The sequence below is a fragment of the Ictalurus punctatus genome, unplaced genomic scaffold (genome assembly GCF_001660625.3).
Source record: "Ictalurus punctatus breed USDA103 unplaced genomic scaffold, Coco_2.0 tig00064082, whole genome shotgun sequence".
NCBI lineage: Eukaryota > Metazoa > Chordata > Actinopteri > Siluriformes > Ictaluridae > Ictalurus > Ictalurus punctatus.
Window position 1 is genome coordinate 58,382 of NW_026521149.1, and position 62,416 is coordinate 120,797.

The 62,416-nt window shown below is 39.0% G+C and overlaps 12 non-coding genes across 12 annotated transcripts; all 12 read right to left on the bottom strand.

Annotated features, from left to right (window-relative positions):
* Positions 1 to 15,206: 15,206 nt before the first annotated feature.
* Positions 15,207 to 15,278, bottom strand: trnaq-cug (transfer RNA glutamine (anticodon CUG)). Its single transcript has one exon. It is a non-coding gene; the product is annotated as a tRNA-Gln (tRNA).
* A 145-nt stretch (positions 15,279 to 15,423) lies between these two features.
* trnaf-gaa (transfer RNA phenylalanine (anticodon GAA)) lies at positions 15,424 to 15,496 on the bottom strand. Its single transcript has one exon. It is a non-coding gene; the product is annotated as a tRNA-Phe (tRNA).
* A 14,131-nt stretch (positions 15,497 to 29,627) lies between these two features.
* Positions 29,628 to 29,699, bottom strand: trnaq-cug (transfer RNA glutamine (anticodon CUG)). The gene has a single exon. It is a non-coding gene; the product is annotated as a tRNA-Gln (tRNA).
* A 145-nt stretch (positions 29,700 to 29,844) lies between these two features.
* Positions 29,845 to 29,917, bottom strand: trnaf-gaa (transfer RNA phenylalanine (anticodon GAA)). Its single transcript has one exon. It is a non-coding gene; the product is annotated as a tRNA-Phe (tRNA).
* A 5,534-nt stretch (positions 29,918 to 35,451) lies between these two features.
* trnaq-cug (transfer RNA glutamine (anticodon CUG)) lies at positions 35,452 to 35,523 on the bottom strand. Its single transcript has one exon. It is a non-coding gene; the product is annotated as a tRNA-Gln (tRNA).
* Positions 35,524 to 35,668: 145 nt separating this feature from the next.
* On the bottom strand, positions 35,669 to 35,741 carry trnaf-gaa (transfer RNA phenylalanine (anticodon GAA)). The gene has a single exon. It is a non-coding gene; the product is annotated as a tRNA-Phe (tRNA).
* Positions 35,742 to 37,845: 2,104 nt separating this feature from the next.
* On the bottom strand, positions 37,846 to 37,917 carry trnaq-cug (transfer RNA glutamine (anticodon CUG)). The gene has a single exon. It is a non-coding gene; the product is annotated as a tRNA-Gln (tRNA).
* Positions 37,918 to 38,062: 145 nt separating this feature from the next.
* trnaf-gaa (transfer RNA phenylalanine (anticodon GAA)) lies at positions 38,063 to 38,135 on the bottom strand. Its single transcript has one exon. It is a non-coding gene; the product is annotated as a tRNA-Phe (tRNA).
* A 12,987-nt stretch (positions 38,136 to 51,122) lies between these two features.
* Positions 51,123 to 51,194, bottom strand: trnaq-cug (transfer RNA glutamine (anticodon CUG)). Its single transcript has one exon. It is a non-coding gene; the product is annotated as a tRNA-Gln (tRNA).
* Positions 51,195 to 51,339: 145 nt separating this feature from the next.
* On the bottom strand, positions 51,340 to 51,412 carry trnaf-gaa (transfer RNA phenylalanine (anticodon GAA)). The gene has a single exon. It is a non-coding gene; the product is annotated as a tRNA-Phe (tRNA).
* A 5,534-nt stretch (positions 51,413 to 56,946) lies between these two features.
* trnaq-cug (transfer RNA glutamine (anticodon CUG)) lies at positions 56,947 to 57,018 on the bottom strand. The gene has a single exon. It is a non-coding gene; the product is annotated as a tRNA-Gln (tRNA).
* Positions 57,019 to 57,163: 145 nt separating this feature from the next.
* On the bottom strand, positions 57,164 to 57,236 carry trnaf-gaa (transfer RNA phenylalanine (anticodon GAA)). The gene has a single exon. It is a non-coding gene; the product is annotated as a tRNA-Phe (tRNA).
* Between the last annotated feature and the right edge of the window lie 5,180 nt (positions 57,237 to 62,416).

Below are 62,416 nucleotides of genomic sequence, written 5' to 3' on the forward strand. Positions count from 1 at the left end.
TTAAGTATTCGTAGGTTCTACCGATGTTTGTTGACGGATCAATGGATTCTATGTCTCCCAACTGAGTTGTTTTGGGCAATGCAAACAAAATCAGTACTGTATCAAACAAAAATCAGAAATGGTCCATGTACATGTTGATTGGAATTTTATTCTTAGAGCAAGCAGGAACCTGCCACCATCAGAGCTCCAGACTAACAGTACCCCAGCCATGTTAGTCAGAATAAGCAAATGTGGGCTCAACATCATGGACCAAAGAATTCAGCCTTGGCCCATGTTCACCTTCAACAGAATTAGCTCCAGAATCATCTTTACAAGAGATGTGAAATGGGATCACTGGATTGAAAGTCTCCAAACTGAGTAATTTTGGCCATTGCAAACAATTCAGTAGTGTATAAAACAAAACACTGAATTGTACCCTATTCAATTTGTCTGGGACCTCAGAAATAACTTGGTATAAAGCTAAGTTTCTGACAAGACAGTTTGTCTATTTCAGCTCACTTTTAAGCTAGAACTTGCTTGTTGAGCCACAACTTTGGAAACAGTCTCTTGATTAAACTTTTCCCTTTTTTTCTTTAAGTATTCGTAGGTTCTACCGATGTTTGTTGACGGATCAATGGATTCAATGTCTCCCAACTGAGTTGTTTTGGGCAATGCAAACAAAATCAGTACTGTATCAAACAAAAATCAGAAATGGTCCATGTACATGTTGATTGGAATTTTATTCTTAGAGCAAGCAGGAACCTGCCACCATCAGAGCTCCAGACTAACATTACCCCAGCCATGTTAGTCAGAATAAGCAAATGTGGGCTCAACATCATGGACCAAAGAATTCAGCCTTGGCCCATGTTCACCTTCAACAGAATTAGCTCCAGAATCATCTTTACAAGAGATGTGAAATGGGATCACTGGATTGAAAGTCTCCAAACTGAGTAATTTTGGCCATTGCACACAAATCAGTAGTGTATAAAACAAAACGCTGAATTGTACCCTATTCAATTTGTCTGGGACCTCAGAAATAACTTGGTATAAAACTAAGTTTCTGACAAGACAGTTTGTCTATTTCAGCTCACTTTTAAGCTAGAACTTGCTTGTTGAGCCACAACTTTGGAAACAGTCTCTTGATTAAACTTTTCCCTTTTTTTCTTTAAGTATTCGTAGGTTCTACCGATGTTTGTTGACGGATCCATGGATTCAATGTCTCCCAACTGAGTTGTTTTGGGCAATGCAAACAAAATCAGTACCGTATCAAACAAAAATCAGAAATGGTCCATGTACATGTTGATTGGAATTTTATTCTTAGAGCAAGCAGGAACCTGCCACCATCAGAGCTCCAGACTAACATTACCCCAGCCATGTTAGTCAGAATAAGCAAATGTGGGCTCAACATCATGGACCAAAGAATTCAGCCTTGGCCCATGTTCACCTTCAACAGAATTAGCTCCAGAATCATCTTTACAAGAGATGTGAAATGGGATCACTGGATTGAAAGTCTCCAAACTGAGTAATTTTGGCCATTGCACACAAATCAGTAGTGTATAAAACAAAACGCTGAATTGTACCCTATTCAATTTGTCTGGGACCTCAGAAATAACTTGGTATAAAGCTAAGTTTCTGACAAGACAGTTTGTCTATTTCAGCTCACTTTTAAGCTAGAACTTGCTTGTTGAGCCACAACTTTGGAAACAGTCTCTTGATTAAACTTTTCCCTTTTTTTCTTTAAGTATTCGTAGGTTCTACCGATGTTTGTTGACGGATCAATGGATTCACTGTCTCCCAACTGAGTTGTTTTGGGCAATGCAAACAAAATCAGTACCGTATCAAACAAAAATCAGAAATGGTCCATGTACATGTTGATTGGAATTTTATTCTTAGAGCAAGCAGGAACCTGCCACCATCAGAGCTCCAGACTAACAGTACCCCAGCCATGTTAGTCAGAATAAGCAAAAGTGGGCTCAACATCATGGACCAAAGAATTCAGCCTTGGCCCATGTTCACCTTCAACAGAATTAGCTCCAGAATCATCTTTACAAGAGATGTGAAATGGGATCACTGGATTGAAAGTCTCCAAACTGAGTAATTTTGGCGACTGCACACAAATCAGTAGTGTATAAAACAAAACGCTGAATTGTACCCTGTACACATTTTCAATTTGTCTGGGACCTCAGAAATAACTTGGTCCAAAGCTAAGTTTCTGACAAGACAGTTTGTCTATTTCAGCTCATTTTTTAGCTAGAACTTGCTTGTTGAGCCACAACTTTGGAAACAGTCTCTTGGTTAAACTTTTCCCTTTTTTTCTTTAAGTATTCGTAGGTTCTACCGATGTTTGATCACGGATCAATGGATTCAATGTCTCCCAACTGAGTTGTTTTGGGCAATGCAAACAAAATCAGTACTGTATCAAACAAAAATCAGAAATGGTCCATGTACATGTTGATTGGAATTTTATTCTTAGAGCAAGCAGGAACCTGCCACCATCAGAGCTCCAGACTAACATTACCCCAGCCATGTTAGTCAGAATAAGCAAAAGTGGGCTCAACATCATGGACCAAAGAATTCAGCCTTGGCCCATGTTCACCTTCAACAGAATTACCTACAGAATCATCTTTACAAGAGATGTGAAATGGGATCACTGGATTGAAAGTCTCCAAACTGAGTAATTTTGGCCATTGCAAACAATTCAGTAGTGTATAAAACAAAACACTGAATTGTACCCTATTCAATTTGTCTGGGACCTCAGAAATAACTTGGTATAAAGCTAAGTTTCTGACAAGACAGTTTGTCTATTTCAGCTCACTTTTAAGCTAGAACTTGCTTGTTGAGCCACAACTTTGGAAACAGTCTCTTGATTAAACTTTTCCCTTTTTTTCTTTAAGTATTCGTAGGTTCTACCGATGTTTGTTGACGGATCAATGGATTCAATGTCTCCCAACTGAGTTGTTTTGGGCAATGCAAACAAAATCAGTACTGTATCAAACAAAAATCAGAAATGGTCCATGTACATGTTGATTGGAATTTTATTCTTAGAGCAAGCAGGAACCTGCCACCATCAGAGCTCCAGACTAACATTACCCCAGCCATGTTAGTCAGAATAAGCAAATGTGGGCTCAACATCATGGACCAAAGAATTCAGCCTTGGCCCATGTTCACCTTCAACAGAATTAGCTCCAGAATCATCTTTACAAGAGATGTGAAATGGGATCACTGGATTGAAAGTCTCCAAACTGAGTAATTTTGGCCATTGCACACAAATCAGTAGTGTATAAAACAAAACGCTGAATTGTACCCTATTCAATTTGTCTGGGACCTCAGAAATAACTTGGTATAAAACTAAGTTTCTGACAAGACAGTTTGTCTATTTCAGCTCACTTTTAAGCTAGAACTTGCTTGTTGAGCCACAACTTTGGAAACAGTCTCTTGATTAAACTTTTCCCTTTTTTTCTTTAAGTATTCGTAGGTTCTACCGATGTTTGTTGACGGATCAATGGATTCAATGTCTCCCAACTGAGTTGTTTTGGGCAATGCAAACAAAATCAGTACTGTATCAAACAAAAATCAGAAATGGTCCATGTACATGTTGATTGGAATTTTATTCTTAGAGCAAGCAGGAACCTGCCACCATCAGAGCTCCAGACTAACATTACCCCAGCCATGTTAGTCAGAATAAGCAAATGTGGGCTCAACATCATGGACCAAAGAATTCAGCCTTGGCCCATGTTCACCTTCAACAGAATTAGCTCCAGAATCATCTTTACAAGAGATGTGAAATGGGATCACTGGATTGAAAGTCTCCAAACTGAGTAATTTTGGCCATTGCAAACAATTCAGTAGTGTATAAAACAAAACACTGAATTGTACCCTATTCAATTTGTCTGGGACCTCAGAAATAACTTGGTATAAAGCTAAGTTTCTGACAAGACAGTTTGTCTATTTCAGCTCACTTTTAAGCTAGAACTTGCTTGTTGAGCCACAACTTTGGAAACAGTCTCTTGATTAAACTTTTCCCTTTTTTTCTTTAAGTATTCGTAGGTTCTACCGATGTTTGTTGACGGATCAATGGATTCAATGTCTCCCAACTGAGTTGTTTTGGGCAATGCAAACAAAATCAGTACTGTATCAAACAAAAATCAGAAATGGTCCATGTACATGTTGATTGGAATTTTATTCTTAGAGCAAGCAGGAACCTGCCACCATCAGAGCTCCAGACTAACATTACCCCAGCCATGTTAGTCAGAATAAGCAAATGTGGGCTCAACATCATGGACCAAAGAATTCAGCCTTGGCCCATGTTCACCTTCAACAGAATTAGCTCCAGAATCATCTTTACAAGAGATGTGAAATGGGATCACTGGATTGAAAGTCTCCAAACTGAGTAATTTTGGCCATTGCACACAAATCAGTAGTGTATAAAACAAAACGCTGAATTGTACCCTATTCAATTTGTCTGGGACCTCAGAAATAACTTGGTATAAAGCTAAGTTTCTGACAAGACAGTTTGTCTATTTCAGCTCACTTTTAAGCTAGAACTTGCTTGTTGAGCCACAACTTTGGAAACAGTCACTTGATTAAACTTTTCCCTTTTTTTCTTTAAGTATTCGTAGGTTCTACCGATGTTTGTTGACGGATCAATGGATTCACTGTCTCCCAACTGAGTTGTTTTGGGCAATGCAAACAAAATCGGTACTGTATCAAACAAAAATCAGAAATGGTCCATGTACATCTTGATTGGAATTTTATTCTTAGAGCAAGCAGGAACCTGCCACCATCAGAGCTCCAGACTAACAGTACCCCAGCCATGTTAGTCAGAATAAGCAAAAATGGGCTCAACATCATGGACCAAAGAATTCAGCCTTGGCCCATGTTCACCTTCAACAGAATTAGCTCCAGAATCATCTTTACAAGAGATGTGAAATGGGATCACTGGATTGAAAGTCTCCAAACTGAGTAATTTTGGCCATTGCAAACAATTCAGTAGTGTATAAAACAAAACACTGAATTGTACCCTATTCAATTTGTCTGGGACCTCAGAAATAACTTGGTATAAAGCTAAGTTTCTGACAAGACAGTTTGTCTATTTCAGCTCACTTTTAAGCTAGAACTTGCTTGTTGAGCCACAACTTTGGAAACAGTCTCTTGATTAAACTTTTCCCTTTTTTTCTTTAAGTATTCGTAGGTTCTACCGATGTTTGTTGACGGATCAATGGATTCAATGTCTCCCAACTGAGTTGTTTTGGGCAATGCAAACAAAATCAGTACTGTATCAAACAAAAATCAGAAATGGTCCATGTACATGTTGATTGGAATTTTATTCTTAGAGCAAGCAGGAACCTGCCACCATCAGAGCTCCAGACTAACAGTACCCAAGCCATGTTAGTCAGAATAAGCAAAAGTGGGCTCAACATCATGGACCAAAGAATTCAGCCTTGGCCCATGTTCACCTTCAACAGAATTAGCTGCAGAATCATCTTTACAAGAGATGTGAAATGGGATCACTGGATTGAAAGTCTCCAAACTGAGTAATTTTGGCCACTGCACACAAATCTGTAGTGTATAAAACAAAACGCTGAATTGTACCCTGTTCACATTTTCAATTTGTCTGGGACCTCAGAAATAACTTGGTCCAAAGCTAAGTTTCTGACAAGACAGTTTGTCTATTTCAGCTCACTTTTTAGCTAGAACTTGCTTGTTGAGCCACAACTTTGGAAACAGTCTCTCGGTTAAACTTTTCCCTTTTTTTCTTTAAGTATTGGTAGTTTCTACCGATGTTTGTTGACGGATCAATGGATTCAATGTCTCCCAACTGAGTTGTTTTGGGCAATGCAAACAAAATCAGTACTGTATCAAACAAAAATCAGAAATGGTCCATGTACATGTTGATTGGAATTTTATTCTTAGAGCAAGCAGGAACCTGCCACCATCAGAGCTCCAGACTAACATTACCCCAGCCATGTTAGTCAGAATAAGCAAAAGTGGGCTCAACATCATGGACCAAAGAATTCAGCCTTGGCCCATGTTCACCTTCAACAGAATTACCTACAGAATCATCTTTACAAGAGATGTGAAATGGGATCACTGGATTGAAAGTCTCCAAACTGAGTAATTTTGGCCATTGCAAACAATTCAGTAGTGTATAAAACAAAACACTGAATTGTACCCTATTCAATTTGTCTGGGACCTCAGAAATAACTTGGTATAAAGCTAAGTTTCTGACAAGACAGTTTGTCTATTTCAGCTCACTTTTAAGCTAGAACTTGCTTGTTGAGCCACAACTTTGGAAACAGTCTCTTGATTAAACTTTTCCCTTTTTTTCTTTAAGTATTCGTAGGTTCTACCGATGTTTGTTGACGGATCAATGGATTCAATGTCTCCCAACTGAGTTGTTTTGGGCAATGCAAACAAAATCAGTACTGTATCAAACAAAAATCAGAAATGGTCCATGTACATGTTGATTGGAATTTTATTCTTAGAGCAAGCAGGAACCTGCCACCATCAGAGCTCCAGACTAACATTACCCCAGCCATGTTAGTCAGAATAAGCAAATGTGGGCTCAACATCATGGACCAAAGAATTCAGCCTTGGCCCATGTTCACCTTCAACAGAATTAGCTCCAGAATCATCTTTACAAGAGATGTGAAATGGGATCACTGGATTGAAAGTCTCCAAACTGAGTAATTTTGGCCATTGCAAACAATTCAGTAGTGTATAAAACAAAACACTGAATTGTACCCTATTCAATTTGTCTGGGACCTCAGAAATAACTTGGTATAAAGCTAAGTTTCTGACAAGACAGTTTGTCTATTTCAGCTCACTTTTAAGCTAGAACTTGCTTGTTGAGCCACAACTTTGGAAACAGTCTCTTGATTAAACTTTTCCCTTTTTTTCTTTAAGTATTCGTAGGTTCTACCGATGTTTGTTGACGGATCAATGGATTCAATGTCTCCCAACTGAGTTGTTTTGGGCAATGCAAACAAAATCAGTACTGTATCAAACAAAAATCAGAAATGGTCCATGTACATCTTGATTGGAATTTTATTCTTAGAGCAAGCAGGAACCTGCCACCATCAGAGCTCCAGACTAACATTACCCCAGCCATGTTAGTCAGAATAAGCAAATGTGGGCTCAACATCATGGACCAAAGAATTCAGCCTTGGCCCATGTTCACCTTCAACAGAATTAGCTCCAGAATCATCTTTACAAGAGATGTGAAATGGGATCACTGGATTGAAAGTCTCCAAACTGAGTAATTTTGGCCATTGCACACAAATCAGTAGTGTATAAAACAAAACGCTGAATTGTACCCTATTCAATTTGTCTGGGACCTCAGAAATAACTTGGTATAAAACTAAGTTTCTGACAAGACAGTTTGTCTATTTCAGCTCACTTTTAAGCTAGAACTTGCTTGTTGAGCCACAACTTTGGAAACAGTCTCTTGATTAAACTTTTCCCTTTTTTTCTTTAAGTATTCGTAGGTTCTACCGATGTTTGTTGACGGATCCATGGATTCAATGTCTCCCAACTGAGTTGTTTTGGGCAATGCAAACAAAATCAGTACCGTATCAAACAAAAATCAGAAATGGTCCATGTACATGTTGATTGGAATTTTATTCTTAGAGCAAGCAGGAACCTGCCACCATCAGACCTCCAGACTAACATTACCCCAGCCATGTTAGTCAGAATAAGCAAATGTGGGCTCAACATCATGGACCAAAGAATTCAGCCTTGGCCCATGTTCACCTTCAACAGAATTAGCTCCAGAATCATCTTTACAAGAGATGTGAAATGGGATCACTGGATTGAAAGTCTCCAAACTGAGTAATTTTGGCCATTGCACACAAATCAGTAGTGTATAAAACAAAACGCTGAATTGTACCCTATTCAATTTGTCTGGGACCTCAGAAATAACTTGGTATAAAGCTAAGTTTCTGACAAGACAGTTTGTCTATTTCAGCTCACTTTTAAGCTAGAACTTGCTTGTTGAGCCACAACTTTGGAAACAGTCTCTTGATTAAACTTTTCCCTTTTTTTCTTTAAGTATTCGTAGGTTCTACCGATGTTTGTTGACGGATCAATGGATTCACTGTCTCCCAACTGAGTTGTTTTGGGCAATGCAAACAAAATCAGTACCGTATCAAACAAAAATCAGAAATGGTCCATGTACATGTTGATTGGAATTTTATTCTTAGAGCAAGCAGGAACCTGCCACCATCAGAGCTCCAGACTAACAGTACCCCAGCCATGTTAGTCAGAATAAGCAAAAGTGGGCTCAGCATTATGGACCAAAGAATTCAGCCTTGGCCCATGTTCACCTTCAACAGAATTAGCCCCAGAATCATCTTTACAAGAGATGTGAAATGGGATCACTGGATTGAAAGTCTCCAAACTGAGTAATTTTGGCCACTGCACACAAATCAGTAGTGTATAAAACAAAACGCTGAATTGTACTCTATTCAATTTGTCTGGGACCTCAGAAATAACTTGGTATAAAGCTAAGTTTCTGACAAGACAGTTTGTCTATTTCAGCTCACTTTTAAGCTAGAACTTGCTTGTTGAGCCACAACTTTGGAAACAGTCTCTTGATTAAACTTTTCCCTTTTTTTCTTTAAGTATTCGTAGGTTCTACCGATGTTTGTTGACGGATCAATGGATTCTATGTCTCCCAACTGAGTTGTTTTGGGCAATGCAAACAAAATCAGTACTGTATCAAACAAAAATCAGAAATGGTCCATGTACATGTTGATTGGAATTTTATTCTTAGAGCAAGCAGGAACCTGCCACCATCAGAGCTCCAGACTAACATTACCCCAGCCATGTTAGTCAGAATAAGCAAAAGTGGGCTCAACATCATGGACCAAAGAATTCAGCCTTGGCCCATGTTCACCTTCAACAGAATTAGCTCCAGAATCATCTTTACAAGAGATGTGAAATGGGATCACTGGATTGAAAGTCTCCAAACTGAGTAATTTTGGCCATTGCACACAAATCAGTAGTGTATAAAACAAAACGCTGAATTGTACCCTATTCAATTTGTCTGGGACCTCAGAAATAACTTGGTATAAAGCTAAGTTTCTGACAAGACAGTTTGTCTATTTCAGCTCACTTTTAAGCTAGAACTTACTTGTTGAGCCACAACTTTGGAAACACTCCCTTGATTAAACTTTTCCCTTTTTCCCTTTAAGTATTGGTAGGTTCTACCGATGTTTGTTGACGGATCAATGGATTCAATGTCTCCCAACTGAGTTGTTTTGGGCAATGCAAACAAAATCGGTACTGTATCAAACAAAAATCAGAAATGGTCCATGTACATCTTGATTGGAATTTTATTCTTAGAGCAAGCAGGAACCTGCCACCATCAGAGCTCCAGACTAACAGTACCCCAGCCATGTTAGTCAGAATAAGCAAAAATGGGCTCAACATCATGGACCAAAGAATTCAGCCTTGGCCCATGTTCACCTTCAACAGAATTAGCTCCAGAATCATCTTTACAAGAGATGTGAAATGGGATCACTGGATTGAAAGTCTCCAAACTGAGTAATTTTGGCCATTGCAAACAATTCAGTAGTGTATAAAACAAAACACTGAATTGTACCCTATTCAATTTGTCTGGGACCTCAGAAATAACTTGGTATAAAGCTAAGTTTCTGACAAGACAGTTTGTCTATTTCAGCTCACTTTTAAGCTAGAACTTGCTTGTTGAGCCACAACTTTGGAAACAGTCTCTTGATTAAACTTTTCCCTTTTTTTCTTTAAGTATTCGTAGGTTCTACCGATGTTTGTTGACGGATCAATGGATTCAATGTCTCCCAACTGAGTTGTTTTGGGCAATGCAAACAAAATCAGTACTGTATCAAACAAAAATCAGAAATGGTCCATGTACATGTTGATTGGAATTTTATTCTTAGAGCAAGCAGGAACCTGCCACCATCAGAGCTCCAGACTAACAGTACCCAAGCCATGTTAGTCAGAATAAGCAAAAGTGGGCTCAACATCATGGACCAAAGAATTCAGCCTTGGCCCATGTTCACCTTCAACAGAATTAGCTGCAGAATCATCTTTACAAGAGATGTGAAATGGGATCACTGGATTGAAAGTCTCCAAACTGAGTAATTTTGGCCACTGCACACAAATCTGTAGTGTATAAAACAAAACGCTGAATTGTACCCTGTTCACATTTTCAATTTGTCTGGGACCTCAGAAATAACTTGGTCCAAAGCTAAGTTTCTGACAAGACAGTTTGTCTATTTCAGCTCACTTTTTAGCTAGAACTTGCTTGTTGAGCCACAACTTTGGAAACAGTCTCTCGGTTAAACTTTTCCCTTTTTTTCTTTAAGTATTGGTAGTTTCTACCGATGTTTGTTGACGGATCAATGGATTCAATGTCTCCCAACTGAGTTGTTTTGGGCAATGCAAACAAAATCAGTACTGTATCAAACAAAAATCAGAAATGGTCCATGTACATGTTGATTGGAATTTTATTCTTAGAGCAAGCAGGAACCTGCCACCATCAGAGCTCCAGACTAACATTACCCCAGCCATGTTAGTCAGAATAAGCAAAAGTGGGCTCAACATCATGGACCAAAGAATTCAGCCTTGGCCCATGTTCACCTTCAACAGAATTACCTACAGAATCATCTTTACAAGAGATGTGAAATGGGATCACTGGATTGAAAGTCTCCAAACTGAGTAATTTTGGCCATTGCAAACAATTCAGTAGTGTATAAAACAAAACACTGAATTGTACCCTATTCAATTTGTCTGGGACCTCAGAAATAACTTGGTATAAAGCTAAGTTTCTGACAAGACAGTTTGTCTATTTCAGCTCACTTTTAAGCTAGAACTTGCTTGTTGAGCCACAACTTTGGAAACAGTCTCTTGATTAAACTTTTCCCTTTTTTTCTTTAAGTATTCGTAGGTTCTACCGATGTTTGTTGACGGATCAATGGATTCAATGTCTCCCAACTGAGTTGTTTTGGGCAATGCAAACAAAATCAGTACTGTATCAAACAAAAATCAGAAATGGTCCATGTACATGTTGATTGGAATTTTATTCTTAGAGCAAGCAGGAACCTGCCACCATCAGAGCTCCAGACTAACATTACCCCAGCCATGTTAGTCAGAATAAGCAAATGTGGGCTCAACATCATGGACCAAAGAATTCAGCCTTGGCCCATGTTCACCTTCAACAGAATTAGCTCCAGAATCATCTTTACAAGAGATGTGAAATGGGATCACTGGATTGAAAGTCTCCAAACTGAGTAATTTTGGCCATTGCAAACAATTCAGTAGTGTATAAAACAAAACACTGAATTGTACCCTATTCAATTTGTCTGGGACCTCAGAAATAACTTGGTATAAAGCTAAGTTTCTGACAAGACAGTTTGTCTATTTCAGCTCACTTTTAAGCTAGAACTTGCTTGTTGAGCCACAACTTTGGAAACAGTCTCTTGATTAAACTTTTCCCTTTTTTTCTTTAAGTATTCGTAGGTTCTACCGATGTTTGTTGACGGATCAATGGATTCAATGTCTCCCAACTGAGTTGTTTTGGGCAATGCAAACAAAATCAGTACTGTATCAAACAAAAATCAGAAATGGTCCATGTACATCTTGATTGGAATTTTATTCTTAGAGCAAGCAGGAACCTGCCACCATCAGACCTCCAGACTAACATTACCCCAGCCATGTTAGTCAGAATAAGCAAATGTGGGCTCAACATCATGGACCAAAGAATTCAGCCTTGGCCCATGTTCACCTTCAACAGAATTAGCTCCAGAATCATCTTTACAAGAGATGTGAAATGGGATCACTGGATTGAAAGTCTCCAAACTGAGTAATTTTGGCCATTGCACACAAATCAGTAGTGTATAAAACAAAACGCTGAATTGTACCCTATTCAATTTGTCTGGGACCTCAGAAATAACTTGGTATAAAGCTAAGTTTCTGACAAGACAGTTTGTCTATTTCAGCTCACTTTTAAGCTAGAACTTGCTTGTTGAGCCACAACTTTGGAAACAGTCTCTTGATTAAACTTTTCCCTTTTTTTCTTTAAGTATTCGTAGGTTCTACCGATGTTTGTTGACGGATCAATGGATTCACTGTCTCCCAACTGAGTTGTTTTGGGCAATGCAAACAAAATCAGTACCGTATCAAACAAAAATCAGAAATGGTCCATGTACATGTTGATTGGAATTTTATTCTTAGAGCAAGCAGGAACCTGCCACCATCAGAGCTCCAGACTAACAGTACCCCAGCCATGTTAGTCAGAATAAGCAAAAGTGGGCTCAGCATTATGGACCAAAGAATTCAGCCTTGGCCCATGTTCACCTTCAACAGAATTAGCCCCAGAATCATCTTTACAAGAGATGTGAAATGGGATCACTGGATTGAAAGTCTCCAAACTGAGTAATTTTGGCCACTGCACACAAATCAGTAGTGTATAAAACAAAACGCTGAATTGTACTCTATTCAATTTGTCTGGGACCTCAGAAATAACTTGGTATAAAGCTAAGTTTCTGACAAGACAGTTTGTCTATTTCAGCTCACTTTTAAGCTAGAACTTGCTTGTTGAGCCACAACTTTGGAAACAGTCTCTTGATTAAACTTTTCCCTTTTTTTCTTTAAGTATTCGTAGGTTCTACCGATGTTTGTTGACGGATCAATGGATTCTATGTCTCCCAACTGAGTTGTTTTGGGCAATGCAAACAAAATCAGTACTGTATCAAACAAAAATCAGAAATGGTCCATGTACATGTTGATTGGAATTTTATTCTTAGAGCAAGCAGGAACCTGCCACCATCAGAGCTCCAGACTAACATTACCCCAGCCATGTTAGTCAGAATAAGCAAAAGTGGGCTCAACATCATGGACCAAAGAATTCAGCCTTGGCCCATGTTCACCTTCAACAGAATTAGCTCCAGAATCATCTTTACAAGAGATGTGAAATGGGATCACTGGATTGAAAGTCTCCAAACTGAGTAATTTTGGCCATTGCACACAAATCAGTAGTGTATAAAACAAAACGCTGAATTGTACCCTATTCAATTTGTCTGGGACCTCAGAAATAACTTGGTATAAAGCTAAGTTTCTGACAAGACAGTTTGTCTATTTCAGCTCACTTTTAAGCTAGAACTTACTTGTTGAGCCACAACTTTGGAAACACTCCCTTGATTAAACTTTTCCCTTTTTCCCTTTAAGTATTCGTAGGTTCTACCGATGTTTGTTGACGGATCAATGGATTCAATGTCTCCCAACTGAGTTGTTTTGGGCAATGCAAACAAAATCGGTACTGTATCAAACAAAAATCAGAAATGGTCCATGTACATCTTGATTGGAATTTTATTCTTAGAGCAAGCAGGAACCTGCCACCATCAGAACTCCAGTACCCCAGCCATGTTAGTCAGAATAAGCAAAAGTGTGCTCAACATCATGGACCAAAGAATTCAGCCTTGGCCCATGTTCACCTTCAACAGAATTAGCTCCAGAATCATCTTTACAAGAGATGTGAAATGGGATCACTGGATTGAAAGTCTCCAAACTGAGTAATTTTGGCCACTGCACAAAAATCTGTAGTGTATAAAACAAAACGCTGAATTGTACCCTGTTCACATTTTCAATTTGTCTGGGACCTCAGAAATAACTTGGTCCAAAGCTAAGTTTCTGACAAGACAGTTTGTCTATTTCAGCTCACTTTTAAGCTAGAACTTGCTTGTTGAGCCACCACTTTGGAAACAGTCTCTTGGTTAAACTTTTCCCTTTTTTTCTTTAAGTATTCGTAGGTTCTACCGATGTTTGTTGACGGATCAATGGATTCAATGTCTCCCAACTGAGTTGTTTTGGGCAATGCAAACAAAATCAGTACTGTATCAAACAAAAATCAGAAATGGTCCATGTACATGTTGATTGGAATTTTATTCTTAGAGCAAGCAGGAACCTGCCACCATCAGAGCTCCAGACTAACATTACCCCAGCCATGTTAGTCAGAATAAGCAAAAGTGGGCTCAACATCATGGACCAAAGAATTCAGCCTTGGCCCATGTTCACCTTCAACAGAATTACCTACAGAATCATCTTTACAAGAGATGTGAAATGGGATCACTGGATTGAAAGTCTCCAAACTGAGTAATTTTAGCCATTGCAAACAATTCAGTAGTGTATAAAACAAAACGCTGAATTGTACCCTATTCAATTTGTCTGGGACCTCAGAAATAACTTGGTATAAAGCTAAGTTTCTGACAAGACAGTTTGTCTATTTCAGCTCACTTTTAAGCTAGAACTTGCTTGTTGAGCCACAACTTTGGAAACAGTCTCTTGATTAAACTTTTCCCTTTTTTTCTTTAAGTATTCGTAGGTTCTACCGATGTTTGTTGACGGATCAATGGATTCAATGTCTCCCAACTGAGTTGTTTTGGGCAATGCAAACAAAATCAGTACTGTATCAAACAAAAATCAGAAATGGTCCATGTACATGTTGATTGGAATTTTATTCTTAGAGCAAGCAGGAACCTGCCACCATCAGAGCTCCAGACTAACATTACCCCAGCCATGTTAGTCAGAATAAGCAAAAGTGGGCTCAACATCATGGACCAAAGAATTCAGCCTTGGCCCATGTTCACCTTCAACAGAATTACCTACAGAATCATCTTTACAAGAGATGTGAAATGGGATCACTGGATTGAAAGTCTCCAAACTGAGTAATTTTGGCCATTGCAAACAATTCAGTAGTGTATAAAACAAAACACTGAATTGTACCCTATTCAATTTGTCTGGGACCTCAGAAATAACTTGGTATAAAGCTAAGTTTCTGACAAGACAGTTTGTCTATTTCAGCTCACTTTTAAGCTAGAACTTGCTTGTTGAGCCACAACTTTGGAAACAGTCTCTTGATTAAACTTTTCCCTTTTTTTCTTTAAGTATTCGTAGGTTCTACCGATGTTTGTTGACGGATCCATGGATTCAATGTCTCCCAACTGAGTTGTTTTGGGCAATGCAAACAAAATCAGTACTGTATCAAACAAAAATCAGAAATGGTCCATGTACATGTTGATTGGAATTTTATTCTTAGAGCAAGCAGGAACCTGCCACCATCAGAGCTCCAGTACCCCAGCCATGTTAGTCAGAAAAAGCAAATGTGGGCTCAACATCATCGACCAAAAAAGCTAAGTTTCTGACAAGACAGTTTGTCTAGTTGCATAAAGGCACCTATGCTAACTCTTGTCAGGTTCCACTGAGATTTGAACTCAGATCAATGGATTCAGAGTCCAGAGTGCTAACCATTACACCATGGAACCAAGCTGTTTCACTGATTGTGTTTTTTTTCCAGGCAATTACAGCCACATACTGGCCAAGCAGCAATTTTGTTATTAGGCTTCTGGCAAGCAGCTACTACCTAAAAGGCCAGTGATTATGCCGCTGTCATCACGATACCAAGAACAATGCCGAAACCCGGGATTGAACCAGGGACCTTCAGATCTTCAGTCTGACGCTCTCCCAACTGAGCTATTTCGGCTCATTTTTAAGCCAGAACTTACTTGCTGAGCCACAACTTTGGAAACACTCACTTGATTAAACTTTTCCCTTTTTTCCTTTAAGTATTGGTAGGTTCTACCGATGTTTGTTGACGGATCAATGGATTCAAGGTCTCCCAACTGAGTTGTTTTGGGCAATGCAAACAAAATCGGTACTGTATCAAACAAAAATCACAAATGGTCCATGTACATCTTGATTGGAATTTTATTCTTAGAGCAAGCACGAACCTGCCACCATCAGAGCTCCAGACTAACAGTACCCCAGCCATGTTAGTCAGAATAAGCAAAAGTGGGCTCAACATCATGGACCAAAGAATTCAGCCTTGGCCCATGTTCACCTTCAACAGAATTAGCTCCAGAATCATCTTTACAAGAGATGTGAAATGGGATCACTGGATTGAAAGTCTCCAAACTGAGTAATTTTGGCCATTGCACACAAATCAGTAGTGTATAAAACAAAACGCTGAATTGTACCCTATTCAATTTGTCTGGGACCTCAGAAATAACTTGGTATAAAGCTAAGTTTCTGACAAGACAGTTTGTCTATTTCAGCTCACTTTTAAGCCAGAACTTACTTGTTGAGCCACAACTTTGGAAATAGTCTCTTGATTAAACTTTTCCCTTTTTCTCTTTAAGTATTCGTAGGTTCTACCGATGTTTGTTGACGGATCAATGGATTCAATGTCTCCCAACTGAGTTGTTTTGGGCAATGCAAACAAAATCGGTACTGTATCAAACAAAAATCAGAAATGGTCCATGTACATGTTGATTGGAATTTTATTCTTAGAGCAAGCAGGAACCTGCGACCATCAGAGCTCCAGACTAACATTACCCCAGCCATGTTAGTCAGAATAAGCAAAAGTGGGCTCAACATCATGGACCAAAGAATTCAGCCTTGGCCCATGTTCACCTTCAACAGAATTACCTACAGAATCATCTTTACAAGAGATGTGAAATGGGATCACTGGATTGAAAGTCTCCAAAAGGAGTAATTTTGGCCATTGCAAACAATTCAATAGTGTATAAAACAAAACACTGAATTGTACCCTATTCAATTTGTCTGGGACCTCAGAAATAACTTGGTATAAAGCTAAGTTTCTGACAAGACAGTTTGTCTATTTCAACTCACTTTTAAGCTAGAACTTGCTTGTTGAGCCACAACTTTGGAAACAGTCTCTTGATTAAACTTTTCCCTTTTTTTCTTTAAGTATTCGTAGGTTCTACCGATGTTTGTTGACGGATCCATGGATTCAATGTCTCCCAACTGAGTTGTTTTGGGCAATGCAAACAAAATCGGTACTGTATCAAACAAAAATCACAAATGGTCCATGTACATCTTGATTGGAATTTTATTCTTAGAGCAAGCAGGAACCTGCCACCATCAGAGCTCCAGACTAACATTACCCCAGCCATGTTAGTCAGAATAAGCAAATGTGGGTTCAACATCATGGACCAAAGAATTCAGCCTTGGCCCATGTTCACCATCAACAGAATTAGCTCCAGAATCATCTTTACAAGAGATGTGAAATGGGATCACTGGATTGAAAGTCTCCAAACTGAGTAATTTTGGCCATTGCACACAAATCAGTAGTGTATGAAACAAAACGCTGAATTGTAGCCTATTCAATTTGTCTGGGACCTCAGAAATAACTTGGTACAAAGCTAAGTTTCTGACAAGACAGTTTGTCTATTTCAGCTCACTTTTTAGCTAGAACTTGCTTGTTGAGCCACAACTTTGGAAACAGTCTCTTGATTAAACTTTTCCCTTTTTTCCTTTAAGTATTGGTAGGTTCTACCGATGTTTGTTGACGGATCAATGGATTCAATGTCTCCCAACTGAGTTGTTCTGGGCAATGCAAACAAAATCGGTACTGTATCAAACAAAAATCAGAAATGGTCCATGTACATCTTGATTGGAATTTTATTCTTAGAGCAAGCAGGAACCTGCCACCATCAGAGCTCCAGACTAACAGTACCCCAGCCATGTTAGTCAGAATAAGCAAAAGTGGGCTCAACATCATGGACCAAAGAATTCAGCCTTGGCCCATGTTCACCTTCAACAGAATTAGCTCCAGAATCATCTTTACAAGAGATGTGAAATGGGATCACTGGATTGAAAGTCTCCAAACTGAGTAATTTTGGCCACTGCACACAAATCAGTAGTGTATAAAACAAAACGCTGAATTGTACCCTATTCAATTTGTCTGGGACCTCAGAAATAACTTGGTATAAAGCTAAGTTTCTGACAAGACAGTTTGTCTATTTCAGCTCACTTTTAAGCTAGAACTTGCTTGTTGAGCCACAACTTTGGAAACAGTCTCTTGATTAAACTTTTCCCTTTTTTTCTTTAAGTATTCGTAGGTTCTACCGATGTTTGTTGACGGATCCATGGATTCAATGTCTCCCAACTGAGTTGTTTTGGGCAATGCAAACAAAATCAGTACTGTATCAAACAAAAATCAGAAATGGTCCATGTACATGTTGATTGGAATTTTATTCTTAGAGCAAGCAGGAACCTGCCACCATCAGAGCTCCAGACTAACATTACCCCAGCCATGTTAGTCAGAATAAGCAAATGTGGGTTCAACATCATGGACGAAAGAATTCAGCCTTGGCCCATGTTCACCATCAACAGAATTAGCTCCAGAATCATCTTTACAAGAGATGTGAAATGGGATCACTGGATTGAAAGTCTCCAAACTGAGTAATTTTGGCCATTGCACACAAATCAGTAGTGTATAAAACAAAATGCTGAATTGTACCCTATTCAATTTGTCCGGGACCTCAGAAATAACTTGGTATAAAGCTAAGTTTCTGACAAGACAGTTTGTCTATTTCAGCTCACTTTTAAGCCAGAACTTACTTGTTGAGCCACAACTTTGGAAACACTCCCTTGATTAAACTTTTCCCTTTTTCCCTTTAAGTATTGGTAGGTTCTACCGATGTTTGTTGACGTATCAATGGATTCAATGTCTCCCAACTGAGTTGTTTTGGGCAATGCAAACAAAATCGGTACTGTATTAAACAAAAATCAGAAATGGTCCATGTACATCTTGATTGGAATTTTATTCTTAGAGCAAGCAGGAACCTGCCACCATCAGAACTACAGTACCCCAGCCATGTTAGTCAGAATAACCATAAGTGGGCTCAACATCATGGACCAAAGAATTCAGCCTTGGCCCATGTTCACCTTCAACAGAATTAGCTCCAGAATCATCTTTACAAGAGATGTGAAATGGGATCACTGGATTGAAAGTCTCCAAACTGAGTAATTTTGGCCACTGCACACAAATCAGTAGTGTATAAAACAAAACGCTGAATTGTACCCTGTTCACATTTTCAATTTGTCTGGGACCTCAGAAATAACTTGGTCCAAAGCTAAGTTTCTGACAAGACAGTTTGTCTATTTCAGCTCACTTTTTAGCTAGAACTTGCTTGTTGAGCCACAACTTTGGAAACAGTCTCTTGGTTAAACTTTTCCCTTTTTTTCTTTAAGTATTCGTAGGTTCTACCGATGTTTGTTGACGGATCAATGGATTCAATGTCTCCCAACTGAGTTGTTTTGGGCAATGCAAACAAAATCAGTACTGTATCAAACAAAAATCAGAAATGGTCCATGTACATGTTGATTGGAATTTTATTCTTAGAGCAAGCAGGAACCTGCCACCATCAGAGCTCCAGACTAACATTACCCCAGCCATGTTAGTCAGAATAAGCAAAAGTGGGCTCAACATCATGGACCAAAGAATTCAGCCTTGGCCCATGTTCACCTTCAACAGAATTAGCTCCAGAATCATCTTTACAAGAGATATGAAATGGGATCACTGGATTGAAAGTCTCCAAACTGAGTAATTTTGGCCATTGCAAACAATTCAGTAGTGTATAAAACAAAACACTGAATTGTACCCTATTCAATTTGTCTGGGACCTCAGAAATAACTTGGTATAAAGCTAAGTTTCTGACAAGACAGTTTGTCTATTTCAGCTCACTTTTAAGCTAGAACTTGCTTGTTGAGCCACAACTTTGGAAACAGTCTCTTGATTAAACTTTTCCCTTTTTTTCTTTAAGTATTCGTAGGTTCTACCGATGTTTGTTGACGGATCAATGGATTCAATGTCTCCCAACTGAGTTGTTTTGGGCAATGCAAACAAAATCAGTACTGTATCAAACAAAAATCAGAAATGGTCCATGTACATGTTGATTGGAATTTTATTCTTAGAGCAAGCAGGAACCTGCCACCATCAGAGCTCCAGACTAACAGTACCCCAGCCATGTTAGTCAGAATAAGCAAAAGTGGGCTCAACATCATGGACCAAAGAATTCAGCCTTGGCCCATGTTCACCTTCAACAGAATTAGCTGCAGAATCATCTTTACAAGAGATGTGAAATGGGATCACTGGATTGAAAGTCTCCAAACTGAGTAATTTTGGCCACTGCACACAAATCTGTAGTGTATAAAACAAAACGCTGAATTGTACCCTGTTCACATTTTCAATTTGTCTGGGACCTCAGAAATAACTTGGTCCAAAGCTAAGTTTCTGACAAGACAGTTTGTCTATTTCAGCTCACTTTTTAGCTAGAACTTGCTTGTTGAGCCACAACTTTGGAAACAGTCTCTTGGTTAAACTTTTCCCTTTTTTTCTTTAAGTATTGGTAGTTTCTACCAATGTTTGTTGACGGATCAATGGATTCAATGTCTCCCAACTGAGTTGTTTTGGGCAATGCAAACAAAATCAGTACTGTATCAAACAAAAATCAGAAATGGTCCATGTACATGTTGATTGGAATTTTATTCTTAGAGCAAGCAGGAACCTGCCACCATCAGAGCTCCAGACTAACATTACCCCAGCCATGTTAGTCAGAATAAGCAAAAGTGGGCTCAACATCATGGACCAAAGAATTCAGCCTTGGCCCATGTTCACCTTCAACAGAATTACCTACAGAATCATCTTTACAAGAGATGTGAAATGGGATCACTGGATTGAAAGTCTCCAAACTGAGTAATTTTGGCCATTGCAAACAATTCAGTAGTGTATAAAACAAAACACTGAATTGTACCCTATTCAATTTGTCTGGGACCTCAGAAATAACTTGGTATAAAGCTAAGTTTCTGACAAGACAGTTTGTCTATTTCAGCTCACTTTTAAGCTAGAACTTGCTTGTTGAGCCACAACTTTGGAAACAGTCTGTTGATTAAACTTTTCCCTTTTTTTCTTTAAGTATTCGTAGGTTCTACCGATGTTTGTTGACGGATCAATGGATTCTATGTCTCCCAACTGAGTTGTTTTGGGCTATGCAAACAAAATCAGTACTGTATCAAACAAAAATCAGAAATGGTCCATGTACATGTTGATTGGAATTTTATTCTTAGAGCAAGCAGGAACCTGCCACCATCAGAGCTCCAGACTAACATTACCCCAGCCATGTTAGTCAGAATAAGCAAAAGTGGGCTCAACATCATGGACCAAAGAATTCAGCCTTGGCCCATGTTCACCTTCAACAGAATTAGCTCCAGAATCATCTTTACAAGAGATGTGAAATGGGATCACTGGATTGAAAGTCTCCAAACTGAGTAATTTTGGCCATTGCAAACAATTCAGTAGTGTATAAAACAAAACACTGAATTGTACCCTATTCAATTTGTCTGGGACCTCAGAAATAACTTGGTATAAAGCTAAGTTTCTGACAAGACAGTTTGTCTATTTCAGCTCACTTTTAAGCTAGAACTTGCTTGTTGAGCCACAACTTTGGAACAGTCTCTTGATTAAACTTTTCCCTTTTTTTCTTTAAGTATTCGTAGGTTCTACCGATGTTTGTTGACGGATCCATGGATTCAATGTCTCCCAACTGAGTTGTTTTGGGCAATGCAAACAAAATCAGTACCGTATCAAACAAAAATCAGAAATGGTCCATGTACATGTTGATTGGAATTTTATTCTTAGAGCAAGCAGGAACCTGCCACCATCAGACCTCCAGACTAACATTACCCCAGCCATGTTAGTCAGAATAAGCAAATGTGGGCTCAACATCATGGACCAAAGAATTCAGCCTTGGCCCATGTTCACCTTCAACAGAATTAGCTCCAGAATCATCTTTACAAGAGATGTGAAATGGGATCACTGGATTGAAAGTCTCCAAACTGAGTAATTTTGGCCATTGCACACAAATCAGTAGTGTATAAAACAAAACGCTGAATTGTACCCTATTCAATTTGTCTGGGACCTCAGAAATAACTTGGTATAAAGCTAAGTTTCTGACAAGACAGTTTGTCTATTTCAGCTCACTTTTAAGCTAGAACTTGCTTGTTGAGCCACAACTTTGGAAACAGTCTCTTGATTAAACTTTTCCCTTTTTTTCTTTAAGTATTCGTAGGTTCTACCGATGTTTGTTGACGGATCAATGGATTCACTGTCTCCCAACTGAGTTGTTTTGGGCAATGCAAACAAAATCAGTACCGTATCAAACAAAAATCAGAAATGGTCCATGTACATGTTGATTGGAATTTTATTCTTAGAGCAAGCAGGAACCTGCCACCATCAGAGCTCCAGACTAACAGTACCCCAGCCATGTTAGTCAGAATAAGCAAAAGTGGGCTCAGAATTATGGACCAAAGAATTCAGCCTTGGCCCATGTTCACCTTCAACAGAATTAGCCCCAGAATCATCTTTACAAGAGATGTGAAATGGGATCACTGGATTGAAAGTCTCCAAACTGAGTAATTTTGGCCACTGCACACAAATCAGTAGTGTATAAAACAAAACGCTGAATTGTACTCTATTCAATTTGTCTGGGACCTCAGAAATAACTTGGTATAAAGCTAAGTTTCTGACAAGACAGTTTGTCTATTTCAGCTCACTTTTAAGCTAGAACTTGCTTGTTGAGCCACAACTTTGGAAACAGTCTCTTGATTAAACTTTTCCCTTTTTTTCTTTAAGTATTCGTAGGTTCTACCGATGTTTGTTGACGGATCAATGGATTCAATGTCTCCCAACTGAGTTGTTTTGGGCAATGCAAACAAAATCAGTACTGTATCAAACAAAAATCAGAAATGGTCCATGTACATGTTGATTGGAATTTTATTCTTAGAGCAAGCAGGAACCTGCCACCATCAGAGCTCCAGACTAACAGTACCCCAGCCATGTTAGTCAGAATAAGCAAAAGTGGGCTCAACATCATGGACCAAAGAATTCAGCCTTGGCCCATGTTCACCTTCAACAGAATTAGCTCCAGAATCATCTTTACAAGAGATGTGAAATGGGATCACTGGATTGAAAGTCTCCAAACTGAGTAATTTTGGCCATTGCACACAAATCAGTAGTGTATAAAACAAAACGCTGAATTGTACCCTATTCAATTTGTCTGGGACCTCAGAAATAACTTGGTATAAAACTAAGTTTCTGACAAGACAGTTTGTCTATTTCAGCTCACTTTTAAGCTAGAACTTGCTTGTTGAGCCACAACTTTGGAAACAGTCTCTTGATTAAACTTTTCCCTTTTTTTCTTTAAGTATTCGTAGGTTCTACCGATGTTTGTTGACGGATCCATGGATTCAATGTCTCCCAACTGAGTTGTTTTGGGCAATGCAAACAAAATCAGTACCGTATCAAACAAAAATCAGAAATGGTCCATGTACATGTTGATTGGAATTTTATTCTTAGAGCAAGCAGGAACCTGCCACCATCAGACCTCCAGACTAACATTACCCCAGCCATGTTAGTCAGAATAAGCAAATGTGGGCTCAACATCATGGACCAAAGAATTCAGCCTTGGCCCATGTTCACCTTCAACAGAATTAGCTCCAGAATCATCTTTACAAGAGATGTGAAATGGGATCACTGGATTGAAAGTCTCCAAACTGAGTAATTTTGGCCATTGCACACAAATCAGTAGTGTATAAAACAAAACGCTGAATTGTACCCTATTCAATTTGTCTGGGACCTCAGAAATAACTTGGTATAAAGCTAAGTTTCTGACAAGACAGTTTGTCTATTTCAGCTCACTTTTAAGCTAGAACTTGCTTGTTGAGCCACAACTTTGGAAACAGTCTCTTGATTAAACTTTTCCCTTTTTTTCTTTAAGTATTCGTAGGTTCTACCGATGTTTGTTGACGGATCAATGGATTCACTGTCTCCCAACTGAGTTGTTTTGGGCAATGCAAACAAAATCAGTACCGTATCAAACAAAAATCAGAAATGGTCCATGTACATGTTGATTGGAATTTTATTCTTAGAGCAAGCAGGAACCTGCCACCATCAGAGCTCCAGACTAACAGTACCCCAGCCATGTTAGTCAGAATAAGCAAAAGTGGGCTCAGCATTATGGACCAAAGAATTCAGCCTTGGCCCATGTTCACCTTCAACAGAATTAGCCCCAGAATCATCTTTACAAGAGATGTGAAATGGGATCACTGGATTGAAAGTCTCCAAACTGAGTAATTTTGGCCACTGCACACAAATCAGTAGTGTATAAAACAAAACGCTGAATTGTACTCTATTCAATTTGTCTGGGACCTCAGAAATAACTTGGTATAAAGCTAAGTTTCTGACAAGACAGTTTGTCTATTTCAGCTCACTTTTAAGCTAGAACTTGCTTGTTGAGCCACAACTTTGGAAACAGTCTCTTGATTAAACTTTTCCCTTTTTTTCTTTAAGTATTCGTAGGTTCTACCGATGTTTGTTGACGGATCAATGGATTCTATGTCTCCCAACTGAGTTGTTTTGGGCAATGCAAACAAAATCAGTACTGTATCAAACAAAAATCAGAAATGGTCCATGTACATGTTGATTGGAATTTTATTCTTAGAGCAAGCAGGAACCTGCCACCATCAGAGCTCCAGACTAACATTACCCCAGCCATGTTAGTCAGAATAAGCAAAAGTGGGCTCAACATCATGGACCAAAGAATTCAGCCTTGGCCCATGTTCACCTTCAACAGAATTAGCTCCAGAATCATCTTTACAAGAGATGTGAAATGGGATCACTGGATTGAAAGTCTCCAAACTGAGTAATTTTGGCCATTGCAAACAATTCAGTAGTGTATAAAACAAAACACTGAATTGTACCCTATTCAATTTGTCTGGGACCTCAGAAATAACTTGGTATAAAGCTAAGTTTCTGACAAGACAGTTTGTCTATTTCAGCTCACTTTTAAGCTAGAACTTGCTTGTTGAGCCACAACTTTGGAAACAGTCTCTTGATTAAACTTTTCCCTTTTTTTCTTTAAGTATTCGTAGGTTCTACCGATGTTTGTTGACGGATCAATGGATTCAATGTCTCCCAACTGAGTTGTTTTGGGCAATGCAAACAAAATCAGTACTGTATCAAACAAAAATCAGAAATGGTCCATGTACATGTTGATTGGAATTTTATTCTTAGAGCAAGCAGGAACCTGCCACCATCAGAGCTCCAGACTAACATTACCCCAGCCATGTTAGTCAGAATAAGCAAATGTGGGCTCAACATCATGGACCAAAGAATTCAGCCTTGGCCCATGTTCACCTTCAACAGAATTAGCTCCAGAATCATCTTTACAAGAGATGTGAAATGGGATCACTGGATTGAAAGTCTCCAAACTGAGTAATTTTGGCCATTGCACACAAATCAGTAGTGTATAAAACAAAACGCTGAATTGTACCCTATTCAATTTGTCTGGGACCTCAGAAATAACTTGGTATAAAACTAAGTTTCTGACAAGACAGTTTGTCTATTTCAGCTCACTTTTAAGCTAGAACTTGCTTGTTGAGCCACAACTTTGGAAACAGTCTCTTGATTAAACTTTTCCCTTTTTTTCTTTAAGTATTCGTAGGTTCTACCGATGTTTGTTGACGGATCCATGGATTCAATGTCTCCCAACTGAGTTGTTTTGGGCAATGCAAACAAAATCAGTACCGTATCAAACAAAAATCAGAAATGGTCCATGTACATGTTGATTGGAATTTTATTCTTAGAGCAAGCAGGAACCTGCCACCATCAGACCTCCAGACTAACATTACCCCAGCCATGTTAGTCAGAATAAGCAAATGTGGGCTCAACATCATGGACCAAAGAATTCAGCCTTGGCCCATGTTCACCTTCAACAGAATTAGCTCCAGAATCATCTTTACAAGAGATGTGAAATGGGATCACTGGATTGAAAGTCTCCAAACTGAGTAATTTTGGCCATTGCACACAAATCAGTAGTGTATAAAACAAAACGCTGAATTGTACCCTATTCAATTTGTCTGGGACCTCAGAAATAACTTGGTATAAAGCTAAGTTTCTGACAAGACAGTTTGTCTATTTCAGCTCACTTTTAAGCTAGAACTTGCTTGTTGAGCCACAACTTTGGAAACAGTCTCTTGATTAAACTTTTCCCTTTTTTTCTTTAAGTATTCGTAGGTTCTACCGATGTTTGTTGACGGATCAATGGATTCACTGTCTCCCAACTGAGTTGTTTTGGGCAATGCAAACAAAATCAGTACCGTATCAAACAAAAATCAGAAATGGTCCATGTACATGTTGATTGGAATTTTATTCTTAGAGCAAGCAGGAACCTGCCACCATCAGAGCTCCAGACTAACAGTACCCCAGCCATGTTAGTCAGAATAAGCAAAAGTGGGCTCAGCATTATGGACCAAAGAATTCAGCCTTGGCCCATGTTCACCTTCAACAGAATTAGCCCCAGAATCATCTTTACAAGAGATGTGAAATGGGATCACTGGATTGAAAGTCTCCAAACTGAGTAATTTTGGCCACTGCACACAAATCAGTAGTGTATAAAACAAAACGCTGAATTGTACTCTATTCAATTTGTCTGGGACCTCAGAAATAACTTGGTATAAAGCTAAGTTTCTGACAAGACAGTTTGTCTACTTCAGCTCACTTTTAAGCTAGAACTTGCTTGTTGAGCCACAACTTTGGAAACAGTCTCTTGATTAAACTTTTCCCTTTTTTTCTTTAAGTATTCGTAGGTTCTACCGATGTTTGTTGACGGATCAATGGATTCTATGTCTCCCAACTGAGTTGTTTTGGGCAATGCAAACAAAATCAGTACTGTATCAAACAAAAATCAGAAATGGTCCATGTACATCTTGATTGGAATTTTATTCTTAGAGCAAGCAGGAACCTGCCACCATCAGAGCTCCAGACTAACATTACCCCAGCCATGTTAGTCAGAATAAGCAAAAGTGGGCTCAACATCATGGACCAAAGAATTCAGCCTTGGCCCATGTTCACCTTCAACAGAATTACCTACAGAATCATCTTTACAAGAGATGTGAAATGGGATCACTGGATTGAAAGTCTCCAAAAGGAGTAATTTTGGCCATTGCACACAAATCAGTAGTGTATAAAACAAAACGCTGAATTGTACCCTATTCAATTTGTCTGGGACCTCAGAAATAACTTGGTATAAAGCTAAGTTTCTGACAATACAGTTTGTCTATTTCAGCTCACTTTTAAGCTAGAACTTACTTGTTGAGCCACAACTTTGGAAACACTCCCTTGATTAAACTTTTCCCTTTTTCCCTTTAAGTATTGGTAGGTTCTACCGATGTTTGTTGACGGATCAATGGATTCAATGTCTCCCAACTGAGTTGTTTTGGGCAATGCAAACAAAATCGGTACTGTATCAAACAAAAATCAGAAATGGTCCATGTACATCTTGATTGGAATTTTATTCTTAGAGCAAGCAGGAACCTGCCACCATCAGAACTCCAGTACCCCAGCCATGTTAGTCAGAATAAGCAAAAGTGTGCTCAACATCATGGACCAAAGAATTCAGCCTTGGCCCATGTTCACCTTCAACAGAATTAGCTCCAGAATCATCTTTACAAGAGATGTGAAATGGGATCACTGGATTGAAAGTCTCCAAACTGAGTAATTTTGGCCACTGCACAAAAATCTGTAGTGTATAAAACAAAACGCTGAATTGTACCCTGTTCACATTTTCAATTTGTCTGGGACCTCAGAAATAACTTGGTGCAAAGCTAAGTTTCTGACAAGACAGTTTGTCTATTTCAGCTCACTTTTAAGCTAGAACTTGCTTGTTGAGCCACCACTTTGGAAACAGTCTCTTGGTTAAACTTTTCCCTTTTTTTCTTTAAGTATTCGTAGGTTCTACCGATGTTTGTTGACGGATCAATGGATTCAATGTCTCCCAACTGAGTTGTTTTGGGCAATGCAAACAAAATCAGTACTGTATCAAACAAAAATCAGAAATGGTCCATGTACATGTTGATTGGAATTTTATTCTTAGAGCAAGCAGGAACCTGCCACCATCAGAGCTCCAGACTAACATTACCCCAGCCATGTTAGTCAGAATAAGCAAAAGTGGGCTCAACATCATGGACCAAAGAATTCAGCCTTGGCCCATGTTCACCTTCAACAGAATTACCTACAGAATCATCTTTACAAGAGATGTGAAATGGGATCACTGGATTGAAAGTCTCCAAACTGAGTAATTTTGGCCATTGCAAACAATTCAGTAGTGTATAAAACAAAACGCTGAATTGTACCCTATTCAATTTGTCTGGGACCTCAGAAATAACTTGGTATAAAGCTAAGTTTCTGACAAGACAGTTTGTCTATTTCAGCTCACTTTTAAGCTAGAACTTGCTTGTTGAGCCACAACTTTGGAAACAGTCTCTTGATTAAACTTTTCCCTTTTTTTCTTTAAGTATTCGTAGGTTCTACCGATGTTTGTTGACGGATCAATGGATTCAATGTCTCCCAACTGAGTTGTTTTGGGCAATGCAAACAAAATCAGTACTGTATCAAACAAAAATCAGAAATGGTCCATGTACATGTTGATTGGAATTTTATTCTTAGAGCAAGCAGGAACCTGCCACCATCAGAGCTCCAGACTAACATTACCCCAGCCATGTTAGTCAGAATAAGCAAAAGTGGGCTCAACATCATGGACCAAAGAATTCAGCCTTGGCCCATGTTCACCATCAACAGAATTAGCTCCAGAATCATCTTTACAAGAGATGTGAAATGGGATAACTGGATTGAAAGTCTCCAAACTGAGTAATTTTGGCCATTGCACACAAATCAGTAGTGTATAAAACAAAACACTGAATTGTACCCTGTTCACATTTTCAATTTGTCTGGGACCTCAGAAATAACTTGGTCCAAAGCTAAGTTTCTGACAAGACAGTTTGTCTATTTCAGCTCACTTTTTAGCTAGAACTTGCTTGTTGAGCCACAACTTTGGAAACAGTCTCTTGGTTAAACTTTTCCCTTTTTTTCTTTAAGTATTGGTAGGTTCTACCGATGTTTGTTGACGGATCAATGGATTCAATGTCTCCCAACTGAGTTGTTTTGGGCAATGCAAACAAAATCAGTACTGTATCAAACAAAAATCAGAAATGGTCCATGTACATGTTGATTGGAATTTTATTCTTAGAGCAAGCAGGAACCTGCCACCATCAGAGCTCCAGACTAACATTACCCCAGCCATGTTAGTCAGAATAAGCAAAAGTGGGCTCAACATCATGGACCAAAGAATTCAGCCTTGGCCCATGTTCACCTTCAACAGAATTACCTACAGAATCATCTTTACAAGAGATGTGAAATGGGATCACTGGATTGAAAGTCTCCAAACTGAGTAATTTTGGCCATTGCAAACAATTCAGTAGTGTATAAAACAAAACACTGAATTGTACCCTATTCAATTTGTCTGGGACCTCAGAAATAACTTGGTATAAAGCTAAGTTTCTGACAAGACAGTTTGTCTATTTCAGCTCACTTTTAAGCTAGAACTTGCTTGTTGAGCCACAACTTTGGAAACAGTCTCTTGATTAAACTTTTCCCTTTTTTTCTTTAAGTATTCGTAGGTTCTACCGATGTTTGTTGACGGATCCATGGATTCAATGTCTCCCAACTGAGTTGTTTTGGGCAATGCAAACAAAATCGGTACTGTATCAAACAAAAATCAGAAATGGTCCATGTACATGTTGATTGGAATTTTATTCTTAGAGCAAGCAGGAACCTGCCACCATCAGAGCTCCAGTACCCCAGCCATGTTAGTCAGAAAAAGCAAATGTGGGCTCAACATCATCGACCAAAAAAGCTAAGTTTCTGACAAGACAGTTTGTCTAGTTGCATAAAGGCACTTATGCTAACTCTTGTCAGGTTCCACTGAGATTTGAACTCAGATCAATGGATTCAGAGTCCAGAGTGCTAACCATTACACCATGGAACCAAGCTGTTTCACTGATTGTGTTTTTTTTCCAGGCAATTACAGCCACATACTGGCCAAGCAGCAATTTTGTTATTAGGCTTCTGGCAAGCAGCTACTACCTAAAAGGCCAGTGATTATGCCGCTGTCATCACGATACCAAGAACAATGCCGAAACCCGGGATTGAACCAGGGACCTTCAGATCTTCAGTCTGACGCTCTCCCAACTGAGCTATTTCGGCTCATTTTTAAGCCAGAACTTACTTGCTGAGCCACAACTTTGGAAACACTCACTTGATTAAACTTTTCCCTTTTTTCCTTTAAGTATTGGTAGGTTCTACCGATGTTTGTTGACGGATCAATGGATTCAAGGTCTCCCAACTGAGTTGTTTTGGGCAATGCAAACAAAATCGGTACTGTATCAAACAAAAATCACAAATGGTCCATGTACATCTTGATTGGAATTTTATTCTTAGAGCAAGCACGAACCTGCCACCATCAGAGCTCCAGACTAACAGTACCCCAGCCATGTTAGTCAGAATAAGCAAAAGTGGGCTCAACATCATGGACCAAAGAATTCAGCCTTGGCCCATGTTCACCTTCAACAGAATTAGCTCCAGAATCATCTTTACAAGAGATGTGAAATGGGATCACTGGATTGAAAGTCTCCAAACTGAGTAATTTTGGCCATTGCACACAAATCAGTAGTGTATAAAACAAAACGCTGAATTGTACCCTATTCAATTTGTCTGGGACCTCAGAAATAACTTGGTATAAAGCTAAGTTTCTGACAAGACAGTTTGTCTATTTCAGCTCACTTTTAAGCCAGAACTTACTTGTTGAGCCACAACTTTGGAAATAGTCTCTTGATTAAACTTTTCCCTTTTTCTCTTTAAGTATTCGTAGGTTCTACCGATGTTTGTTGACGGATCAATGGATTCAATGTCTCCCAACTGAGTTGTTTTGGGCAATGCAAACAAAATCGGTACTGTATCAAACAAAAATCAGAAATGGTCCATGTACATGTTGATTGGAATTTTATTCTTAGAGCAAGCAGGAACCTGCCACCATCAGAGCTCCAGACTAACATTACCCCAGCCATGTTAGTCAGAATAAGCAAAAGTGGGCTCAACATCATGGACCAAAGAATTCAGCCTTGGCCCATGTTCACCTTCAACAGAATTACCTACAGAATCATCTTTACAAGAGATGTGAAATGGGATCACTGGATTGAAAGTCTCCAAAAGGAGTAATTTTGGCCATTGCAAACAATTCAGTAGTGTATAAAACAAAACACTGAATTGTACCCTATTCAATTTGTCTGGGACCTCAGAAATAACTTGGTATAAAGCTAAGTTTCTGACAAGACAGTTTGTCTATTTCAACTCACTTTTAAGCTAGAACTTGCTTGTTGAGCCACAACTTTGGAAACAGTCTCTTGATTAAACTTTTCCCTTTTTTTCTTTAAGTATTCGTAGGTTCTACCGATGTTTGTTGACGGATCCATGGATTCAATGTCTCCCAACTGAGTTGTTTTGGGCAATGCAAACAAAATCAGTACTGTATCAAACAAAAATCACAAATGGTCCATGTACATCTTGATTGGAATTTTATTCTTAGAGCAAGCAGGAACCTGCCACCATCAGAGCTCCAGACTAACATTACCCCAGCCATGTTAGTCAGAATAAGCAAATGTGGGTTCAACATCATGGACCAAAGAATTCAGCCTTGGCCCATGTTCACCATCAACAGAATTAGCTCCAGAATCATCTTTACAAGAGATGTGAAATGGGATCACTGGATTGAAAGTCTCCAAACTGAGTAATTTTGGCCATTGCACACAAATCAGTAGTGTATAAAACAAAATGCTGAATTGTACCCTATTCAATTTGTCCGGGACCTCAGAAATAACTTGGTATAAAGCTAAGTTTCTGACAAGACAGTTTGTCTATTTCAGCTCACTTTTAAGCCAGAACTTACTTGTTGAGCCACAACTTTGGAAACACTCCCTTGATTAAACTTTTCCCTTTTTCCCTTTAAGTATTGGTAGGTTCTACCGATGTTTGTTGACGTATCAATGGATTCAATGTCTCCCAACTGAGTTGTTTTGGGCAATGCAAACAAAATCGGTACTGTATTAAACAAAAATCAGAAATGGTCCATGTACATCTTGATTGGAATTTTATTCTTAGAGCAAGCAGGAACCTGCCACCATCAGAACTACAGTACCCCAGCCATGTTAGTCAGAATAACCATAAGTGGGCTCAACATCATGGACCAAAGAATTCAGCCTTGGCCCATGTTCACCTTCAACAGAATTAGCTCCAGAATCATCTTTACAAGAGATGTGAAATGGGATCACTGGATTGAAAGTCTCCAAACTGAGTAATTTTGGCCACTGCACACAAATCAGTAGTGTATAAAACAAAACGCTGAATTGTACCCTATTCACATTTTCAATTTGTCTGGGACCTCAGAAATAACTTGGTCCAAAGCTAAGTTTCTGACAAGACAGTTTGTCTATTTCAGCTCACTTTTTAGCTAGAACTTGCTTGTTGAGCCACAACTTTGGAAACAGTCTCTTGGTTAAACTTTTCCCTTTTTTTCTTTAAGTATTCGTAGGTTCTACCGATGTTTGTTGACGGATCAATGGATTCAATGTCTCCCAACTGAGTTGTTTTGGGCAATGCAAACAAAATCAGTACTGTATCAAACAAAAATCAGAAATGGTCCATGTACATGTTGATTGGAATTTTATTCTTAGAGCAAGCAGGAACCTGCCACCATCAGAGCTCCAGACTAACATTACCCCAGCCATGTTAGTCAGAATAAGCAAAAGTGGGCTCAACATCATGGACCAAAGAATTCAGCCTTGGCCCATGTTCACCTTCAACAGAATTAGCTCCAGAATCATCTTTACAAGAGATATGAAATGGGATCACTGGATTGAAAGTCTCCAAACTGAGTAATTTTGGCCATTGCAAACAATTCAGTAGTGTATAAAACAAAACACTGAATTGTACCCTATTCAATTTGTCTGGGACCTCAGAAATAACTTGGTATAAAGCTAAGTTTCTGACAAGACAGTTTGTCTATTTCAGCTCACTTTTAAGCTAGAACTTGCTTGTTGAGCCACAACTTTGGAAACAGTCTCTTGATTAAACTTTTCCCTTTTTTTCTTTAAGTATTCGTAGGTTCTACCGATGTTTGTTGACGGATCAATGGATTCAATGTCTCCCAACTGAGTTGTTTTGGGCAATGCAAACAAAATCAGTACTGTATCAAACAAAAATCAGAAATGGTCCATGTACATGTTGATTGGAATTTTATTCTTAGAGCAAGCAGGAACCTGCCACCATCAGAGCTCCAGACTAACAGTACCCCAGCCATGTTAGTCAGAATAAGCAAAAGTGGGCTCAACATCATGGACCAAAGAATTCAGCTTGGCCCATGTTCACCTTCAACAGAATTAGCTACAGAATCATCTTTACAAGAGATGTGAAATGGGATCACTGGATTGAAAGTCTCCAAACTGAGTAATTTTGGCAATTGCACACAAATCAGTAGTGTATAAAACAAAACGCTGAATTGTACCCTATTCAATTTGTCTGGGACCTCAGAAATAACTTGGTATAAAGCTAAGTTTCTGACAAGACAGTTTGTCTATTTCAGCTCACTTTTAAGCTAGAACTTGCTTGTTGAGCCACAACTTTGGAAACAGTCTCTTGATTAAACTTTTCCCTTTTTTTCTTTAAGTATTCGTAGGTTCTACCAATGTTTGTTGACGGATCAATGGATTCAATGTCTCCCAACTGAGTTGTTTTGGGCAATGCAAACAAAATCAGTACTGTATCAAACAAAAATCAGAAATGGTCCATGTACATGTTGATTGGAATTTTATTCTTAGAGCAAGCAGGAACCTGCCACCATCAGAGCTCCAGACTAACAGTACCCCAGCCATGTTAGTCAGAATAAGCAAAAGTGGGCTCAACATCATGGACCAAAGAATTCAGCCTTGGCCCATGTTCACCTTCAACAGAATTAGCTCCAGAATCATCTTTACAAGAGATGTGAAATGGGATCACTGGATTGAAAGTCTCCAAACTGAGTAATTTTGGCCATTGCACACAATTCAGTAGTGTATAAAACAAAACACTGAATTGTACCCTATTCAATTTGTCTGGGACCTCAGAAATAACTTGGTATAAAGCTAAGTTTCTGACAAGACAGTTTGTCTATTTCAGCTCACTTTTAAGCTAGAACTTGCTTGTTGAGCCACAACTTTGGAAACAGTCTCTTGATTAAACTTTTCCCTTTTTTTCTTTAAGTATTCGTAGGTTCTACCGATGTTTGTTGACGGATCCATGGATTCAATGTCTCCCAACTGAGTTGTTTTGGGCAATGCAAACAAAATCAGTACTGTATCAAACAAAAATCAGAAATGGTCCATGTACATGTTGATTGGAATTTTATTCTTAGAGCAAGCAGGAACCTGCCACCATCAGAGCTCCAGACTAACAGTACCCCAGCCATGTTAGTCAGAATAAGCAAAAGTGGGCTCAACATCATGGACCAAAGAATTCAGCTTGGCCCATGTTCACCTTCAACAGAATTAGCTACAGAATCATCTTTACAAGAGATGTGAAATGGGATCACTGGATTGAAAGTCTCCAAACTGAGTAATTTTGGCCACTGCACACAAATCAGTAGTGTATAAAACAAAACACTGAATTGTACCCTATTCAATTTGTCTGGGACCTCAGAAATAACTGGGTATAAAGCTAAGTTTCTGACAAGACAGTTTGTCTATTTCAGCTCACTTTTAAGCCAGAACTTACTTGTTGAGCCACAACTTTGGAAACACTCGCTTGATTAAACTTTTCACTTTTTCCCTTTAAGTATTGGTAGGTTCTACCGATGTTTGTTGACGGATCAATGGATTCAATGTCTCCCAACTGAGTTGTTTTGGGCAATGCAAACAAAATCAGTACTGTATCAAACAAAAATCAGAAATGGTCCATGTACATGTTGATTGGAATTTTATTCTTAGAGCAAGCAGGAACCTGCCACCATCAGAGCTCCAGACTAACATTACCCCAGCCATGTTAGTCAGAATAAGCAAAAGTGGGCTCAACATCATGGACCAAAGAATTCAGCCTTGGCCCATGTTCACCTTCAACAGAATTACCTACAGAATCATCTTTACAAGAGATGTGAAATGGGATCACTGGATTGAAAGTCTCCAAACTGAGTAATTTTGGCCATTGCAAACAATTCAGTAGTGTATAAAACAAAACACTGAATTGTACCCTATTCAATTTGTCTGGGACCTCAGAAATAACTTGGTATAAAGCTAAGTTTCTGACAAGACAGTTTGTCTATTTCAGCTCACTTTTAAGCTAGAACTTGCTTGTTGAGCCACAACTTTGGAAACAGTCTCTTGATTAAACTTTTCCCTTTTTTTCTTTAAGTATTCGTAGGTTCTACCGATGTTTGTTGACGGATCCATGGATTCAATGTCTCCCAACTGAGTTGTTTTGGGCAATGCAAACAAAATCGGTACTGTATCAAACAAAAATCAGAAATGGTCCATGTACATGTTGATTGGAATTTTATTCTTAGAGCAAGCAGGAACCTGCCACCATCAGAGCTCCAGTACCCCAGCCATGTTAGTCAGAAAAAGCAAATGTGGGCTCAACATCATCGACCAAAAAAGCTAAGTTTCTGACAAGACAGTTTGTCTAGTTGCATAAAGGCACTTATGCTAACTCTTGTCAGGTTCCACTGAGATTTGAACTCAGATCAATGGATTCAGAGTCCAGAGTGCTAACCATTACACCATGGAACCAAGCTGTTTCACTGATTGTGTTTTTTTTCCAGGCAATTACAGCCACATACTGGCCAAGCAGCAATTTTGTTATTAGGCTTCTGGCAAGCAGCTACTACCTAAAAGGCCAGTGATTATGCCGCTGTCATCACGATACCAAGAACAATGCCGAAACCCGGGATTGAACCAGGGACCTTCAGATCTTCAGTCTGACGCTCTCCCAACTGAGCTATTTCGGCTCATTTTTAAGCCAGAACTTACTTGCTGAGCCACAACTTTGGAAACACTCACTTGATTAAACTTTTCCCTTTTTTCCTTTAAGTATTGGTAGGTTCTACCGATGTTTGTTGACGGATCAATGGATTCAAGGTCTCCCAACTGAGTTGTTTTGGGCAATGCAAACAAAATCGGTACTGTATCAAACAAAAATCAGAAATGGTCCATGTACATCTTGATTGGAATTTTATTCTTAGAGCAAGCAGGAACCTGCCACCATCAGAACTCCAGTACCCCAGCCATGTTAGTCAGAATAAGCAAAAGTGTGCTCAACATCATGGACCAAAGAATTCAGCCTTGGCCCATGTTCACCTTCAACAGAATTAGCTCCAGAATCATCTTTACAAGAGATGTGAAATGGGATCACTGGATTGAAAGTCTCCAAACTGAGTAATTTTGGCCACTGCACAAAAATCTGTAGTGTATAAAACAAAACGCTGAATTGTACCCTGTTCACATTTTCAATTTGTCTGGGACCTCAGAAATAACTTGGTCCAAAGCTAAGTTTCTGACAAGACAGTTTGTCTATTTCAGCTCACTTTTAAGCTAGAACTTGCTTGTTGAGCCACCACTTTGGAAACAGTCTCTTGGTTAAACTTTTCCCTTTTTTTCTTTAAGTATTCGTAGGTTCTACCGATGTTTGTTGACGGATCAATGGATTCAATGTCTCCCAACTGAGTTGTTTTGGGCAATGCAAACAAAATCAGTACTGTATCAAACAAAAATCAGAAATGGTCCATGTACATGTTGATTGGAATTTTATTCTTAGAGCAAGCAGGAACCTGCCACCATCAGAGCTCCAGACTAACATTACCCCAGCCATGTTAGTCAGAATAAGCAAAAGTGGGCTCAACATCATGGACCAAAGAATTCAGCCTTGGCCCATGTTCACCTTCAACAGAATTACCTACAGAATCATCTTTACAAGAGATGTGAAATGGGATCACTGGATTGAAAGTCTCCAAACTGAGTAATTTTAGCCATTGCAAACAATTCAGTAGTGTATAAAACAAAACGCTGAATTGTACCCTATTCAATTTGTCTGGGACCTCAGAAATAACTTGGTATAAAGCTAAGTTTCTGACAAGACAGTTTGTCTATTTCAGCTCACTTTTAAGCTAGAACTTGCTTGTTGAGCCACAACTTTGGAAACAGTCTCTTGATTAAACTTTTCCCTTTTTTTCTTTAAGTATTCGTAGGTTCTACCGATGTTTGTTGACGGATCAATGGATTCAATGTCTCCCAACTGAGTTGTTTTGGGCAATGCAAACAAAATCAGTACTGTATCAAACAAAAATCAGAAATGGTCCATGTACATGTTGATTGGAATTTTATTCTTAGAGCAAGCAGGAACCTGCCACCATCAGAGCTCCAGACTAACATTACCCCAGCCATGTTAGTCAGAATAAGCAAAAGTGGGCTCAACATCATGGACCAAAGAATTCAGCCTTGGCCCATGTTCACCTTCAACAGAATTACCTACAGAATCATCTTTACAAGAGATGTGAAATGGGATCACTGGATTGAAAGTCTCCAAACTGAGTAATTTTGGCCATTGCAAACAATTCAGTAGTGTATAAAACAAAACACTGAATTGTACCCTATTCAATTTGTCTGGGACCTCAGAAATAACTTGGTATAAAGCTAAGTTTCTGACAAGACAGTTTGTCTATTTCAGCTCACTTTTAAGCTAGAACTTGCTTGTTGAGCCACAACTTTGGAAACAGTCTCTTGATTAAACTTTTCCCTTTTTTTCTTTAAGTATTCGTAGGTTCTACCGATGTTTGTTGACGGATCCATGGATTCAATGTCTCCCAACTGAGTTGTTTTGGGCAATGCAAACAAAATCAGTACTGTATCAAACAAAAATCAGAAATGGTCCATGTACATGTTGATTGGAATTTTATTCTTAGAGCAAGCAGGAACCTGCCACCATCAGAGCTCCAGTACCCCAGCCATGTTAGTCAGAAAAAGCAAATGTGGGCTCAACATCATCGACCAAAAAAGCTAAGTTTCTGACAAGACAGTTTGTCTAGTTGCATAAAGGCACCTATGCTAACTCTTGTCAGGTTCCACTGAGATTTGAACTCAGATCAATGGATTCAGAGTCCAGAGTGCTAACCATTACACCATGGAACCAAGCTGTTTCACTGATTGTGTTTTTTTTCCAGGCAATTACAGCCACATACTGGCCAAGCAGCAATTTTGTTATTAGGCTTCTGGCAAGCAGCTACTACCTAAAAGGCCAGTGATTATGCCGCTGTCATCACGATACCAAGAACAATGCCGAAACCCGGGATTGAACCAGGGACCTTCAGATCTTCAGTCTGACGCTCTCCCAACTGAGCTATTTCGGCTCATTTTTAAGCCAGAACTTACTTGCTGAGCCACAACTTTGGAAACACTCACTTGATTAAACTTTTCCCTTTTTTCCTTTAAGTATTGGTAGGTTCTACCGATGTTTGTTGACGGATCAATGGATTCAAGGTCTCCCAACTGAGTTGTTTTGGGCAATGCAAACAAAATCGGTACTGTATCAAACAAAAATCACAAATGGTCCATGTACATCTTGATTGGAATTTTATTCTTAGAGCAAGCACGAACCTGCCACCATCAGAGCTCCAGACTAACAGTACCCCAGCCATGTTAGTCAGAATAAGCAAAAGTGGGCTCAACATCATGGACCAAAGAATTCAGCCTTGGCCCATGTTCACCTTCAACAGAATTAGCTCCAGAATCATCTTTACAAGAGATGTGAAATGGGATCACTGGATTGAAAGTCTCCAAACTGAGTAATTTTGGCCATTGCACACAAATCAGTAGTGTATAAAACAAAACGCTGAATTGTACCCTATTCAATTTGTCTGGGACCTCAGAAATAACTTGGTATAAAGCTAAGTTTCTGACAAGACAGTTTGTCTATTTCAGCTCACTTTTAAGCCAGAACTTACTTGTTGAGCCACAACTTTGGAAATAGTCTCTTGATTAAACTTTTCCCTTTTTCTCTTTAAGTATTCGTAGGTTCTACCGATGTTTGTTGACGGATCAATGGATTCAATGTCTCCCAACTGAGTTGTTTTGGGCAATGCAAACAAAATCGGTACTGTATCAAACAAAAATCAGAAATGGTCCATGTACATGTTGATTGGAATTTTATTCTTAGAGCAAGCAGGAACCTGCGACCATCAGAGCTCCAGACTAACATTACCCCAGCCATGTTAGTCAGAATAAGCAAAAGTGGGCTCAACATCATGGACCAAAGAATTCAGCCTTGGCCCATGTTCACCTTCAACAGAATTACCTACAGAATCATCTTTACAAGAGATGTGAAATGGGATCACTGGATTGAAAGTCTCCAAAAGGAGTAATTTTGGCCATTGCAAACAATTCAATAGTGTATAAAACAAAACACTGAATTGTACCCTATTCAATTTGTCTGGGACCTCAGAAATAACTTGGTATAAAGCTAAGTTTCTGACAAGACAGTTTGTCTATTTCAACTCACTTTTAAGCTAGAACTTGCTTGTTGAGCCACAACTTTGGAAACAGTCTCTTGATTAAACTTTTCCCTTTTTTTCTTTAAGTATTCGTAGGTTCTACCGATGTTTGTTGACGGATCCATGGATTCAATGTCTCCCAACTGAGTTGTTTTGGGCAATGCAAACAAAATCGGTACTGTATCAAACAAAAATCACAAATGGTCCATGTACATCTTGATTGGAATTTTATTCTTAGAGCAAGCAGGAACCTGCCACCATCAGAGCTCCAGACTAACATTACCCCAGCCATGTTAGTCAGAATAAGCAAATGTGGGTTCAACATCATGGACCAAAGAATTCAGCCTTGGCCCATGTTCACCATCAACAGAATTAGCTCCAGAATCATCTTTACAAGAGATGTGAAATGGGATCACTGGATTGAAAGTCTCCAAACTGAGTAATTTTGGCCATTGCACACAAATCAGTAGTGTATGAAACAAAACGCTGAATTGTAGCCTATTCAATTTGTCTGGGACCTCAGAAATAACTTGGTACAAAGCTAAGTTTCTGACAAGACAGTTTGTCTATTTCAGCTCACTTTTTAGCTAGAACTTGCTTGTTGAGCCACAACTTTGGAAACAGTCTCTTGATTAAACTTTTCCCTTTTTTCCTTTAAGTATTGGTAGGTTCTACCGATGTTTGTTGACGGATCAATGGATTCAATGTCTCCCAACTGAGTTGTTCTGGGCAATGCAAACAAAATCGGTACTGTATCAAACAAAAATCAGAAATGGTCCATGTACATCTTGATTGGAATTTTATTCTTAGAGCAAGCAGGAACCTGCCACCATCAGAGCTCCAGACTAACAGTACCCCAGCCATGTTAGTCAGAATAAGCAAAAGTGGGCTCAACATCATGGACCAAAGAATTCAGCCTTGGCCCATGTTCACCTTCAACAGAATTAGCTCCAGAATCATCTTTACAAGAGATGTGAAATGGGATCACTGGATTGAAAGTCTCCAAACTGAGTAATTTTGGCCACTGCACACAAATCAGTAGTGTATAAAACAAAACGCTGAATTGTACCCTATTCAATTTGTCTGGGACCTCAGAAATAACTTGGTATAAAGCTAAGTTTCTGACAAGACAGTTTGTCTATTTCAGCTCACTTTTAAGCTAGAACTTGCTTGTTGAGCCACAACTTTGGAAACAGTCTCTTGATTAAACTTTTCCCTTTTTTTCTTTAAGTATTCGTAGGTTCTACCGATGTTTGTTGACGGATCCATGGATTCAATGTCTCCCAACTGAGTTGTTTTGGGCAATGCAAACAAAATCAGTACTGTATCAAACAAAAATCAGAAATGGTCCATGTACATGTTGATTGGAATTTTATTCTTAGAGCAAGCAGGAACCTGCCACCATCAGAGCTCCAGACTAACATTACCCCAGCCATGTTAGTCAGAATAAGCAAATGTGGGTTCAACATCATGGACGAAAGAATTCAGCCTTGGCCCATGTTCACCATCAACAGAATTAGCTCCAGAATCATCTTTACAAGAGATGTGAAATGGGATCACTGGATTGAAAGTCTCCAAACTGAGTAATTTTGGCCATTGCACACAAATCAGTAGTGTATAAAACAAAATGCTGAATTGTACCCTATTCAATTTGTCCGGGACCTCAGAAATAACTTGGTATAAAGCTAAGTTTCTGACAAGACAGTTTGTCTATTTCAGCTCACTTTTAAGCCAGAACTTACTTGTTGAGCCACAACTTTGGAAACACTCCCTTGATTAAACTTTTCCCTTTTTCCCTTTAAGTATTGGTAGGTTCTACCGATGTTTGTTGACGTATCAATGGATTCAATGTCTCCCAACTGAGTTGTTTTGGGCAATGCAAACAAAATCGGTACTGTATTAAACAAAAATCAGAAATGGTCCATGTACATCTTGATTGGAATTTTATTCTTAGAGCAAGCAGGAACCTGCCACCATCAGAACTACAGTACCCCAGCCATGTTAGTCAGAATAACCATAAGTGGGCTCAACATCATGGACCAAAGAATTCAGCCTTGGCCCATGTTCACCTTCAACAGAATTAGCTCCAGAATCATCTTTACAAGAGATGTGAAATGGGATCACTGGATTGAAAGTCTCCAAACTGAGTAATTTTGGCCACTGCACACAAATCAGTAGTGTATAAAACAAAACGCTGAATTGTACCCTGTTCACATTTTCAATTTGTCTGGGACCTCAGAAATAACTTGGTCCAAAGCTAAGTTTCTGACAAGACAGTTTGTCTATTTCAGCTCACTTTTTAGCTAGAACTTGCTTGTTGAGCCACAACTTTGGAAACAGTCTCTTGGTTAAACTTTTCCCTTTTTTTCTTTAAGTATTCGTAGGTTCTACCGATGTTTGTTGACGGATCAATGGATTCAATGTCTCCCAACTGAGTTGTTTTGGGCAATGCAAACAAAATCAGTACTGTATCAAACAAAAATCAGAAATGGTCCATGTACATGTTGATTGGAATTTTATTCTTAGAGCAAGCAGGAACCTGCCACCATCAGAGCTCCAGACTAACATTACCCCAGCCATGTTAGTCAGAATAAGCAAAAGTGGGCTCAACATCATGGACCAAAGAATTCAGCCTTGGCCCATGTTCACCTTCAACAGAATTAGCTCCAGAATCATCTTTACAAGAGATATGAAATGGGATCACTGGATTGAAAGTCTCCAAACTGAGTAATTTTGGCCATTGCAAACAATTCAGTAGTGTATAAAACAAAACACTGAATTGTACCCTATTCAATTTGTCTGGGACCTCAGAAATAACTTGGTATAAAGCTAAGTTTCTGACAAGACAGTTTGTCTATTTCAGCTCACTTTTAAGCTAGAACTTGCTTGTTGAGCCACAACTTTGGAAACAGTCTCTTGATTAAACTTTTCCCTTTTTTTCTTTAAGTATTCGTAGGTTCTACCGATGTTTGTTGACGGATCAATGGATTCAATGTCTCCCAACTGAGTTGTTTTGGGCAATGCAAACAAAATCAGTACTGTATCAAACAAAAATCAGAAATGGTCCATGTACATGTTGATTGGAATTTTATTCTTAGAGCAAGCAGGAACCTGCCACCATCAGAGCTCCAGACTAACAGTACCCCAGCCATGTTAGTCAGAATAAGCAAAAGTGGGCTCAACATCATGGACCAAAGAATTCAGCCTTGGCCCATGTTCACCTTCAACAGAATTAGCTGCAGAATCATCTTTACAAGAGATGTGAAATGGGATCACTGGATTGAAAGTCTCCAAACTGAGTAATTTTGGCCACTGCACACAAATCTGTAGTGTATAAAACAAAACGCTGAATTGTACCCTGTTCACATTTTCAATTTGTCTGGGACCTCAGAAATAACTTGGTCCAAAGCTAAGTTTCTGACAAGACAGTTTGTCTATTTCAGCTCACTTTTTAGCTAGAACTTGCTTGTTGAGCCACAACTTTGGAAACAGTCTCTTGGTTAAACTTTTCCCTTTTTTTCTTTAAGTATTGGTAGTTTCTACCAATGTTTGTTGACGGATCAATGGATTCAATGTCTCCCAACTGAGTTGTTTTGGGCAATGCAAACAAAATCAGTACTGTATCAAACAAAAATCAGAAATGGTCCATGTACATGTTGATTGGAATTTTATTCTTAGAGCAAGCAGGAACCTGCCACCATCAGAGCTCCAGACTAACATTACCCCAGCCATGTTAGTCAGAATAAGCAAAAGTGGGCTCAACATCATGGACCAAAGAATTCAGCCTTGGCCCATGTTCACCTTCAACAGAATTACCTACAGAATCATCTTTACAAGAGATGTGAAATGGGATCACTGGATTGAAAGTCTCCAAACTGAGTAATTTTGGCCATTGCAAACAATTCAGTAGTGTATAAAACAAAACACTGAATTGTACCCTATTCAATTTGTCTGGGACCTCAGAAATAACTTGGTATAAAGCTAAGTTTCTGACAAGACAGTTTGTCTATTTCAGCTCACTTTTAAGCTAGAACTTGCTTGTTGAGCCACAACTTTGGAAACAGTCTGTTGATTAAACTTTTCCCTTTTTTTCTTTAAGTATTCGTAGGTTCTACCGATGTTTGTTGACGGATCAATGGATTCTATGTCTCCCAACTGAGTTGTTTTGGGCTATGCAAACAAAATCAGTACTGTATCAAACAAAAATCAGAAATGGTCCATGTACATGTTGATTGGAATTTTATTCTTAGAGCAAGCAGGAACCTGCCACCATCAGAGCTCCAGACTAACATTACCCCAGCCATGTTAGTCAGAATAAGCAAAAGTGGGCTCAACATCATGGACCAAAGAATTCAGCCTTGGCCCATGTTCACCTTCAACAGAATTAGCTCCAGAATCATCTTTACAAGAGATGTGAAATGGGATCACTGGATTGAAAGTCTCCAAACTGAGTAATTTTGGCCATTGCAAACAATTCAGTAGTGTATAAAACAAAACACTGAATTGTACCCTATTCAATTTGTCTGGGACCTCAGAAATAACTTGGTATAAAGCTAAGTTTCTGACAAGACAGTTTGTCTATTTCAGCTCACTTTTAAGCTAGAACTTGCTTGTTGAGCCACAACTTTGGAACAGTCTCTTGATTAAACTTTTCCCTTTTTTTCTTTAAGTATTCGTAGGTTCTACCGATGTTTGTTGACGGATCCATGGATTCAATGTCTCCCAACTGAGTTGTTTTGGGCAATGCAAACAAAATCAGTACCGTATCAAACAAAAATCAGAAATGGTCCATGTACATGTTGATTGGAATTTTATTCTTAGAGCAAGCAGGAACCTGCCACCATCAGACCTCCAGACTAACATTACCCCAGCCATGTTAGTCAGAATAAGCAAATGTGGGCTCAACATCATGGACCAAAGAATTCAGCCTTGGCCCATGTTCACCTTCAACAGAATTAGCTCCAGAATCATCTTTACAAGAGATGTGAAATGGGATCACTGGATTGAAAGTCTCCAAACTGAGTAATTTTGGCCATTGCACACAAATCAGTAGTGTATAAAACAAAACGCTGAATTGTACCCTATTCAATTTGTCTGGGACCTCAGAAATAACTTGGTATAAAGCTAAGTTTCTGACAAGACAGTTTGTCTATTTCAGCTCACTTTTAAGCTAGAACTTGCTTGTTGAGCCACAACTTTGGAAACAGTCTCTTGATTAAACTTTTCCCTTTTTTTCTTTAAGTATTCGTAGGTTCTACCGATGTTTGTTGACGGATCAATGGATTCACTGTCTCCCAACTGAGTTGTTTTGGGCAATGCAAACAAAATCAGTACCGTATCAAACAAAAATCAGAAATGGTCCATGTACATGTTGATTGGAATTTTATTCTTAGAGCAAGCAGGAACCTGCCACCATCAGAGCTCCAGACTAACAGTACCCCAGCCATGTTAGTCAGAATAAGCAAAAGTGGGCTCAGCATTATGGACCAAAGAATTCAGCCTTGGCCCATGTTCACCTTCAACAGAATTAGCCCCAGAATCATCTTTACAAGAGATGTGAAATGGGATCACTGGATTGAAAGTCTCCAAACTGAGTAATTTTGGCCACTGCACACAAATCAGTAGTGTATAAAACAAAACGCTGAATTGTACTCTATTCAATTTGTCTGGGACCTCAGAAATAACTTGGTATAAAGCTAAGTTTCTGACAAGACAGTTTGTCTATTTCAGCTCACTTTTAAGCTAGAACTTGCTTGTTGAGCCACAACTTTGGAAACAGTCTCTTGATTAAACTTTTCCCTTTTTTTCTTTAAGTATTCGTAGGTTCTACCGATGTTTGTTGACGGATCAATGGATTCAATGTCTCCCAACTGAGTTGTTTTGGGCAATGCAAACAAAATCAGTACTGTATCAAACAAAAATCAGAAATGGTCCATGTACATGTTGATTGGAATTTTATTCTTAGAGCAAGCAGGAACCTGCCACCATCAGAGCTCCAGACTAACAGTACCCCAGCCATGTTAGTCAGAATAAGCAAAAGTGGGCTCAACATCATGGACCAAAGAATTCAGCCTTGGCCCATGTTCACCTTCAACAGAATTAGCTCCAGAATCATCTTTACAAGAGATGTGAAATGGGATCACTGGATTGAAAGTCTCCAAACTGAGTAATTTTGGCCATTGCACACAAATCAGTAGTGTATAAAACAAAACGCTGAATTGTACCCTATTCAATTTGTCTGGGACCTCAGAAATAACTTGGTATAAAACTAAGTTTCTGACAAGACAGTTTGTCTATTTCAGCTCACTTTTAAGCTAGAACTTGCTTGTTGAGCCACAACTTTGGAAACAGTCTCTTGATTAAACTTTTCCCTTTTTTTCTTTAAGTATTCGTAGGTTCTACCGATGTTTGTTGACGGATCCATGGATTCAATGTCTCCCAACTGAGTTGTTTTGGGCAATGCAAACAAAATCAGTACCGTATCAAACAAAAATCAGAAATGGTCCATGTACATGTTGATTGGAATTTTATTCTTAGAGCAAGCAGGAACCTGCCACCATCAGACCTCCAGACTAACATTACCCCAGCCATGTTAGTCAGAATAAGCAAATGTGGGCTCAACATCATGGACCAAAGAATTCAGCCTTGGCCCATGTTCACCTTCAACAGAATTAGCTCCAGAATCATCTTTACAAGAGATGTGAAATGGGATCACTGGATTGAAAGTCTCCAAACTGAGTAATTTTGGCCATTGCACACAAATCAGTAGTGTATAAAACAAAACGCTGAATTGTACCCTATTCAATTTGTCTGGGACCTCAGAAATAACTTGGTATAAAGCTAAGTTTCTGACAAGACAGTTTGTCTATTTCAGCTCACTTTTAAGCTAGAACTTGCTTGTTGAGCCACAACTTTGGAAACAGTCTCTTGATTAAACTTTTCCCTTTTTTTCTTTAAGTATTCGTAGGTTCTACCGATGTTTGTTGACGGATCAATGGATTCACTGTCTCCCAACTGAGTTGTTTTGGGCAATGCAAACAAAATCAGTACCGTATCAAACAAAAATCAGAAATGGTCCATGTACATGTTGATTGGAATTTTATTCTTAGAGCAAGCAGGAACCTGCCACCATCAGAGCTCCAGACTAACAGTACCCCAGCCATGTTAGTCAGAATAAGCAAAAGTGGGCTCAGCATTATGGACCAAAGAATTCAGCCTTGGCCCATGTTCACCTTCAACAGAATTAGCCCCAGAATCATCTTTACAAGAGATGTGAAATGGGATCACTGGATTGAAAGTCTCCAAACTGAGTAATTTTGGCCACTGCACACAAATCAGTAGTGTATAAAACAAAACGCTGAATTGTACTCTATTCAATTTGTCTGGGACCTCAGAAATAACTTGGTATAAAGCTAAGTTTCTGACAAGACAGTTTGTCTATTTCAGCTCACTTTTAAGCTAGAACTTGCTTGTTGAGCCACAACTTTGGAAACAGTCTCTTGATTAAACTTTTCCCTTTTTTTCTTTAAGTATTCGTAGGTTCTACCGATGTTTGTTGACGGATCAATGGATTCAATGTCTCCCAACTGAGTTGTTTTGGGCAATGCAAACAAAATCAGTACTGTATCAAACAAAAATCAGAAATGGTCCATGTACATGTTGATTGGAATTTTATTCTTAGAGCAAGCAGGAACCTGCCACCATCAGAGCTCCAGACTAACAGTACCCCAGCCATGTTAGTCAGAATAAGCAAAAGTGGGCTCAACATCATGGACCAAAGAATTCAGCCTTGGCCCATGTTCACCTTCAACAGAATTAGCTCCAGAATCATCTTTACAAGAGATGTGAAATGGGATCACTGGATTGAAAGTCTCCAAACTGAGTAATTTTGGCCATTGCACACAAATCAGTAGTGTATAAAACAAAACGCTGAATTGTACCCTATTCAATTTGTCTGGGACCTCAGAAATAACTTGGTATAAAGCTAAGTTTCTGACAAGACAGTTTGTCTATTTCAGCTCACTTTTAAGCTAGAACTTGCTTGTTGAGCCACAACTTTGGAAACAGTCTCTTGATTAAACTTTTCCCTTTTTTTCTTTAAGTATTCGTAGGTTCTACCGATGTTTGTTGACGGATCAATGGATTCACTGTCTCCCAACTGAGTTGTTTTGGGCAATGCAAACAAAATCAGTACCGTATCAAACAAAAATCAGAAATGGTCCATGTACATGTTGATTGGAATTTTATTCTTAGAGCAAGCAGGAACCTGCCACCATCAGAGCTCCAGACTAACAGTACCCCAGCCATGTTAGTCAGAATAAGCAAAAGTGGGCTCAGCATTATGGACCAAAGAATTCAGCCTTGGCCCATGTTCACCTTCAACAGAATTAGCCCCAGAATCATCTTTACAAGAGATGTGAAATGGGATCACTGGATTGAAAGTCTCCAAACTGAGTAATTTTGGCCACTGCACACAAATCAGTAGTGTATAAAACAAAACGCTGAATTGTACTCTATTCAATTTGTCTGGGACCTCAGAAATAACTTGGTATAAAGCTAAGTTTCTGACAAGACAGTTTGTCTACTTCAGCTCACTTTTAAGCTAGAACTTGCTTGTTGAGCCACAACTTTGGAAACAGTCTCTTGATTAAACTTTTCCCTTTTTTTCTTTAAGTATTCGTAGGTTCTACCGATGTTTGTTGACGGATCAATGGATTCTATGTCTCCCAACTGAGTTGTTTTGGGCAATGCAAACAAAATCAGTACTGTATCAAACAAAAATCAGAAATGGTCCATGTACATCTTGATTGGAATTTTATTCTTAGAGCAAGCAGGAACCTGCCACCATCAGAGCTCCAGACTAACATTACCCCAGCCATGTTAGTCAGAATAAGCAAAAGTGGGCTCAACATCATGGACCAAAGAATTCAGCCTTGGCCCATGTTCACCTTCAACAGAATTACCTACAGAATCATCTTTACAAGAGATGTGAAATGGGATCACTGGATTGAAAGTCTCCAAAAGGAGTAATTTTGGCCATTGCACACAAATCAGTAGTGTATAAAACAAAACGCTGAATTGTACCCTATTCAATTTGTCTGGGACCTCAGAAATAACTTGGTATAAAGCTAAGTTTCTGACAATACAGTTTGTCTATTTCAGCTCACTTTTAAGCTAGAACTTACTTGTTGAGCCACAACTTTGGAAACACTCCCTTGATTAAACTTTTCCCTTTTTCCCTTTAAGTATTGGTAGGTTCTACCGATGTTTGTTGACGGATCAATGGATTCAATGTCTCCCAACTGAGTTGTTTTGGGCAATGCAAACAAAATCGGTACTGTATCAAACAAAAATCAGAAATGGTCCATGTACATCTTGATTGGAATTTTATTCTTAGAGCAAGCAGGAACCTGCCACCATCAGAACTCCAGTACCCCAGCCATGTTAGTCAGAATAAGCAAAAGTGTGCTCAACATCATGGACCAAAGAATTCAGCCTTGGCCCATGTTCACCTTCAACAGAATTAGCTCCAGAATCATCTTTACAAGAGATGTGAAATGGGATCACTGGATTGAAAGTCTCCAAACTGAGTAATTTTGGCCACTGCACAAAAATCTGTAGTGTATAAAACAAAACGCTGAATTGTACCCTGTTCACATTTTCAATTTGTCTGGGACCTCAGAAATAACTTGGTGCAAAGCTAAGTTTCTGACAAGACAGTTTGTCTATTTCAGCTCACTTTTAAGCTAGAACTTGCTTGTTGAGCCACCACTTTGGAAACAGTCTCTTGGTTAAACTTTTCCCTTTTTTTCTTTAAGTATTCGTAGGTTCTACCGATGTTTGTTGACGGATCAATGGATTCAATGTCTCCCAACTGAGTTGTTTTGGGCAATGCAAACAAAATCAGTACTGTATCAAACAAAAATCAGAAATGGTCCATGTACATGTTGATTGGAATTTTATTCTTAGAGCAAGCAGGAACCTGCCACCATCAGAGCTCCAGACTAACATTACCCCAGCCATGTTAGTCAGAATAAGCAAAAGTGGGCTCAACATCATGGACCAAAGAATTCAGCCTTGGCCCATGTTCACCTTCAACAGAATTACCTACAGAATCATCTTTACAAGAGATGTGAAATGGGATCACTGGATTGAAAGTCTCCAAACTGAGTAATTTTGGCCATTGCAAACAATTCAGTAGTGTATAAAACAAAACGCTGAATTGTACCCTATTCAATTTGTCTGGGACCTCAGAAATAACTTGGTATAAAGCTAAGTTTCTGACAAGACAGTTTGTCTATTTCAGCTCACTTTTAAGCTAGAACTTGCTTGTTGAGCCACAACTTTGGAAACAGTCTCTTGATTAAACTTTTCCCTTTTTTTCTTTAAGTATTCGTAGGTTCTACCGATGTTTGTTGACGGATCAATGGATTCAATGTCTCCCAACTGAGTTGTTTTGGGCAATGCAAACAAAATCAGTACTGTATCAAACAAAAATCAGAAATGGTCCATGTACATGTTGATTGGAATTTTATTCTTAGAGCAAGCAGGAACCTGCCACCATCAGAGCTCCAGACTAACATTACCCCAGCCATGTTAGTCAGAATAAGCAAAAGTGGGCTCAACATCATGGACCAAAGAATTCAGCCTTGGCCCATGTTCACCATCAACAGAATTAGCTCCAGAATCATCTTTACAAGAGATGTGAAATGGGATAACTGGATTGAAAGTCTCCAAACTGAGTAATTTTGGCCATTGCACACAAATCAGTAGTGTATAAAACAAAACACTGAATTGTACCCTGTTCACATTTTCAATTTGTCTGGGACCTCAGAAATAACTTGGTCCAAAGCTAAGTTTCTGACAAGACAGTTTGTCTATTTCAGCTCACTTTTTAGCTAGAACTTGCTTGTTGAGCCACAACTTTGGAAACAGTCTCTTGGTTAAACTTTTCCCTTTTTTTCTTTAAGTATTGGTAGGTTCTACCGATGTTTGTTGACGGATCAATGGATTCAATGTCTCCCAACTGAGTTGTTTTGGGCAATGCAAACAAAATCAGTACTGTATCAAACAAAAATCAGAAATGGTCCATGTACATGTTGATTGGAATTTTATTCTTAGAGCAAGCAGGAACCTGCCACCATCAGAGCTCCAGACTAACATTACCCCAGCCATGTTAGTCAGAATAAGCAAAAGTGGGCTCAACATCATGGACCAAAGAATTCAGCCTTGGCCCATGTTCACCTTCAACAGAATTACCTACAGAATCATCTTTACAAGAGATGTGAAATGGGATCACTGGATTGAAAGTCTCCAAACTGAGTAATTTTGGCCATTGCAAACAATTCAGTAGTGTATAAAACAAAACACTGAATTGTACCCTATTCAATTTGTCTGGGACCTCAGAAATAACTTGGTATAAAGCTAAGTTTCTGACAAGACAGTTTGTCTATTTCAGCTCACTTTTAAGCTAGAACTTGCTTGTTGAGCCACAACTTTGGAAACAGTCTCTTGATTAAACTTTTCCCTTTTTTTCTTTAAGTATTCGTAGGTTCTACCGATGTTTGTTGACGGATCCATGGATTCAATGTCTCCCAACTGAGTTGTTTTGGGCAATGCAAACAAAATCGGTACTGTATCAAACAAAAATCAGAAATGGTCCATGTACATGTTGATTGGAATTTTATTCTTAGAGCAAGCAGGAACCTGCCACCATCAGAGCTCCAGTACCCCAGCCATGTTAGTCAGAAAAAGCAAATGTGGGCTCAACATCATCGACCAAAAAAGCTAAGTTTCTGACAAGACAGTTTGTCTAGTTGCATAAAGGCACTTATGCTAACTCTTGTCAGGTTCCACTGAGATTTGAACTCAGATCAATGGATTCAGAGTCCAGAGTGCTAACCATTACACCATGGAACCAAGCTGTTTCACTGATTGTGTTTTTTTTCCAGGCAATTACAGCCACATACTGGCCAAGCAGCAATTTTGTTATTAGGCTTCTGGCAAGCAGCTACTACCTAAAAGGCCAGTGATTATGCCGCTGTCATCACGATACCAAGAACAATGCCGAAACCCGGGATTGAACCAGGGACCTTCAGATCTTCAGTCTGACGCTCTCCCAACTGAGCTATTTCGGCTCATTTTTAAGCCAGAACTTACTTGCTGAGCCACAACTTTGGAAACACTCACTTGATTAAACTTTTCCCTTTTTTCCTTTAAGTATTGGTAGGTTCTACCGATGTTTGTTGACGGATCAATGGATTCAAGGTCTCCCAACTGAGTTGTTTTGGGCAATGCAAACAAAATCGGTACTGTATCAAACAAAAATCACAAATGGTCCATGTACATCTTGATTGGAATTTTATTCTTAGAGCAAGCACGAACCTGCCACCATCAGAGCTCCAGACTAACAGTACCCCAGCCATGTTAGTCAGAATAAGCAAAAGTGGGCTCAACATCATGGACCAAAGAATTCAGCCTTGGCCCATGTTCACCTTCAACAGAATTAGCTCCAGAATCATCTTTACAAGAGATGTGAAATGGGATCACTGGATTGAAAGTCTCCAAACTGAGTAATTTTGGCCATTGCACACAAATCAGTAGTGTATAAAACAAAACGCTGAATTGTACCCTATTCAATTTGTCTGGGACCTCAGAAATAACTTGGTATAAAGCTAAGTTTCTGACAAGACAGTTTGTCTATTTCAGCTCACTTTTAAGCCAGAACTTACTTGTTGAGCCACAACTTTGGAAATAGTCTCTTGATTAAACTTTTCCCTTTTTCTCTTTAAGTATTCGTAGGTTCTACCGATGTTTGTTGACGGATCAATGGATTCAATGTCTCCCAACTGAGTTGTTTTGGGCAATGCAAACAAAATCGGTACTGTATCAAACAAAAATCAGAAATGGTCCATGTACATGTTGATTGGAATTTTATTCTTAGAGCAAGCAGGAACCTGCCACCATCAGAGCTCCAGACTAACATTACCCCAGCCATGTTAGTCAGAATAAGCAAAAGTGGGCTCAACATCATGGACCAAAGAATTCAGCCTTGGCCCATGTTCACCTTCAACAGAATTACCTACAGAATCATCTTTACAAGAGATGTGAAATGGGATCACTGGATTGAAAGTCTCCAAAAGGAGTAATTTTGGCCATTGCAAACAATTCAGTAGTGTATAAAACAAAACACTGAATTGTACCCTATTCAATTTGTCTGGGACCTCAGAAATAACTTGGTATAAAGCTAAGTTTCTGACAAGACAGTTTGTCTATTTCAACTCACTTTTAAGCTAGAACTTGCTTGTTGAGCCACAACTTTGGAAACAGTCTCTTGATTAAACTTTTCCCTTTTTTTCTTTAAGTATTCGTAGGTTCTACCGATGTTTGTTGACGGATCCATGGATTCAATGTCTCCCAACTGAGTTGTTTTGGGCAATGCAAACAAAATCAGTACTGTATCAAACAAAAATCACAAATGGTCCATGTACATCTTGATTGGAATTTTATTCTTAGAGCAAGCAGGAACCTGCCACCATCAGAGCTCCAGACTAACATTACCCCAGCCATGTTAGTCAGAATAAGCAAATGTGGGTTCAACATCATGGACCAAAGAATTCAGCCTTGGCCCATGTTCACCATCAACAGAATTAGCTCCAGAATCATCTTTACAAGAGATGTGAAATGGGATCACTGGATTGAAAGTCTCCAAACTGAGTAATTTTGGCCATTGCACACAAATCAGTAGTGTATAAAACAAAATGCTGAATTGTACCCTATTCAATTTGTCCGGGACCTCAGAAATAACTTGGTATAAAGCTAAGTTTCTGACAAGACAGTTTGTCTATTTCAGCTCACTTTTAAGCCAGAACTTACTTGTTGAGCCACAACTTTGGAAACACTCCCTTGATTAAACTTTTCCCTTTTTCCCTTTAAGTATTGGTAGGTTCTACCGATGTTTGTTGACGTATCAATGGATTCAATGTCTCCCAACTGAGTTGTTTTGGGCAATGCAAACAAAATCGGTACTGTATTAAACAAAAATCAGAAATGGTCCATGTACATCTTGATTGGAATTTTATTCTTAGAGCAAGCAGGAACCTGCCACCATCAGAACTACAGTACCCCAGCCATGTTAGTCAGAATAACCATAAGTGGGCTCAACATCATGGACCAAAGAATTCAGCCTTGGCCCATGTTCACCTTCAACAGAATTAGCTCCAGAATCATCTTTACAAGAGATGTGAAATGGGATCACTGGATTGAAAGTCTCCAAACTGAGTAATTTTGGCCACTGCACACAAATCAGTAGTGTATAAAACAAAACGCTGAATTGTACCCTATTCACATTTTCAATTTGTCTGGGACCTCAGAAATAACTTGGTCCAAAGCTAAGTTTCTGACAAGACAGTTTGTCTATTTCAGCTCACTTTTTAGCTAGAACTTGCTTGTTGAGCCACAACTTTGGAAACAGTCTCTTGGTTAAACTTTTCCCTTTTTTTCTTTAAGTATTCGTAGGTTCTACCGATGTTTGTTGACGGATCAATGGATTCAATGTCTCCCAACTGAGTTGTTTTGGGCAATGCAAACAAAATCAGTACTGTATCAAACAAAAATCAGAAATGGTCCATGTACATGTTGATTGGAATTTTATTCTTAGAGCAAGCAGGAACCTGCCACCATCAGAGCTCCAGACTAACATTACCCCAGCCATGTTAGTCAGAATAAGCAAAAGTGGGCTCAACATCATGGACCAAAGAATTCAGCCTTGGCCCATGTTCACCTTCAACAGAATTAGCTCCAGAATCATCTTTACAAGAGATATGAAATGGGATCACTGGATTGAAAGTCTCCAAACTGAGTAATTTTGGCCATTGCAAACAATTCAGTAGTGTATAAAACAAAACACTGAATTGTACCCTATTCAATTTGTCTGGGACCTCAGAAATAACTTGGTATAAAGCTAAGTTTCTGACAAGACAGTTTGTCTATTTCAGCTCACTTTTAAGCTAGAACTTGCTTGTTGAGCCACAACTTTGGAAACAGTCTCTTGATTAAACTTTTCCCTTTTTTTCTTTAAGTATTCGTAGGTTCTACCGATGTTTGTTGACGGATCAATGGATTCAATGTCTCCCAACTGAGTTGTTTTGGGCAATGCAAACAAAATCAGTACTGTATCAAACAAAAATCAGAAATGGTCCATGTACATGTTGATTGGAATTTTATTCTTAGAGCAAGCAGGAACCTGCCACCATCAGAGCTCCAGACTAACAGTACCCCAGCCATGTTAGTCAGAATAAGCAAAAGTGGGCTCAACATCATGGACCAAAGAATTCAGCTTGGCCCATGTTCACCTTCAACAGAATTAGCTACAGAATCATCTTTACAAGAGATGTGAAATGGGATCACTGGATTGAAAGTCTCCAAACTGAGTAATTTTGGCAATTGCACACAAATCAGTAGTGTATAAAACAAAACGCTGAATTGTACCCTATTCAATTTGTCTGGGACCTCAGAAATAACTTGGTATAAAGCTAAGTTTCTGACAAGACAGTTTGTCTATTTCAGCTCACTTTTAAGCTAGAACTTGCTTGTTGAGCCACAACTTTGGAAACAGTCTCTTGATTAAACTTTTCCCTTTTTTTCTTTAAGTATTCGTAGGTTCTACCAATGTTTGTTGACGGATCAATGGATTCAATGTCTCCCAACTGAGTTGTTTTGGGCAATGCAAACAAAATCAGTACTGTATCAAACAAAAATCAGAAATGGTCCATGTACATGTTGATTGGAATTTTATTCTTAGAGCAAGCAGGAACCTGCCACCATCAGAGCTCCAGACTAACAGTACCCCAGCCATGTTAGTCAGAATAAGCAAAAGTGGGCTCAACATCATGGACCAAAGAATTCAGCCTTGGCCCATGTTCACCTTCAACAGAATTAGCTCCAGAATCATCTTTACAAGAGATGTGAAATGGGATCACTGGATTGAAAGTCTCCAAACTGAGTAATTTTGGCCATTGCACACAATTCAGTAGTGTATAAAACAAAACACTGAATTGTACCCTATTCAATTTGTCTGGGACCTCAGAAATAACTTGGTATAAAGCTAAGTTTCTGACAAGACAGTTTGTCTATTTCAGCTCACTTTTAAGCTAGAACTTGCTTGTTGAGCCACAACTTTGGAAACAGTCTCTTGATTAAACTTTTCCCTTTTTTTCTTTAAGTATTCGTAGGTTCTACCGATGTTTGTTGACGGATCCATGGATTCAATGTCTCCCAACTGAGTTGTTTTGGGCAATGCAAACAAAATCAGTACTGTATCAAACAAAAATCAGAAATGGTCCATGTACATGTTGATTGGAATTTTATTCTTAGAGCAAGCAGGAACCTGCCACCATCAGAGCTCCAGACTAACAGTACCCCAGCCATGTTAGTCAGAATAAGCAAAAGTGGGCTCAACATCATGGACCAAAGAATTCAGCTTGGCCCATGTTCACCTTCAACAGAATTAGCTACAGAATCATCTTTACAAGAGATGTGAAATGGGATCACTGGATTGAAAGTCTCCAAACTGAGTAATTTTGGCCACTGCACACAAATCAGTAGTGTATAAAACAAAACACTGAATTGTACCCTATTCAATTTGTCTGGGACCTCAGAAATAACTGGGTATAAAGCTAAGTTTCTGACAAGACAGTTTGTCTATTTCAGCTCACTTTTAAGCCAGAACTTACTTGTTGAGCCACAACTTTGGAAACACTCGCTTGATTAAACTTTTCACTTTTTCCCTTTAAGTATTGGTAGGTTCTACCGATGTTTGTTGACGGATCAATGGATTCAATGTCTCCCAACTGAGTTGTTTTGGGCAATGCAAACAAAATCAGTACTGTATCAAACAAAAATCAGAAATGGTCCATGTACATGTTGATTGGAATTTTATTCTTAGAGCAAGCAGGAACCTGCCACCATCAGAGCTCCAGACTAACATTACCCCAGCCATGTTAGTCAGAATAAGCAAAAGTGGGCTCAACATCATGGACCAAAGAATTCAGCCTTGGCCCATGTTCACCTTCAACAGAATTACCTACAGAATCATCTTTACAAGAGATGTGAAATGGGATCACTGGATTGAAAGTCTCCAAACTGAGTAATTTTGGCCATTGCAAACAATTCAGTAGTGTATAAAACAAAACACTGAATTGTACCCTATTCAATTTGTCTGGGACCTCAGAAATAACTTGGTATAAAGCTAAGTTTCTGACAAGACAGTTTGTCTATTTCAGCTCACTTTTAAGCTAGAACTTGCTTGTTGAGCCACAACTTTGGAAACAGTCTCTTGATTAAACTTTTCCCTTTTTTTCTTTAAGTATTCGTAGGTTCTACCGATGTTTGTTGACGGATCCATGGATTCAATGTCTCCCAACTGAGTTGTTTTGGGCAATGCAAACAAAATCGGTACTGTATCAAACAAAAATCAGAAATGGTCCATGTACATGTTGATTGGAATTTTATTCTTAGAGCAAGCAGGAACCTGCCACCATCAGAGCTCCAGTACCCCAGCCATGTTAGTCAGAAAAAGCAAATGTGGGCTCAACATCATCGACCAAAAAAGCTAAGTTTCTGACAAGACAGTTTGTCTAGTTGCATAAAGGCACTTATGCTAACTCTTGTCAGGTTCCACTGAGATTTGAACTCAGATCAATGGATTCAGAGTCCAGAGTGCTAACCATTACACCATGGAACCAAGCTGTTTCACTGATTGTGTTTTTTTTCCAGGCAATTACAGCCACATACTGGCCAAGCAGCAATTTTGTTATTAGGCTTCTGGCAAGCAGCTACTACCTAAAAGGCCAGTGATTATGCCGCTGTCATCACGATACCAAGAACAATGCCGAAACCCGGGATTGAACCAGGGACCTTCAGATCTTCAGTCTGACGCTCTCCCAACTGAGCTATTTCGGCTCATTTTTAAGCCAGAACTTACTTGCTGAGCCACAACTTTGGAAACACTCACTTGATTAAACTTTTCCCTTTTTTCCTTTAAGTATTGGTAGGTTCTACCGATGTTTGTTGACGGATCAATGGATTCAAGGTCTCCCAACTGAGTTGTTTTGGGCAATGCAAACAAAATCGGTACTGTATCAAACAAAAATCACAAATGGTCCATGTACATCTTGATTGGAATTTTATTCTTAGAGCAAGCACGAACCTGCCACCATCAGAGCTCCAGACTAACAGTACCCCAGCCATGTTAGTCAGAATAAGCAAAAGTGGGCTCAACATCATGGACCAAAGAATTCAGCCTTGGCCCATGTTCACCTTCAACAGAATTAGCTCCAGAATCATCTTTACAAGAGATGTGAAATGGGATCACTGGATTGAAAGTCTCCAAACTGAGTAATTTTGGCCATTGCACACAAATCAGTAGTGTATAAAACAAAACGCTGAATTGTACCCTATTCAATTTGTCTGGGACCTCAGAAATAACTTGGTATAAAGCTAAGTTTCTGACAAGACAGTTTGTCTATTTCAGCTCACTTTTAAGCCAGAACTTACTTGTTGAGCCACAACTTTGGAAATAGTCTCTTGATTAAACTTTTCCCTTTTTCTCTTTAAGTATTCGTAGGTTCTACCGATGTTTGTTGACGGATCAATGGATTCAATGTCTCCCAACTGAGTTGTTTTGGGCAATGCAAACAAAATCGGTACTGTATCAAACAAAAATCAGAAATGGTCCATGTACATGTTGATTGGAATTTTATTCTTAGAGCAAGCAGGAACCTGCCACCATCAGAGCTCCAGACTAACATTACCCCAGCCATGTTAGTCAGAATAAGCAAAAGTGGGCTCAACATCATGGACCAAAGAATTCAGCCTTGGCCCATGTTCACCTTCAACAGAATTACCTACAGAATCATCTTTACAAGAGATGTGAAATGGGATCACTGGATTGAAAGTCTCCAAAAGGAGTAATTTTGGCCATTGCAAACAATTCAGTAGTGTATAAAACAAAACACTGAATTGTACCCTATTCAATTTGTCTGGGACCTCAGAAATAACTTGGTATAAAGCTAAGTTTCTGACAAGACAGTTTGTCTATTTCAACTCACTTTTAAGCTAGAACTTGCTTGTTGAGCCACAACTTTGGAAACAGTCTCTTGATTAAACTTTTCCCTTTTTTTCTTTAAGTATTCGTAGGTTCTACCGATGTTTGTTGACGGATCCATGGATTCAATGTCTCCCAACTGAGTTGTTTTGGGCAATGCAAACAAAATCAGTACTGTATCAAACAAAAATCACAAATGGTCCATGTACATCTTGATTGGAATTTTATTCTTAGAGCAAGCAGGAACCTGCCACCATCAGAGCTCCAGACTAACATTACCCCAGCCATGTTAGTCAGAATAAGCAAATGTGGGTTCAACATCATGGACCAAAGAATTCAGCCTTGGCCCATGTTCACCATCAACAGAATTAGCTCCAGAATCATCTTTACAAGAGATGTGAAATGGGATCACTGGATTGAAAGTCTCCAAACTGAGTAATTTTGGCCATTGCACACAAATCAGTAGTGTATAAAACAAAATGCTGAATTGTACCCTATTCAATTTGTCCGGGACCTCAGAAATAACTTGGTATAAAGCTAAGTTTCTGACAAGACAGTTTGTCTATTTCAGCTCACTTTTAAGCCAGAACTTACTTGTTGAGCCACAACTTTGGAAACACTCCCTTGATTAAACTTTTCCCTTTTTCCCTTTAAGTATTGGTAGGTTCTACCGATGTTTGTTGACGTATCAATGGATTCAATGTCTCCCAACTGAGTTGTTTTGGGCAATGCAAACAAAATCGGTACTGTATTAAACAAAAATCAGAAATGGTCCATGTACATCTTGATTGGAATTTTATTCTTAGAGCAAGCAGGAACCTGCCACCATCAGAACTACAGTACCCCAGCCATGTTAGTCAGAATAACCATAAGTGGGCTCAACATCATGGACCAAAGAATTCAGCCTTGGCCCATGTTCACCTTCAACAGAATTAGCTCCAGAATCATCTTTACAAGAGATGTGAAATGGGATCACTGGATTGAAAGTCTCCAAACTGAGTAATTTTGGCCACTGCACACAAATCAGTAGTGTATAAAACAAAACGCTGAATTGTACCCTATTCACATTTTCAATTTGTCTGGGACCTCAGAAATAACTTGGTCCAAAGCTAAGTTTCTGACAAGACAGTTTGTCTATTTCAGCTCACTTTTTAGCTAGAACTTGCTTGTTGAGCCACAACTTTGGAAACAGTCTCTTGGTTAAACTTTTCCCTTTTTTTCTTTAAGTATTCGTAGGTTCTACCGATGTTTGTTGACGGATCAATGGATTCAATGTCTCCCAACTGAGTTGTTTTGGGCAATGCAAACAAAATCAGTACTGTATCAAACAAAAATCAGAAATGGTCCATGTACATGTTGATTGGAATTTTATTCTTAGAGCAAGCAGGAACCTGCCACCATCAGAGCTCCAGACTAACATTACCCCAGCCATGTTAGTCAGAATAAGCAAAAGTGGGCTCAACATCATGGACCAAAGAATTCAGCCTTGGCCCATGTTCACCTTCAACAGAATTAGCTCCAGAATCATCTTTACAAGAGATATGAAATGGGATCACTGGATTGAAAGTCTCCAAACTGAGTAATTTTGGCCATTGCAAACAATTCAGTAGTGTATAAAACAAAACACTGAATTGTACCCTATTCAATTTGTCTGGGACCTCAGAAATAACTTGGTATAAAGCTAAGTTTCTGACAAGACAGTTTGTCTATTTCAGCTCACTTTTAAGCTAGAACTTGCTTGTTGAGCCACAACTTTGGAAACAGTCTCTTGATTAAACTTTTCCCTTTTTTTCTTTAAGTATTCGTAGGTTCTACCGATGTTTGTTGACGGATCAATGGATTCAATGTCTCCCAACTGAGTTGTTTTGGGCAATGCAAACAAAATCAGTACTGTATCAAACAAAAATCAGAAATGGTCCATGTACATGTTGATTGGAATTTTATTCTTAGAGCAAGCAGGAACCTGCCACCATCAGAGCTCCAGACTAACAGTACCCCAGCCATGTTAGTCAGAATAAGCAAAAGTGGGCTCAACATCATGGACCAAAGAATTCAGCTTGGCCCATGTTCACCTTCAACAGAATTAGCTACAGAATCATCTTTACAAGAGATGTGAAATGGGATCACTGGATTGAAAGTCTCCAAACTGAGTAATTTTGGCCATTGCACACAAATCAGTAGTGTATAAAACAAAACGCTGAATTGTACCCTATTCAATTTGTCTGGGACCTCAGAAATAACTTGGTATAAAGCTAAGTTTCTGACAAGACAGTTTGTCTATTTCAGCTCACTTTTAAGCTAGAACTTGCTTGTTGAGCCACAACTTTGGAAACAGTCTCTTGATTAAACTTTTCCCTTTTTTTCTTTAAGTATTCGTAGGTTCTACCAATGTTTGTTGACGGATCAATGGATTCAATGTCTCCCAACTGAGTTGTTTTGGGCAATGCAAACAAAATCAGTACTGTATCAAACAAAAATCAGAAATGGTCCATGTACATGTTGATTGGAATTTTATTCTTAGAGCAAGCAGGAACCTGCCACCATCAGAGCTCCAGACTAACAGTACCCCAGCCATGTTAGTCAGAATAAGCAAAAGTGGGCTCAACATCATGGACCAAAGAATTCAGCCTTGGCCCATGTTCACCTTCAACAGAATTAGCTCCAGAATCATCTTTACAAGAGATGTGAAATGGGATCACTGGATTGAAAGTCTCCAAACTGAGTAATTTTGGCCATTGCACACAATTCAGTAGTGTATAAAACAAAACACTGAATTGTACCCTATTCAATTTGTCTGGGACCTCAGAAATAACTTGGTATAAAGCTAAGTTTCTGACAAGACAGTTTGTCTATTTCAGCTCACTTTTAAGCTAGAACTTGCTTGTTGAGCCACAACTTTGGAAACAGTCTCTTGATTAAACTTTTCCCTTTTTTTCTTTAAGTATTCGTAGGTTCTACCGATGTTTGTTGACGGATCCATGGATTCAATGTCTCCCAACTGAGTTGTTTTGGGCAATGCAAACAAAATCAGTACTGTATCAAACAAAAATCAGAAATGGTCCATGTACATGTTGATTGGAATTTTATTCTTAGAGCAAGCAGGAACCTGCCACCATCAGAGCTCCAGACTAACAGTACCCCAGCCATGTTAGTCAGAATAAGCAAAAGTGGGCTCAACATCATGGACCAAAGAATTCAGCTTGGCCCATGTTCACCTTCAACAGAATTAGCTACAGAATCATCTTTACAAGAGATGTGAAATGGGATCACTGGATTGAAAGTCTCCAAACTGAGTAATTTTGGCCACTGCACACAAATCAGTAGTGTATAAAACAAAACACTGAATTGTACCCTATTCAATTTGTCTGGGACCTCAGAAATAACTGGGTATAAAGCTAAGTTTCTGACAAGACAGTTTGTCTATTTCAGCTCACTTTTAAGCCAGAACTTACTTGTTGAGCCACAACTTTGGAAACACTCGCTTGATTAAACTTTTCACTTTTTCCCTTTAAGTATTGGTAGGTTCTACCGATGTTTGTTGACGGATCAATGGATTCAATGTCTCCCAACTGAGTTGTTTTGGGCAATGCAAACAAAATCGGTACTGTATCAAACAAAAATCAGAAATGGTCCATGTACATCTTCATTGGAATTTTATTCTTAGAGCAAGCAGGAACCTGCCACCATCAGAGCTCCAGACTAACAGTACCCCAGCCATGTTAGTCAGAATAAGCAAAAGTGGGCTCAACATCATGGACCAAAGAATTCAGCTTGGCCCATGTTCACCTTCAACAGAATTAGCTCCAGAATCATCTTTACAAGAGATGTGAAATGGGATCACTGGATTGAAAGTCTCCAAACTGAGTAATTTTGGCCATTGCACACAAATCAGTAGTGTATAAAACAAAACGCTGAATTGTACCCTATTAAATTTCTCTGGGACCTCAGAAATAACTTGGTATAAAGCTAAGTTTCTGACAAGACAGTTTGTCTATTTCAGCTCACTTTTAAGCTAGAACTTGCTTGTTGAGCCACA